The sequence below is a fragment of the Temnothorax nylanderi genome, unplaced genomic scaffold, assembly GCF_030848795.1.
Source record: "Temnothorax nylanderi isolate EJ_2023f unplaced genomic scaffold, tnyl_v1.0 TNYL_tig0453_pilon, whole genome shotgun sequence".
In the NCBI taxonomy this organism is placed as follows: Eukaryota; Metazoa; Arthropoda; class Insecta; order Hymenoptera; family Formicidae; genus Temnothorax; species Temnothorax nylanderi.
In genome coordinates this window covers 24,246-96,334 of record NW_027249515.1, presented here as the reverse complement: position 1 = coordinate 96,334, position 72,089 = coordinate 24,246, and the positions used below count along the sequence as shown (strand labels likewise).

Genomic DNA, 72,089 nt, shown 5'->3' with positions numbered 1-72,089 from the left:
CATCAAATTCATCCTTCTATATCCCACTATTGTCACATCGTTTGTTTATCAAATCTAATTTCACCATGATCTCAGCATCCATACATTTGGGCCTTGCGAAAAATCTACGATGTGCAGTTTTGCACGTGTGCGATAAAGTCACCGCGAGACACGTATGTTCATGAAAACGATATCGCACCATTAACTTTCAGTGGTTTAATCTGTATAACTGCTATTGAACCGCTATCAAACTTCTTTAAAACATCTGTAAAAATAACTTTAAAAACAGCTATCAAACAACTTTAAAAACAGCTATCAAACAACTAAAACAGCTATCAAACAACTATCAAACAACTAAAAACAACTATCAAATAGCTATTAAACAACTAAAAACAGCTATCAAACAACTATCAAACAACTAAAAACAACTATCAAACAGCTATCAAACAACTAAAAACAGCTATCAAAAAACAACTAAAACATCTTTAAAAACAACTAAAAACAGCTATCAAACAACTATCAAACAACTAAAACAGCTTTAAAAACAGCTATCAAACAACTAAAAACAGCTATTGAACAGCTAAAACAGCTTTTGAGAACAGCTAAAACATCTATATTATACTACAAACTATGTGGGAAAAAGAAATAAAACATTTTATATATACATATATAGTTTATTTAAAAAAAAAAATCATAATTATTTCTGGTGTCGCGACCACCAGTTACATATTTTTAATACATTTTGTAATGCGCAATTCTTAACATGTTTTTCACATCGTATAGTATTAGAAACATCTAGATTATTTAAAGATTCGATATCTTCGTAATCGGCATCCAAAGTCTCAATGTTTAGATTCTTTCTAGCTTTATTCTCAAGTAGATCCACCAGCCATTCTCGTTTCTGGCATCCCTTGACGTACACAAGAGTCGACGTCTCGTCGCCCTCTCCAAGCACGGCCGATGTAATTAAATGTTTCGCCATGCTGTATGGCACGTTTCCATCCTCCCATCGTAGTCCATGGTGATTTGCAATCAACCAAGAAGCGCATGACTTGTCGGATTTCATGAGGAGACTCCATGGCATGGGACATGTAAAAATGTAATGCGCCAAAAAACGGTCCCGTTTCTCAGAAACGCCACCTCCTTTACGACAAATTTCATCCCGACGGTGAATCCTTGCAGATCGACAAACGTTGGTACGATCATGACGAAACGACGGAGCAATCTGTATCTTATCGCGGTACATCAGTGTATCTTATATCGCAATATCTGCTGATATTGCAATTTACATGATTTTGCGCACTACGTTCGACAATGGACAGTATTCGATTACACGATCATGCAAGATGAGAAAATAGGCGGTAGTATTTGCCGGTACATTCTCTTTGCAGTCAAATTCTATTCGCACATCCACGGTGGCGCTCTTGACAGATTCGTTTTGTCGCGAGCAATCGATGACAACAAAAGGTCCTTCCATCAGGAATGTATACAAGCTGCAAAGCGTATCACTGGAATCGTATCCGTAATAAGCTTTACGAAAACGTGCATACATATCGAAAAGGACGGCGTATCGATTTTTGCCAAAATCCAGATTCAAGTCGTCGTACGGATAAATTCAGAGTTTAGATAAAGTTTCACGTTGGTCAAGTTACAGTCATCGAATACGCTAACATTTTGAGACATGATATTTTTGCGCCCGGTCTGCAGCGCAAAGATAACGTATCGCGGCTTCTCCAGCTGAGTCGCCGTTTTGACGGCCTACGAATGCTTGGTCGTGTTCTGCAACATGGGGTACTCGTACAAATCCCACGAACGGAAACTAACACTAAGATATCGCCCGCTTTCCAAGGCCCGTAGCATGGATAGCTTATTGATCTCGTTTAATGTGACGTGAGGCATTCGCCACTGTACTTTAAACAATTTAATTTCCGGCTCCGTCGCCGGATTTCCTACAATGCAATTGTTGTCGCTGCGCGCTCGTATCAAAATTAATTCGTGACGAGCGTTAACAATAACGCGTTTGTAATCCTCGCAAAAGCCCAGCAACCTCTTGAGCGGTATGCAAAAGTTGAAGTATCCTTCCGGTATGCTCGATGAAACGTCCCATCCAGCATTCCGCATGAGTTGAGAATCATTATACGATAGCGATACATAGTTCTTGATGGTACTGGTTATTCCAACGGTTCTGTTGCGATCAATCTCCACACCGTTGAGCTCGTATTGAATCTCATCGAACATGAACGCTGCACAATTATTCGCAAGCGTTGCCTGAGACACGTCATTCCGTTTCTTTATCGTCTATCTTCCTTCAACGTAGAGAAAGCTCTCGCACGGCAACGTGTATAAATCCTGCTGTTGTATGGGTATTCTTATCTCATCGTTATGTCCAAACGTTGTGTTGGCGTACGAATTGTACGCCAATGATTTCAGAAATTCAACGTTCGACGCAGTGAGTTTCTTCTTTGGCGATCGGATTGTCTCTCTAATTTTGTTTCTCGTCTGTTGCACCTGCTCAGCTTCGTTCAGTACGAGCATCTCACGTTATCGCTGTCGTCTTTGTACATGCAGTCTAACGGTGATCTCCTCTCCACGAAAATCAATCAATCGACCGTCCTGATCCACGACGCGAAGCGTCAAGTCCGAAATGCTCCGTACGATGATTGGAAGGTAAATAATCTGTGCCGGCGTTTCCGATATCTTATATCCTGGAGGCACACTCGGTGAAAACTCGTGTATCGTGTGCACGTACTTGTCGTTGCTGTACGCACCCGCGGTCACGTTACACTTTATGCGAATGATGTTTACATTGATGATATTTATCGGAACATCCGATTCGTGCCATTGTCGCGACTCCAGCACGCGATTCGCTGAAAATCCCAGCAGCGATCCAATGTTGTTCGGTTTGGTAAAATTTATCCGATAAGCGCACTTGATCTCGCTCTTCATCGTATTGTTATTAGCCCGAATAATAATCAATGGGTGCGGTTCATCTTCGTTTGGCGAGACATAACTGGATTGGTTCCATAAAAGAGCGCGTTTCAGATACATGTCTATATCACGCAGTTCGTACGATCCTTCGGGAATGGTAATCTCCTTGTCGTCGTCGTCGTCATAGTAGAATTTATTGTTCGACGAATTTACATTCGGTATCATGTGATAGGTTTCAAAATCTGTCAGACCGAGCTCGTATTCGCCATCCTTCAAATCCACGGCGGGAACGTAGCTTACCGCGAGGATGCTGCTCTTGCCGGTGAGCGTAAATGTCAGTGACATGTTTGAATGAATACTGAGATTAAACAGCGTAACGCAGGTCTGTAAATTGATTGTCAACCGACTGTAGAAAACGCAGACACAGTTGTCCTCAATTGCTCTGATCGTATCGCTGATATGGCGTGCGATTGTACTCTATTACATTGTTCTTTAGATACTGCGCCAATTCTCTCGGCGGTCGAAGATTGCCAAAACTGTCGAAATATATGGCACGATCTCCCCTCTTCGCGTACGCCACCCAGTGAGTACCCGGTCCCTCAGAATTATCCAAATTCACGATACCGCTTTCGTTTCGACGTACACCGCCGATCGGTAACGAGTCGCGCATGAAAATACCTCTAAAATATGGAATGCGCATACGTTTCGCCAGTTGTTGCAGTTGTACGTTGGTAGTTACGCCCTTGGGGATTTTTAGTGTCTCTTCGACGTTTTTTTTTCTCTAGACTCCCCGTTCGCGTTTGTACGGAGCGAGATAAAGTCCGTGACCTTCCATGGCGCGATTGTGACGTTGCATCTCTTCCAGCTGACGCCGCGCGGCTTTGTTATTGTTCACGGCCTTTGCGACTCCCGCCGCTCCGCCAACCAACAAACCGAGAACCCCTAATAACGGCAGGATCGGTAGGATACCGCCGCGTTTCGCTACCGGAAGTATTCGCTTGTTCTTCTTCTTTTTCTTCGTTTTCAAACCCATATCGAGTTTCGTTTTAGCCTCCATGGCCGCCCAGACGGCTGTAGCTGCAGCTCTCTCTTTCCGAGAGTCGAATTGTTCGCGGTGACACGTTTTCGCGCTTTCGCGGCGAGTATATTGTCTGCCACGTGTCGTTCTGCAAGATCGTTGCTACGCGAGTAGGCTATGTCGTGCTCGCGACACGCTGCGTCGAATGGATTAATACCCCGATCACCTCTTGCCAATCGTGTTTCTAAATGAGTTCCCGGACCGCAAAATTGATAGCCGGGGATATGTAATACGATCGGAAGCGCGTTTATCGCGCGATTCAACAGACCTCGACCTATCTTCGGTGGCATTCGCCGCAGTTTTTTATCAACGGCGGCAGACCGTCGATGTGCGTTTGCTGACACCGCAAATTATAATGTATTAAACAGCGACGATATTGCTGAACCTCCGAATCTGCCTTGATATGTTCGGGAAGCTTATCCCACAAATAATCTATGTAATTATAAAACTGTCGTAGTAGAATGACCTTTGGTATATACTTCAACTGCTCGGCGGTTAAATCGTAAATATCGCTGTTATCCGACATGAGCAAAAACATTTTAAAGACTGAGCTTCTCAGCTTTACGCGCCTCTATAAATATGCCAGCTTTCTCGAAAATGTTTTTCATTCGTTGTGGAGAAGAGGTAAAATGCGGTTCGTACGACAATCGCGGACGATCAAAGTGACAAACTTTGATGATAGGTTACAGTTAACGAAAGAGGTACGCAAACATGGACAGCAGCGAGGAGATTAAAGAGCGCGAGAAGATAGCAAATCAAATTGCGAAAACGAGCGATTCGATTCGCAAAAAGTATCACGCCTTGAAAACTGGTAAAATGGAGGAAGATATCGCGCTGGAGAGACACTTTAAGCCCATCATCGAGCCTCTAAGGCAGATTGCCGAAAACACCGTTGGCAAAGAATCTGATGTGTCAAAGATTGAGAATGAAACGGCGTGGGAAGACGAAGAGCCGAAGCTCAAACGAAAACGACCAAACGCCTCGTTTAACGACTCTGTAATGGCTTCAACTCCGGTTACGTTGAAACGATCGATAAATGTGCCATCTAATTTGAGCGAAATAACCAAAATTTTACAACCGCGTAAATCAAAACGATCGAAAGGTCCATTGAATGAACCACCGATAACCTCTGTGCCTTCCGTGCAACCCACAATGCTCGAATCACTCGCAAACGAAGATGTTTTCGAAACCACGGATGGCTCACTCGTGACGTCCGTTCGACAGCAGTTGCAAACATCTGAGGGTCGAGAAACGTTGCGAGATCACTTAGGTCTATTTGGCCAAAAGTACGTCGGGGCAGTTCTGAGCGGTGATCATGAAAGCGGTATAGACACCATGTACGGTGTTTATTTCAGCAACGATGGAATGATGCTCGGTAATAAACGTTTTGACGTGAACACGCGGACAACATAATTATCGACGGCATACGATACGCTGGCACACGCGGTCTTTACGAGTTGATCTTTAAGAAAATTCCCAATGACGAGATCTACACGGAGGACGATATGCAATCATACAAGAGCATTCTGTTGACGACGAATGCTCATAAACGCAATTATGATGCTCACGCTCAAATAAATGGCAACAGGGTATACAAGTACAAACAAATAATCGCACCGTTGATTTCGGGTAAAAAAGCTGGAAAAAGTATACCGCGTGCCATGACATTAAACGACAACAAGATCGACTATGTTCATTGGGACGATCCCAACGAGCTTGTAAATCGTCTCCGATTGCTCGAAGCTTCGCGCCTAGCGGGTCACACCGGTCACGATAACGAGACCCTGTCGATTATCGAGGAACTTCGCGAGGCTGGACTTATTATAAATTAAACCGCGCGTCGGCGAGTCATTCAATCAACATCGAAATGCCGATCAACAAGTTTGGTATATCGCTCGGAAGAGGCGGTGCGGAACCGTACTATCAATGGAGCGGATTAATCAGAAATTACGTGCGCGATAACGCTCTTTGCATGGTCGCCACCGACTTTGACGCGAAATCGCACAAGATTCGACGGATAGCGCCGCCTGTAGATGATGGCGATGCCGCCAATAAACGTTACGTGCAGCAGAGCATGCAAATTTTGAAAGTTCGGCAGGATGAAATCGAGAGAAAGATGGCCGCATTCCAGAATAACGTGCAAATTACCTTAAACGAGCTTCAAAAGATGATTCAAGATGTAATTGCAAATCATCGCTAATAGATAAGAACGTACATCTGATCTCTGCGTCAGTTGCGCGTCATCGTCATGGCTAGTAAGAAGCAATCAACTGAGAAACGGAGGCTGGTGGAAGAATTACACGCTCCTGCGAGAAGAAATTTTTCGCGAAGACGCGTCATAGTGCGCGGATACGATGACCTGTGGCAGGCGGATGTGGTCGAGATGCGTCCATACACGCGATTCAACAGAGGCTACCACTACATACTCACCGTTATCGACGTGCTGAGCAAGCACGCATGGGCCGTACCGCTCAAGGCTAAGAGCGGAACCGAGGTTACTACGGCGATAGCGAAAATAATTCGATACGGCGCAAGATGCCCGAAAAATCTGCATACTGACAAGGGGAAAGTATTTTACAACGCAAACGTGCAGAAACTCTTGAAGAAACACAATATCAATCACTATTCGACCTATTCCGTAATGAAGGCATCGGTCGTCGAACGATTCAATCGCACGCTCAAGAACGACATGTGGAAAATGTTTACGCTCAACGGAAATTACAAATGGATCGACTCGCTGCCGGGTCTCGTATCGGATTACAACGCGCGAAAGCATCGAACTATCGGCATGCGACCAATCGATGTTACCCCCGCGATCGCCGACAAGCTCCTAACAACGGTGTACAGCCACGTAAAGATCGCTGCTTCCGCGCGATTCAAAGTGCGCGACTCGGTACGCGTGAGTAAATTTAAGACAATCTTCGAGAAAGGATACACGCCAAATTGGACCACGGAGGTGTTTAGAATCGTCAAAGTGCAGAAAACTAATCCCGTGACGTATCTGTTGGAAGATTCCTGCGGAAAAGCCGTCGCCGGCGGCTTCTACGAATACGAGTTACATTGCGTTGCTAATCCCGACGTGTATCTCGTTGAAAAAGTTTTGCGCAAAAGGGGGGATGAGGTTTATGTAAAGTGGTTAGGATTTGATAATTCACACAATTCATGGATACACAAGAATAATGTATTGTAAAAATTTATTACAATATAAAAACATACTATACATACAAATGAGTCATTTATTTTCATACATATCTAAATGTATTTACAATTGTATTTTACAATGGTATTTTATAATGCCCCCATGGCAGCGTCTCGGTAGAACCGGGTATAATGTATCGCTTATCATCGTACGGACTTAGAGCTATTTTCGTTTCGGACACGGTGTATACCTCGTGCTGTTTGGATCTTATGCAGGCTTGCTGTCGCGTCATTTCAATTTCGTCGCGCAGACACCGCGTGTAATCGTCGAACGTTATCGACCTGGCTAAGACGTTACTCTTAACACCTTTAGCTTTTTTCGTATCTTTCTTACCGTTTACTCGCAAGGCGTACATCTTTGCTCTATGCTCTAAGCTCGACGAATTCGGTCATTATCGCACCGTTGTTTTCATCTTTCATTAAGCCCGGAACTTTTTTATTGACGAGTGGGATACCGTACACATTATTGACCGCGTAATCGCTAGTGTCAAATCTAATAATGTGGCGCTTCATGGTGTCATACACATCGTCGCACTCGATGTGATAAATGAAACTGTCTGTATCGGTGTACGTGACTTTACACTTTTCGCGATACAATGGTAACATGTACTCGTGATGAAATTCGTACAAACATGTCTTGGATATATCGAGGATGCACATGCCCACGTAGATTGGTTTGTCGAACTTCACCTCGAGTTTTCGCATTTCTATTGCTACTAAATTCTCCGAAAAGACGCTTCGACTATGAAAATTTGGTTTCGCGATCATTGCCTCCGCGCCGTATCTACCCTGCCAATGAGTCACGAGTCGCACGTCAACGTGATTGCGCACATTCTCCATGGTTTTGCCAAACACAGCGTTGTTCATCAATTTGTATAAATTTTTCTCGAAATCATTTTTGGCCAATGTTATAAATTTCGTATTTAGTTCTATATAATCGCGAAGCAATGGAGATTGCGCGAATTTCAATATGCGGTGAATCTTTGATATACGGAGACCGTGACGAGTACACTGCTGCAGGTTGCGATAATGTATTACATAACGTTTCTTATCGTATAATGTTGCGAGGAGCTTCTCCTGCCGCTTACTGGGTGGTTTATCGCGCGTCGGACAGAACGGTAGGTCAGTGTGCGCGTCGTGAAGATGTTGCGAATACTCCAAGTCGACTTCGAGAATGTAGCCTATCGTGGAATTTAACGCAACATCCATAACATTAAAATCGGTTACGTCGTCGACCCATTGAAAATCTGCGTAAGGCAATGGTTGACACATTGCCCAGCCGTATAAGTTGTTTACGTTGAAATACATCAGGTATGACGACGGTGTCGATGGATCGTACGACTGCATGTACTTGTTGTTGGCCAGCGCGTATCTGTTCGAACATTGACTCAAACCGCCGCGTATGCCGCGTTCGATAAACATGACCATGTCAATGTCGGTGAGCAATTCGAAATTGATACGCGTATGCTTCAACATAGCGTCCCACGTAAAACCTGGTAGAGTATAATAATACGCCGAATCGAGTCTATAACTCGCGACGCAGCTATCGCGAAAATTTTCAAAGATATCGGCCAACAGCAAGACATCGGTTTTGAGATATAAATCGCTGTAGTCACCGAGCGTTCGAATGGAGAACCGCTGCCAGACGTTGACGGCGTGCGCGTAATCGCTCTCGGATACGGTGTCACCTGTCAATGAACTATAAAACGAGTCGCGCGGTGGTAAACACGAGTCCTCCAACTTTTCGACGCAGTCAATGTACTCATACGGAAATACGCCTTTTCGTGTCAGCAAATCAAAATTTTCTGCGGATATTTTACAAAGTTCGCGTTGCAATATTCGCAGTTTATCCTTGCTTAGATAAGATGCCAATTTGTCGAGACTAGCGGTGAGAAACTTGTATGAATCGATAAATCGCAATTTGACGCAAGTTTTCTTATCTTTATCTTTGGTGCTTTTAACGTTTTTCGTAAATGAAATGTATTTCTCTTTTGTGATTGGGAGTAAGTCTACATGTCCTTCTTACGCTGTTGCTATTTCTGTTATAATAAAATGCGCGTCGTAGCCCGATAAATTATGAAAAACTATGGGAATGCAATGCGAATCTTTGTAGTTCAGATTACAGTTTGAGTGCGCGGGACCTCTGTACTGACCGGTCAGATGACAATGATCGCGTACTCGCACGTCGTCTGGCTCGAACGGTTTTTCGCACACGTGACAGTGCGTTGCGCTGTTAAACTTTTCCCACTCGTCTCGCGTGAAATCCGCCATGGGTATATTAGTGGACAAGATTGTCTTTACGTCGTGAGCTAAACGTCTTAGCTCCTCGGCGAACCACGCGACGCAATCCTTATCGCGACGAAACCGATACATTGATAACGAGTCGTCATACGAGCAACGCACGTAGTACCCTATGCTAAACACGCGATGATGTTGATATGTGTACCTGGACGTTTCCGGATCCGCTTCCATCTTCTCCAGGGTACATTCCAGGTCGGCGTATACGATAAACGGAACTCGTTCCTTCCTGCCGTGATTCTTGAAAGCCAACCACTTGTCGTTATCGCTCGGTAACTTGATCGCGCAGTCGTTCATCTCCTGACAGTCGACGGTGTGGGCTTCCAATTTCTCGCTGGAGTTGAAGTAGTGCAAACATATGTAAATAAAAAAATTTTTTTTATATCTTTTACGTAAAAATTATTTTTATTATTTATTAGGATGTATACTCACCGATCGCAAAAGTATTTTTTGTTCTTTTTCTTGCTCAATTGCGAGCTCACGAGGCGGGATAGGTTCTTGATCCACGCAAAATGTCCAACATTGTCGTCATGCACGTACAGCAGATTTACATGCCTGTCCATCTTTCGACCAGTAACCCGTATTGGCAAGATAGCAAGTTCCTTGTTTTTTTTCTCGATGCTGTACACGTTGATGGAGATGTCGTTGTGATCTTCAAACTGTTTAATTTGATCCAACGTCATTGGAAACTTAATGTTTGTAAGATTTAGCACCGACGTGTAATGTGGATACGACGATTGCAGATCTGCATTTCTTTGGGCTGGATGCAGAGCAGCCGTCACTGACCATGCGAAACATGCATTGTCCATTGATCGCACGTTTATCACTGCTCTCTTCACTTTAATTTCTCGCGGTATTTCCACAAAACACCCCGCGTGCAATGGATTATATTTGTTCACATTTACCGTTAAATTGAGTATACGCGACAACGCCCATCCGCTATCACGTTCCTGGAATTCCTCCAGCGATGTTAGGGTAGGCTCGATGACGTGTCGCTTGTACCACTCACACAGATCGGACTCACGAAAGAGTTCATAGTTTCTCGTAGCGATACCTTTATTCGCGCGTTTGTCGCCCGCAACAAATTCACCATTAAACATTGTGTTTATTTTTACATTGTCATGTCGTTGCATGACGTTCCGCACACGATCGAGTACAATGTCTCTCGCATCTTTGAGAAATTGATGAGGGCCGATGTGTTTGGAATTTATTACCACACCGGTCAGTATACGATTTTCAAAGGCCGTATCTATCTCGCGCCATCTGAGTCCTGTCTCACTCGCACTGTATCCTGCAACCACATGCACGAAACGTTGACGTACCGAGTCTTTCAGACCTTCGAGTCGTGCGATACAAGCGACCAACGACTGTTTGAGACCGATCGATGACTGTTTAAGATCGATCGATAATCGTGGCCGTTTAATTCGGCTTTGTTCTTCCAACGATTCGATAAACCCGTCGCATCGTTGTTCCCACGCGGTAAAGTCTTCCCTCGAATTTAAAAGGGTGGATTGCTCCAACAACTCTTGCTCCATGTTATTACACGATCCTCTTTCTGACACACTTTGTTGCACTCGCGACTTCCAATTCTCGACTACTGAGCGTATCCCCCAGATTCGTCAATTTATATTCTACTAATGATGCATTGTTTACTTTTTTATCATATCTAATTTCATCTCAGCATCCGTACATTTGCGCCTTCCGAAAAAATGTACGATTTGCAGTTTTACACGTGTGCAATGAAATCATCGCGAGGCACGTATGTTCTTGAAAACGATATCGCGCCATTGACTTTCGGTGATTTGATCTGTATCAATGCAGCAGCCGTACATCGGTGCTATTTGCAAAATTTGCAGTTTTGCACGTGTCCGATGAAATCATCGCGAGACATCTATGTTCTTGAAAACAATAACACCCCATTGACTTATGCAAAATTGCAAAATTTGCAGTTTTGCACGCGTTCGATAAAATCATCGCGAGACACGTCGCGACATGTTCTTGAAAACAATAACGCTCCATTGACTTATGCGAAATTGCAAAATTTGCAGTTTTACACGTGTTCGATGAAATCATCGCGAGACACGTATGCTCTTGAAAAAAAAATCATATTTGATGCCCGATGAGGTGATCTCATCACGAATGTTCTTGACAAAGATATCACATTTAACATATATGTGGTAGTGGTCACCATGCAGCAGCCGTACATTGGCGCTATTTGCAAGATTTGCAGTTTATTGTATGTATAAATGGTCTGCGAGGATTCTAGCGCACAGTCGAGAGTTTGAAACGGCATGTTGACACTGTGTGAAAAAATATGGACAACGTGGGAACAGACAAACGTTATTGTTCGTCGATTGTGTATAATTTTCGCGGCCGAGAACTAGGGTTTCGAAACGTGCTCACTCGCACTAACAAGTGGTGCACTAAACATCATACGTTGCAGAGATGTTATATCTCTGATTTGTACGCACATGACATATCGTCTATTAACTCTCTGATTATCGCATGTCGTGGCACAATTGACGATTATCTCAAATCGCGATACAAGCCTGACAATGATCGGTCATCGGTATAAAGTACACTTATGGGAATGAGATAGAGATAGAGGTGTGGTGGTGGGTGCGGATCTGCAATTGAAGTAGCGTGCTCGCAGCAGCAGCCTTACATCGGCGCAATTTGCAAGATTTGCATTTTCATATGTATAAATTGTCTACGAGGATTCTGGCGCGCGCAGTCAAGAGTTTGATACGGTTCGAGTACGTTGCAAACAGCCTCCAGTTACGATGAACACTCACGGTGCAAACTACTACGTTCCAATTAAAGATGAAACGTGCGAGAAACAGCACAATGAGTAAGTACCGCTAATTTTCGTATATACTTGTGCAAAAAAAACTTTTATAAACATAATTGTATTTTTTTCAGTTTTAATAAACCCCGCTACACGCCTCGTATTTTGGGAAGGAGATTTGCCTTAACATCGACAGCATATAAATTTTTAGATGTTGGAATCAACGCGGGACCTATGTCCTCTGTGGATATACTTATTGGTGATAATCGAGGCAATCGGATAATTCTGCCTCATGCAACGTGGGTGACATTCATCGAAAAACGTGCAGATATTCAACGACTCGTGCAGTCATCGGCGCCATCATCGCTAGCGTTTCGAGATCTGGAGCTCGTTAAAATACGTGACGCAGATAATGTAAAATTGACGTCGTGCGACACCAGCTTGTACATGAAACCGTCAACCGTACTCTTCCTGTTCGAACTAGAACATTGCGTCGAAAATGTGTATTTTCAACTATGCCAAAATGTTCATGGCGTATTGAAAAATTTAAACAATTTGTAGCCATTTTACGCCAAAATTGTATCACCGATAAATGTAATGCAGTTACAATCTTGCATGAAGTTTATGATAAAAATTCAATTATTGATTGCGAACTGTTGGTGTATGCTGCAGATACCCCAGGAAAAAATGGAAGAGATCTGAACAGACTTGAGCAGATCTCATCAGATCCAATCCATTCAGATCTGGTTTGATCAAAATATTGGCCCTATCTGATCAGATCCAATCAGACATGAGTAGATCCGAGCAGATACAAAATAGATTGTTCTGTTTTATCATATCTGACCCTGTCCGCTAGAAACGGATCAGATCTACTCATGTCTGATTGAATCTGATCAGATAGGGCCAATATTTTGATCAAACCAGATCTGAGTGGAACAGATCTGATGAGATCTGCTCAAGTCTGTTCAAATCTCTTCCATTTTTTCACGGGCAGCTGTAATAAAATAATTAGAAATAATATATGTATATATGTAACAAATATTATTTATTATATACTTATATTATATATATGCATATGTTTACACGGTGTATTATACGTATTTGATATTACGATTGTAACATTGCACACCGGTTTTGTACTTTATATATATATTATATATATGTATGTATATATGACGTAGAGATTAATCATTTAGCATTAATTATAAAATAAAATAAAGAAAATTAAAATCAAAATAAATGAACCATACAATAATACTAAAAGTACAGACTATAATATCATAGTAGGAGAATTTGAACAAAATCAGATATTCAAAATATATTTGATATGGAATGTCGTTGGCATGTTTAAAACAAAATTAAGAAATACTGGAGTATATTCCATACTTTTCATACGTACGAAAAATATTAAAATATATAATAAAAATGTAGAATAGTCAATACTAGTGTAAAAACTTATTTTTCTTTAAATAGTTTTATTTTTTGCTGCTTGTCTTTTTAGTTCTCCGACCTTTTGCGTCATCGCTTGTTCGATTTCTCTTACACTCTGTTCAGGCCAACCTTTCTTTCGGGCATACTTTATTGAAAAATCTGTAAATCATAAAACAACCTAGCTTTCATATAAAACTTATATTTTTTATAAGTATAATAAACTTCTTTTTAATGTACGTCACACTTTTATATTGTTATTCAATATAATACGTATTGATATGAAATTATTTACACACCAATTATGGCGTCTTTTGCAACACCGTGTAAACAGTCCACTTGTACCGGCGGATTTTGATGTTTTGTCATTCTAGGACTTTGACCTTTCAGCGTTGAAGTAACGATTGCTTCGGGTTTAAAAACAGCAGGTATTAATTGCCGAGCAAGATGCGATGCTTTTTTCGCCGTTGAAAGAGCAGCTTCTAGCATCCGTCTTTTGCAAAAAATATTATTTTTTAATAAAACCATCTAGATATAATAAAAAAGTATATACGTATTATGAAGAGTACCTACTTTTTCAACTTATTGCAAATAAAATAAAAAATTGTATTTCTTAAATTTCGGTCTAAATGTTGTTTTAATTTATATATTAATAAAATATATAGTAGAAAACTGTTATAAAATATTTGTATAAAATGCAGTAAAGCTTACTTTATCGTTTGCCCAATCGGAGCCAAAAAGTTGCCCATCGTTGTAATAATAATTTTGGACTTTATGGTCGCTAAAATTACTTGGGCTTTGAATAGGATGATCTTCTATTAACTCCCGTTTTTCCTCATTTTCACTTGCAACGCTAGCAGTTTCATCGTCTATATCTACTTGTCGTTTCTGGGATTCGGTATTCGTATTGTTATATGCTATTAAAAAATATTTACATAAATGAGCAAATTTACCAACAATTTTCGTAATTTTATGTGTAGGCCGGTATTCATAGACGAATCTTATTTCAAGACCGTCTCAAAAATAATGTCTTAAGATGCTAATACGGCTCTGTGATTGCAGGTTGATGACATCTTAAGATCGTACACTTAAGACGTTCTTAAATATAAGAACCGACTATAAATACCGGCCTAAGTATTATGCTTACACTTAATTCTTTGTGTAAAAACCTATATTACATATTTCATTTTTTATAGAATTATTTTTAATTTACCATAAAAACAAGCTAGTATACGAAAAAAGTATATATATATATAGTTATGTTTTTAGTATCATGTTTGTTAGAAATATAAAAAAAAAGTATTTTAAAATTTCTCACTAATTATTATATAAAACACATACATGTTTTCTCTCTTCAATTTTCATGAATTTGATGGGACAATTATTGTATAAAATATAAGTTTTTACAGAAAAATGTTAAAAATAATAAAAAAGTGTATTTCAAAATTTCTGATAAAATTTATACGAAATCAAGTATATATGTAAAAATATTTGTTTCTTGAATTTTCTATATGAATTTGATGGTTTTCAGATCATAATAAATCATTGTATAACAGATTTGTCTTTAGAGAAACAAATCGTTATTTATAACAAGTAATAATCATACATACGTACAAAAAACAATTTTTAATCCTGCAGCTACTAGTTTCGCTATTTTAAATTAATTTTCAATTTTAATGATTTTTGTCATCGTCGTATAAGATTTTAAAGTAATGAAGGAAGGAAACGATAAAATATACTTTATATTTTAATTATATATATAGTTAATAAACAAAATATATATAATAGAAATCTAATGTAAAAAAACAAATGTAAAATCTATAGATTATATTTCTATACATACGTAATGAATTAACTTCCAATGATTGCATTTTTGCAATTTTTTTATTAGCATCCTCCAACAACTTTACAAGTTCTTCCTTAGTAGGGCTTTTCCTGTCTTTTATCTCTTCATCAGAGGAATACGTCGTCGAAGGACTTCGAGACGAATTCGTAGACTCGTCCAAATCTTTTATTTTTCTTTTCTTGCAACTTGTGTCACTGATGTTCACATTCATCTCTTCAATATTTTTACTTTTCTGTTTATAAACAATAATGATATATATTATAATATTGATATAATTGACAAATGACAAATTTCAGCCGGTTATAAAATAATATAAGTTGCGGATAGAACAATAAGACAGTTTATTGCATATAAGAATACTATTTTCTTATTTAAATGAATTGCATGGCAGTAAAATATTCATTATATGTAGAATTTTCCTACACAAATTTGGATATAATTATTGCATAACCTCAAGTGATGTAAAACAAATTTATAGAACAAAAATCAGTAAGATTTTTAAAATAGAATCATCCGTCCTTTAAATTTAATAACATAATAAAATAAGAAATAATATATATATTGTTACGCTCGACACGCGTTCGCCGCACTCGCACAGTCACCACACTCGCGAACGCGCCGCGCTTCCCCGTCACCGGGAATAAAAGGTACTCTCTGTTATATAAAGAACGGATTTATTGCTCTAATACAACAGGCCACGTCTGTCCAGTTCGAGATCCAGAGCGTAAATCTGACGACCGGCTGTTAGTAAACAACGTCGTCAAGCAACCCGTTGTCCGGTTGCGATATTCTTCTGCCGCCCAGGCGTCTAACGGGCGATACGGCACGAGCGCACAGCGAGCGCACAGCACGGGCGTAACACTACCCCCCCTCTTCTAAAATTGTCGCCCCGACAATCCGGGAGGGTAGTTTCTTTTCGCGGTCCACAGCTCCTCTGCTCCGTGGGCTCCAGGGCACCGAATAGTTCACTTGCCCTCCTCGAGCTGCTGCTCCAAGTCAACGGACCCTATTCCTCTTGGTCCCTGGTAGCCGCACTCCAGGTCTCCAACCGCCCCTCTTCTGGAGAGAGCTGGCCAGGCTCCCCCTCTGACGGTCCCAGGACGACCCCGCAGGAGCTCCGCTCTTCTCCCGGTGTGGTCTCCCTCGCTGCCGTCCTCCTCCGCTGCCGTTCCCCTAAATCTTCGGACAAGGGGGGGGATCTACTCTCTGTGGACCCAACGCCCCGCAGGGCTCCCCAAGTCCCCGCCCGGCATTTGCCCTACGGCCCACGGGAAAACCACAGATCAAAAAAACCGTGGGCAGGCGGTCTTCTTAAAAAAAAAACTTCCTCGAAAAGTCTTCGGCCGATGTTCCGCCGCGGTAACCACATCAATCCGCATACCGCCGACTTCTCCTAGGAAAACAAATATTATGCGCAGCAAACAAGGAAACGAACGGTTAAAAATTTTAAACGAAATCATAACACGTTGCATCAAAATTCTTTATTACAAATACATTTTTATTAACATTTCTGCTGAGTTCGACTAAGCCGAGTTTCCCTTTTCCTCGGGACATTCGGAACGGAAATGCCCGGTCTTTCCGCATGTCCAACATTCTCCGCGGCCAACGCTAAATTTCCCCTTTCCCATTTGTCCCTTAATCTCTCCCGCCTCCTTTTTTTCATTATTTGAAAGATCCTTTTGCTCCCCCTGAATTATTTTTAATGCCTTCGCTCTTTCGACGGCCCGATATAAGGAGGTTATCCCCTCTATTTGCAACGTCCGTCGGATAAAATGATCCGAAACGGCGGACACGAATTGCGAGCAAGCGATTTTATCTCGCAATTCATAGGGGCACTCGGGTACGCAAGGCGAGACAGACGCTCGATATCGGAGCCAAAAGCAGTTAGATCCTCCCCAAATTTCTGTTTACGATTCGTCAGCGCGGAATAACTGTTTTGAGAAGAGTATCCTTCCCCGAATCGCAACTCGAGCTTTGTCCTAAGCTCCGCAAAGCTCAACCGCTCGACATCCTGTACTGTTTCGAGAATCGAGCGCGCCCTTTCCCTCAAACTTGAGGCTAACGCGACGGTTTTCGTCGCGTCGTCCCAGCGATTCGCCCGCGCGATCATACTAAGTTGGGAAAAATATTCTTGTAACGGAGTCGTCCCATCGTACGTATCAGGCTTGAGCTTGTAACCAAGCCTGTCACTCGCGTGCACGACACTTTCCCCCGCGCGCTGGGCACGCACCCCCGCGCCGCTCAGGGCTGCGTCCCCCTCGAGTGCGACCCGCGCCCCCGCGCTGTTCGCGACTTGCGTCTCCGCGCCGCGGCCGCCCGTGACTCGCGCTACCGCGCCGCCCGCGACCGCGCCCCCCTCGCAAACGTCTCGCGTCCTCGCGCCGTTCGCGACTCGCATCTCCGCGCCGCGGCCGCCCGTGCCTCGCGCTTCCGCGTCGTCCGCGACCACACCTCCCTCGCGAGCGTCCCGCGCCCTCGCATCACTCACGGCCCGCGTTTCCGCGTCCCCAGACGCTCTAATATTGAGAGGACTTAGCTGCGAGATGTCGCTGGAGTTCGTCCCACGGAGACGACGTAGCTCCTCCTCCTGGCGGCGGAACGTCTCCGCGTATTCGCGCTCCCTCCGCTCCTGTTCCTCTCGTAAGAGACGGACCTCCTGGATGACCGTCCGGAGGGTTTCTGTAACCGACGACATTGTCGTCGCTTCCGTAGCGTCCCGCTGAGGCGTCTCCACCCGAAGCCTTTTCCTTGTAGCCATGGGTACGCTCATCGTCACACGTCCGATCCCGGCTGAGCCCCCAAAATGTTACGCTCGACACGCGTTCGCCGCACTCGCACACTCGCGAACGCGCCGCGCTTCCCCGTCACCGGGAATAAAAGGTACTCTCTGTTATATAAAGAACGGATTTATTGCTCTAATACAACAGGACACGTCTGTCCAGTTCGAGATCCAGAGCGTAAATCTGACGACCGGCTGTTAGTAAACAGCGTCGTCAAGCAACCCGTTGTCCGGTTGCGATATTCTTCTGCCGCCCAGGCGTCTAACGGGCGATACGGCACGAGCGCACAGCGAGCGCACAGCACGGGCGTAACAATATATATGTATTTACAAAAGAATATGTTCTTCTATTTTTTTCTTCTGTTGTCTTTTTTGGCATTTTACCGACAAGTTTGTCATCGCAGGTTTTCTTTACGTCGAATCCTTTACGGGCATCCTTTGACTTATTGCTATTTCGTTTCATTTTACATTCTGTCTTATATCTCTTCAGCTCTTTTTCAATTGCATCATGGTTATCTACACATGAAAAAGAAATAAATCTGAAGAAATTCTAGCGTGCATACCAAATTTTAAAGGTTAGATTAGGTCATATAGGTTAGGCCAGGTACTAATATGCTAATTATCAAATTATAAGCAGAATTAATACAAATAAGGAATAACGAACCTGAGAACATAAGGACCTTTCCAGTATATTGTTTTTTATTGTAATAGAACCGAACAGCCTCTCCTTTTTTCACCGTTTCATCGTCGAAAATAACATTTTCGTCATTTACCATGCAATATGACTCGTCTTCGTCGCACTTCAAAAGAAACATTATCCAAAGCGATATGAAAAACACAAAATCCGTAAGTACTTTCAACAAAAATAAGATAATATAAGCGAAGATCTTGGTGTGATTCCGAGATCCACGAGATGCACGAGATGCGAGCGGAAGCGCGAAACGGTGCTCAACCATGTGAGTGTTGTGAGTACATGCGAGCAGCGAGACCAGCGAGACGCAAAAAACCGCGCGTACTGTGCGCCTGCGCAATAAAAACCTCATCTCACATCTACGGTCTACCTACGACGCTATAAAAAAACAATTGGTAATTATATAATTTAAAAAAACAGTAGCACTTTTGACAAATTTGAGATAAATTCTGCAATCTATATGTATGTGTATACATTATATGCGTAATACGTACATATTCACAGAATGTCTTATCCCAAAATATTACAAATTTTGCTGCGCGCGATAACTGTCGTCAACTATTGACCTCCACTAATGTCGAAGTAGAACGATTTAAATTCTTAGATGTTTTTACGGTGCTGATTTTGGTATGAGATATATTTTATGCATAATGCGCATTTTAATTCATTTCTCCTCTCTTTTATTTAATTCATTAATAATAATAATATGATTATAGATTATTGCCTCCTACATTTGTTGCTCCATATCATTCACCATGTCTGATAGTGATGACAGTTATAATGACAATAATGATTGTCAGCCCAGAAAAAAATATAAAACATGGCAGATGGACCAAAGCATTCCGGTACGTACACAAATGTAACTGTTTCTGGATTAATTAAATTAATTAGGGGCTATATACATACATACATACATACATACATACATACATATAAATATATATATATATATATATATATATATATATATATATATATATACGTGTGATTTCTGCCCAGTGCTCTGAATGTTATGTGATTTTCGCCCAGTGCTCTGAATGTCATCTAGTCATACATATCATGCTTTGATACAAGGAACGTGAAAAAGAGCAGGAAAAGAAAAGAACAAACAGAAGAGACAGATTCAAGCTTTGTCTTTTAATCTGGACGAAGACAATGCCGAAAAATCCCCGCAGTCAGAAAATGAGCAATCTGATGGCCTCGCGATTAAGAAGATTAAGAAAAATCCAGATGTAGATACAAGTTTCTTGCCAGATAGGGAAAGGGAGGAGGAGGAAAATAAACTTAAGGAAGAATTGAGGCAAGAATGGGCTAGAAAGCAGAACGCGTTGAAGGAAGAAGAAATTGAGATCACATTCAGTTATTGGGATGGATCTGGCTATCGTCGGAGTGTTATAATGAAGAAAGGTGAATGTCTCAGTGATTTAGAGAATTTTTAAGTTATTAAAATACTCCAGTGTCACTTTTGGAGTAACATTGGCGTGATATATAATGTTCTACTGCATAAATTAAATTTTCACATACAGGTAATTCTATCTATCAGCTTCTTCAGAGATGTTTAGAAATTCTGAAGCGTGAATTCAGCGAGCTTAAAACAGTAATGGTAGATCAGTTAATGTATGTCAAGGAGGATCTTTCTTATATTACCGCACCATTATACGTTTTACGATTTTATTGTAACTAAGGTAAAGATACTAAGTGATAAAACTTATGAAGCAATATCACAATGTTGGCATGTTATTTTAATGTTGTATAACGATTATATTGCCACTTGGCAAGATGAACGAGATTATGAACATTGTATGACAAATATACATTACCATAAATATTTCCATAATTGGAAACAAACCATACTAATAAAGAATTCGCATAAGCATTAAATGATATACATAATTGCGGATCGCTTAATATCATTATAGCAACACTAAAGCTTTGTGTACACGATACTAGAAATCGGTCCGAGTTTCGGTTTAAGCCAATCAACTTGCAGCTCTTACAGAAAAGCAGCAGTTTTATTGGCTTAAACCGAAACTCGGACCGATTTCTAGTATCGTGTACACAAGGCTTAAGAGAGACAAAATGATCATAATGTATCGGTCGCATTATTGATTTCATAATAACAATTCCAGTATACAGTATAAGAATTGACGAAATTCAGAATACAGGACTTAATTGCAATTAGATAATTCGAAACTGAATTTACACCTTCTGCTGACAATCTAATATTTTTGTTGCCTTTAACCCATAATTGCAGCAATCTTTTCATAACACCTAAACAAACTAGATGCATATAATCCAGTGGAATTTGTAAAACCATATCAATTAATAATTTTTCTAATATAGAATTACCTATGTGATGTTCAATTTGAATTCGATTTATAAATGTTTCGTTTGTACGTAAAGTACAATCAATTTCAGGAAAAATGACTCTATTGTGGAAAAAATCGCCTTCTTGTACACATCTAGAACATGAAAAATATCCAGTATGACTTTTGGTATATTTAATAAATGATCTAGCCGAAGCGTCACATATTATTGCATTAATAATAACCGTATAGAAAGTTCAATAAATTCATTTACAAAATCAGCATCACTAGGCTTGCGCATACCATGATATACTCCAATTATGAAAGGCACTGTATATTATGGCATCAATTTCCTCAATAGATGCCATAATAGGCCAAAATTGACTGCCAGAACTCTTGGACAGTGGCAAACCGTCTACATTTACATTTAATTTTATTTCCTTTGTTTTCAAAAATTTGAGATATATTTTTATGGATCGCTCCAGAGCAAAAGAAAGGCCAAAGTGTATGTAGTGACCATTACCTATAACTTTAAAATTTACAAACGCATTTCGTGGGATTTGAAGTAAAACTCAACATCACTAGGCAATTCTACATGACCGTGTTTTCTTAGAATCAAAAGTAATTTGTTAGCAGTGTTATGTGAAATATTATCTTCCATTATTATTAATCTTTGTAAATCTGTTCGTAAAGTCGTTTCATCCATACAATCTGTGACATCTTCTAATGTCACAGGAGTGTCATTTTGTGATTCAATATGAGGTTCTTCATGTTTGCTTTCTACATGAGACTGTGATTCTAATGCATCTAATCCGTTTAGATCTGTAACATTTCTATAAGAAATACAACCAATATTTACTGCTTCATCTACCGATTCATCTACCGCTTCATCTACCGCTTTAAGTACTGGAGAAAGTGCTATGTTCCGAACAACTGATTGCAACAAAGGAGGATCTTCATGACATTGTAATTTATTGCTTATTAACTGATTCTTTCGTCTCTTAGATAAATACCGTATATCCTTAGCCATGATGCAGGCAAGTTGTGGTCACTCACAGATAAAATGCTATACAAATATTACATTACGTTAAAAAATGGAAAAAATAGTTTGAAATAACTATAATGTTTAAATTCATAATTTTTTATTTATGAATTCGATCACCAAATTTTATTCTAACGTATATATACATACTTTCTAGTAGGTTATTTCTTGTACGAGGACGAATCAAAGTCACGTCCGCGACCGTCTCTCGCCGGCGTCGCGTCCTTTTACGAGCGACGACGGGCCGTCGCGCGAACGAGACACCCGCGAACGTGGTACACGATCTCCCACGGACGGGCGCGGTCTTTTAAATGTATATTGTCGCGATCGTGGCACGATGGCACTAGCGGAACTGCGGAAAGAGACCTATATTATAGTATGATATGCACAACGTGTTCTAACCTAGCTTCTAACGTATATGTACATACCTTCAAATAGGTTATCTCTCGTACGAGGGCGAATCAAAGGCACGTCCTCGACCGTCTCTCGCCGGCGTCGCGTCCTTTCACGAGCGACGGGCCGTCGCGCACACGAGACACCAGCGAACGTGGTACACGATCTCCCACGGACGGGCGGTCTTCTAAATGTATATCGTCGCGATCACGTCGCGATCGCGGCACGATGGCACTAGCGGAACTGCGGAAAGAGACTTATATATTATATTATAGTATGATATGCACAACGTGTTCTAACCTAGCTTCTGTACATACCTTCAAATAGGTTATCTCTCGTACGAGGGCGAATCAAAGGCACGTCCTCGACCGTCTCTCGCCGGCGTCGAGTCCTTTCACGAGCGCCGGGCCGTCGCACGCACGGGACTCGCGCGAACGCGGTTCACGATCACGATCTCCCACGGACGGGCGCGGTCTTCCAAATGTATATCGTCGCGATCGTGGCACGAGGCAGGATGACACTAGCGGAAGCTGCGGAAGCGGAAAGAGACTTAGGGCCGGTTTACAATCAGTCGTATGTCGGAGGATATTTTCCGTTTCACGCACGATGCGCATAATGCATAATTTATCCTTGTTATTCATCGAGTGTTAATAAACAAGGATAAATTATGCATTATGCGCATCGTGCGTGAAACGGAAAATACCCTCCGACATACGACTGATTGTAGACCGACTTTTAGGGTATTTTCCGTTTCACGCATGATGCGCATAATGCATCATTTATCCTTGTTTATTAACACTCGATGAATAACAAGGATAAATGATGCATTATGCGCATCGTGCGTGAAACGGAAAGTACCTCCTAATGTGCACAACGTGTTCTAACCTATAATAGCTCGATCAAGTTATCTCTCGTACAAGGGCAAATCAAAGGCACGTTCTCGACCGTCTCTCGCCGGCGTCGCGTCCTTTTACGAGCGACGGGCCGTCGCGCACACGAGACACCCGCGAACGCGGTTCACGATCTCCCACGGACGGTCGCGGTCTTCTAAATGTATATCGTCACGATCGTGGCACGATGGCACTAGCAGAAGCGCGCGAACTTGCGCGCGCCGCTATGGCGCATGCTATCGATGAGGTTATATAATATTTATATAATATCAACGCAACCGTTGTTGTATAACATGCATATATTACAGTTGTATTAATGTGCATTTATTATAACATATAAATAACGTAGCAACATAATAGTTTTATAACCTAGTTATATTATAATGATAAAGTAAAGTTATATAACTGTTATGCTACTCCAGTATAACACCTGTTATATTATCTGTTACTCCTACGTTACATATCAATTATATTTGGTGTTTGCTGGGAACTGACAGCGCGCTGTTCGCGCAAACGCACTGAGCGATGAGCGCGCACGTACGCGTATATGCTGTCTCTTTTCAGTGTAGCAATACTGTCATGGAGGGGCCCCGGGGGGACGCTCGAGATGTTCTCAAACGCCATCTATCGAGGCAAAAGCAACCGTAGGACGACGACGACGTTTCTTAATTGTAAAATTTACCATTTCAGACTTTACATCGTAATATCTCCGCTCGTAGTGCACGCAGCGGAAAAATAAAAACACTCTTGTTATAAATTGACCCCAAGCTATCGATCAAGCCTACTTAGAACTTGATCCGTTCACTCGTTATTGAGATCTCAAAATCTCAGGTACTCGCAACTCGTGCGTTCGCGTAAAAGAGTCACGGTGCGTCTCGCTCCGCGTGTACTTGGCGCAAGACACTACCGTGTCTTTTGATTTGACAGGCAAATCAAATAGCTTTGAATCGATATCGAAATGATGAAATATCGATGTCTTAACAGAAAATACATAATTTGCCTGTTTACAGTCTGGCGCGATGAATGTATGTCACAAATAATCTCTTCTTTTAAGAAATGTCATAAAGCACAATATTTTTTAAGAGTAGTTGCACTACAATTATTTTTCAAAGCAATATATATATTCTCTTTGTAGTTGGCGTAATTTAAAGATTTCATATATTTTTTTGAAATAACATATCACTTAGGTTGAGTTAGGTAACGCAATTTTGTGATATAATTTTGTTAAGGAAAAATAAGGCTACTACCACTTAGGTTATTGGTACGTATCACTTGGATTGAGTTTGGTAACGCAATTTTGTGATATAATAATAATTTTGTTAAGGTATATATATATCACTTGGATTGAGTTTGGTAACGCAATTTCGTGATATAATAATAATTTTGTTAATGTACTAGATGCGCAACTAAGTTTCCGGGTTTTTTTGATCAATAAAAAATGGAAAATTTTAAGAGAAATACAAAAAATGGTTTATTCAAAGTATCGTCCCTCGCTAGCTATACATTTTCGCCATCTCTCTGGCAATACATGAATACCACGACAATAAAACGACGCGTCTTTGGACCGAAACCATTCATCCAACCAATTTTGCACTTCTTCGAAATTGGTCAAGTGTAGCCCAGCCAAGCCATGCGCCATCGACCGGAACAAGTGATAATCGGAAGGCGCCAGGTCTGGCGAATACGGCGGGTGCGGTAGCAGATCCCATTTCAGCGTTTTAATGGTGTCCTGGACGATGGAACTGCGATGGCACGGAGCGTTGTCGTGCTGCAATATCACTCGTTCGTGTCTCGTGTCCCATTCTGGCCGTTTTTCGAGCAATGTATGGTTTAAATTGATCAGTTGTTGTCGGTAGCGATGCCCATTGACAGTTTTGCCCGGTTTCAGCAGCTCATAGTACACGATTCCTTTCTGGTCCCACCAAACGCAGAGCATTGTCTTCTTTCCAAAACAATTTGGCCGTGCCGTCGATGTTGATTCTTCACCAGGTGAAAGCCACGATTTTTTGCGTTTGGGATTCTCTAAATATATCCATTTCTCATCGCCAATAACAATTCGATGAAGAAAACTCTTTCTTTCATGCCGCACACGGAGAGAAAAAATAGGGAGTAATCCCATAGAGTTACTCTCCTAAATATCACATGGGCGCGAATCGAGCCTAAGGTCCGACTGCGCCAGTAACTGTACCGGTGGCGCCACCGATTTTCTACTGACAAATCATTGCACTAATATTTCCAGCGAGCTAACCTGAATTTTTCAGTATCGCTCATGGAATAGCTTCGGGTCGAAACAACAGTACTGCAGCAGCAGCGCGCTGAACGTTTTGCATGCGAGCTGCATCGTGATCAAAATAAATCTTTGCAGTTATACATAATATATATATATATATATATATATATATGTATATTGTTAAACGGTAAGTTATATACAGGGTGTCACTGAATGTTTGGTACTTTTCTCATATTTAGATAGAGCGAGCCAAACTGAGTCGAAAAGTCATGTACCATTTTGCAATTTTCGCGATAGTTGATGAGTTATTAATGATTAAAAATCGCCGTATTGGCCCGCCCACCGCCAAATCCAAGCGCGCGGTGAGATGCGGCCGCCTCGCGGTCGGCGCGCGGGCAGTTGTTTACTCCAAGCGGCGATGATGACACGGCGCGACGCACGAGCGGCGCGTAACGCCGGGCCCCCGTCCTGATCGATGATAGTTTCTCGCCTTTTTTAAACAGAAATAAAATTTTCTTACATAGAAAAATTTTTTGTGCGTACGTATGTACATACGTGTGTACATGCATACACACAGGAACATATCAATTGTACTGCTTAAAAAAGCGATTACTCAATTTACTTTTTTTCTTTTAGTAAGTAACGGTTGTCTTTAAGAAAGAATATTTTCTTGATGATAGTCTTAAAATGTACAAATTTTAGAAAGAGTCTTTATCATGTACTCGAAAGAAGAATTTATACTCCTTCAAAGAACATAATAAAATTTTATCAAAGAAAAGTCAAAATAATAAATAAAGTAATATGAGGACCCTCGAGATTAAAATAGGAGAAGTCAAGGCTATGAGGGTCAGACGCAGATCACAGTGAGTAATATCAGAAATAACTGATTTATTCGTCGTTTTGATACATTACATCGATCCGTACGTTTCGGCTCAGTTTTGAGCCATCTTCAGCGGTAGTTACAGAAATTAAGTTACACGTTCTCCTGTACCGTATGGTGAGTATACTGATTCAAAGTATCAGAAAAACAGATCAATTGATCCATATCTGTAAATTTGTTCAATTAATGTTGAGATATTAAAAAGATCCCTTAGGAAACTCACCATTCGGTCTGAAAAACGTGGAATACAGAGCCATGTACATAATGAATACTCTCTGCGAGAAGACTTGACGATCTTGTCGACACGACACACAATGATATGAAAGGTCTTGCAAGAAGAGGCATGTCGTAGGTCAACACACCGGCGAGGATTATAACAAAGCACGATTTGACACCGTCACAATATTACATGTACCAATAGTAAAACCCCGATTTGCCAACGACCAAAGTTCATGAGCATGGATTACAATTTGCTCAAAACCGTGACATATGCATGATGCAAAAAATCCGTGTCAGTTTGAGACGGTGTCAAATCGTGCTTTGTTATAATCCTCGCCGGTGTGTTGACCTACGACATGCCTCTTCTTGCAAGACCTTTCATATCATTGCTGTGCATGTGTCGTGTCGATAAGATCGTCAAGTCTTCTCGCAGAGAGTATTTATTATGTACATGGCTCTGTATTCCACGTTTTTCAAACCGAATGGTGAGTTTCCTAAGGGATCTTTTTAATATCTCAACATTAATTGAACAAATTTACAGATATGGATCAATTGGTCTATTTTTCTGATACTTTGAATCAGTATACTCACCATACGGTACGGAGAACGTGTAACTTAATTTCTGTAACTACCGCTGAAGATGGCTCAAAACTGAGCCGAAACGTACGGATCGATGTAATGTATCAAAACGACGAATAAATCAGTTATTTCTGATATTACGCACTGTGATCTGCGTCTGACCCTCATAGCCTTGACTTCTCCTATTTTAATCTCGAGGGTCCTCATATTACTTTATTTATTATTTTGACTTTTCTTTGATAAAATTTTATTATGTTCTTTGAAGGAGTATAAATTCTTCTTTCGAGTACATGATAAAGACTCTTTCTAAAATTTGTACATTTTAAGACTATCATCAAGAAAATATTCTTTCTTAAAGACAACCGTTACTTAATAAAAGAAAAAAAGTAAATTGAGTAATCGCTTTTTTAAGCAGTACAATTGATATGTTCCTGTGTGTATGCATGTACACACGTATGTACATACGTACGCACAAAAAATTTTTGTATGTTGTTAGAAAATTTTATTTTTATTTAAAAAAGGCGAGAAACTATCATCGCTCAGGACGGGGGCCCGGCGTTACGCGCCGTTCGTGCGTAATCATCGCCGCTAGTAGAAAACAACTGCCCGCGCGCCGACCGCGGGGCGGCCGCATCTCGCGCTCGCTTGGATTTGGCGGTGGGCCGGGCTAATACGGCGATTTTTAATCATTAATAACTCATCAACTATTGCGAAAATTGCAAAATGGTACATGACTTTTCGACTCAGTTTGGCTCGCTCTATCTAAATATGAGAAAAGTACCAAACATTCAGTGACACCCTGTATTGTTAAACGTTGATTATAGATTAAAACACTAATTTGATCTCACTTTTGTCTTTTTTGGTTATTTTGTATCTAAAACTTATTAACATGCATGCAAGCGTATTATAGACGAAAGTTATTGGATGTCTATAATGATAAATAAATATTAATTTGCAGAAATAGAATATTAATTTTGTGGTTATTTGAAAATAAATAATATCATGGATGAGGTGATGCTTGTATCAATGGATTTGAATATTTCTCCTATCATTCCAAGTCCTTTAAATGGTTTGCTTTTTACCATATTTGTACTGCTAAAGTTATCATTTTTTTTCTCTTGTCGAACATTTGTCTGATCTTTTTTCACATTATAAATACATAATTTCAAAAATATAGTTGTGGCAGATACAGTAGAATCTGAGACTTATATAGTACATGCTGTAGTAATTCAAGTGCATGTTTTATCTACTGCAGATTCACTTAATGAAGCAAGTACACGGGCAAGCAGTAATAAACCAAGTTCAGTCTTATCTATTCAACCATCTGATGAAGCTCGTCTCAACAATTATGTTTACCACATATTGATGACATATCCTGAAGGCGAATTTCAAATAAGTTGTTTTGATTTCCAAAAGGATAAAGAAAATAGGTCAGAGCTTTTAGAAAAAAAAAGGCAGACTATATTTCTCTACTTCCGTTATCGCCAAGTTATTGATATTTCACGAAATACGACGAACACAATCTTGGAGGTAGTTTTATATTGTTTTTTATTTTATTCTGATATCATATTTTTATTATAATTTATTAATACTCAATTATTGTATGAAGTATAAGCCCAGATAGATTTGAAGAACTAGCAGAAAGTTGTGCGCAACTTTTTACAGGATTGTTAAAAGAAGGATTTTATACTAAATCCACAAGTAATCACTCTGCTGGTGGAGTTCTTCAAACTCAGTACGATTATTTGAGAGAAAAAGGGAGAGGAATCCATCTGACACCACCTACTCGTGCTTTAAAAAGAAAAGAACCTGAAGGTAATGATTGTATATATTAATTATAAAATTAAGCAATGTAATTTATTCATTGTTAATAATAATAATAATCTTTTTATAGAAGCACAGTACTCGAAAGGTTTTGGGGAGATTCAAGAACTTGTTCAAGTCATAGATGACAATTATAAAAGAAAATGGAATAGTACAGCAGTAAATGAACGGCAGCTTTTTTATCAAAAGAACAATTTCGAAGCCATTTTCACAACGTTACCTAATCTCGCAAACCCATCAGGATACACTTTAGTATGTTTATTCAAGTTAATTGTAATGTATTTAATTAATTTTTTATTCATATGAATTATTTTTGTAAAGGTACAGGAAGACTTTTGTGCATTCTTTAGCAAGTCAAGTGATTTGTTTCAGAAGAAGTGGCCTTCGATTGCCAACAAAATTGTTAAGTTGGCAGAATCAAAGAAAAGTGATGTTCTCATAAAGAATATTTTGAAAGAAAATAAAAATTGCTTACAACAAGGTATATATTACAGTTTCGACGAAGCTGCGAATGGGACTATTATTTATTAATATACAAAACAAACGTTATTTTTCCAGAAACGAAACCTATTTTAGCCTTAAAGTTACTGCCATATTTATTTAAAAAAATTATCAAACAAACCACTCAGTCGTCTGGACACAAGAATTGGTATCCTGAAAAAGAAGAAGTCGAAAAGACTCTGTGGTTGCACATAAAAGTAAAAATTAATGAAATTGCGACTATTATTGTATTATTCACCTAAATTATTTTATTAAACATTGTAAATATAATTTATTTTTTAGGACAGTCAAAAGTTCAATCTACATTTACAAGCAGCGCAGATGAAATTAAAACAGCTACATTTAGTCCACAAATTGACAATACAGCCGTACGTTGTTATTTGTGGAGAAGATCTGAGTACAATAACATCTTCGTTTGTTGTTGTCGACAAACATATGTTTCAAGTCACTTCTCCAACTCAAGCAGTGGATATATGCTTAAAGTTTGTAAAAGTATTTCATAAGCCATTTTCTCATATATGTAAACATGTATGGCAATTTCTTTTGAGGCAAGTTTACGATTTCGATGTCCCTGATTTGAACAAAGGCGTCGTTACTTTGATAGAAAACTTGCGCCTTATTGATTAGGTAACTATATCTGTTCATTTTTAAGAGTTTAATCTTTAATCGTTTAGTCATCAGTAGAATTGATGTGAGAACGACTGTGATGTTATTCGCTTACTCATAACTTAATATTTAAGATAAGTTTATGTTGAAAACTTTGCAGTTTATTATTGTAGGATACTTATGGTCTTGTCATAAATTGTAATACATTGAAAAATCTATATTTTATTGCAATAAAATGAATGTTTATCTATTATAATAAATATCTCAGGATATTTCTTCTATTTAATTGCTCTATCAATAAAGTCTTAGAGCCTTTTGTAACTATAGTTTTTGTCAAAAATTTTATTTCATTAAAAATTCTAAAATAATATTATAAACATGTCAGAATATTCCTTTCATTCTAATAGCTTTATCAATAAAAGTATTCTAGATAAAGAAATATTGAGATTTACTCTATCATTGTACAACAATCCGCTTCTCTCACGCAAAGCAGTAGATTTTGTTATTCAACAGTTTTCAAATTATACAGATAATATACTTATACCTTTTTTACAAAATGAAATCTAAACGAAACTTCAAAATGTATTAGATCCTCTATCTTACAGTAAAATTAAATTTGTTCTTCAAGAAAATAAAAACATTTTCCGTAGCTATTTTACTGAACATAATAGATTCCAAATTTATACACAGAAAAGTTATTATACGCCGCCGCAATCTTTCGAAATTGGCAAAAGTAATGTTTTTGGCGAAATTGATAATTCGATAGAAGTTGTCGAAAAAAGCGTTTATGCAGTTCACGTTCCATTACAAGATACCCTTCAAAAATTTTTTTCTATTCCTGGGATGTTCGAGGAAACGTTTAAATATGTTAACAGTCTCTCTGAAAATGATACTTACTTAACTAATATAATTCAAGCAAAATTATGGAAAAGTAAATATGCTAATCCATATAAAATAGTCTTTCCTTTGTTTTTGTATTTTGATGAATTTGAATGCGGTAATCCTTTAGCGAGTTATGCAGGAGAAGAAAAATTAGGTGGAATTTATGTTTCTATAGCATGTTTACCTCCTCAATTAATTGCTAAATCAGAAAATATTTTTCTTTCAACCTTAGTTCACGCAAAACACTTGAAAACTTTTGGAAACTCAGCAATCTTCAACAAAGTAATCGATGATTTGAATATTTTATCCAAAACTGGTATTACAATTAAAGTTAATGGACGGAACGAAACTATTTATTTTGAATGCCCGTTAGTATTAGGAGATAATCTAGGAGTAAATGTTATTTGTGGATTTAATCAATCCTTTCAAGCTCATCATTATTGTCGAATTTGCGTATGTCCTAAACAGTTATGTGAAAAGTTGTGTTGCGAAGATGAAAATTCTTTAAGAACTCGAGAAAATTATGAAGCTGACCTTCTTTTAAGAGATCCATCTAAAACTGGAATTAAAGAAGAATGTGTATTTCATAAAATAAACAAATTTCATATAACAGATAGTTACTTTTGTGATGTTATGCACGATGTCCAGGAAGGAATAGGAGCTTATACGATTGAAAATGTTTTAATGAAATTAATTAAGAGTAAAGTAATATCTCTCGAAGTTTTAAATAATAGAATCGCGAATTTTCCTTATAATGATACAGAGAAAAAAAATAAGCCTAGGCCTTTATATTTTACTATAAATGAAAGTGGAAAAAATAAACTGAAAGTTAAACAATCAGCAGCCGAATTACTGTGTTTGAGTAGGTACTTAGGTCTAATGATTGGAGACTTGATTACTGATAAATATGAGCATTGGAAATTGTATCGATATTACCGTAAAATTATTGGTATTTTAATGAGCCCTATTATTTTGAAAGGGCAATTAATAATTTTAAAAAATCTGATACAAAATTACAATGTACTATATATAAAACTTTTTGGAAAATTAAAACCCAAAATGCACTTCTGGTTACATTACGTTAGCATTATTGAGTTGAATGGTCCTCTTGTACATTATTCATCCATGAAATTCAAACGAGAACATAAAAATAAAAAAGAAGTGGCTTTGGGAACCACATCGAATGTAAACTTGCCTCTTACAATAGCCATACGTGATCAATTACAATTTTGTTATTACATCGAAACACATGATGGTATTAAAGGTGATATTACCCCTGGGCCGATGGCACAAGAAGCAAATATTCACTTGGCTTTAAAATATTTCGATCCACAAATAACAAACGAAACCCTTGCATTTACGTTGAAACATATAGAAATTCTCGGCAAAAAATTTTCTAAAAATACTGTATTTATTACAAATTTCAACAGTGATGGTATTCAATTTGGTGTGATAAAACGCATATTTTATTACAAAAATAAAGTCCATTTTCAAACTCAAATACTTGATAAAATCGGTTTTAACGACTTTTTTCATGCCTATGAAGTAGATTCGAATATAAATAAGAATGAAATTTTAATAGATGCATCATATATTCCACGATTACCACTTTGCCTATACTTAAAGAAAAATAATGTTGAATTTGTAGCGTTAAGATATGATTTATAGTATTAAACTATTTGTATATTTATTAAATAATGTACAATAAAATTACTTGTAATCAATAAAAAATAAGAATATTTGTATTTAAATTTATTATCTTGTATATATACATACGAACTTGACGACCCGAAGCTATTCCATGAGCGATACTGAAAAATTCCGGTTAGCTCGCTGGAAATATTAGTGCAATGATTTGTCAGTAGAAAATCGGTGGCGCCACCGGTACAGTTACTGGCGCAGTCGGACCTTAGGCTCGATTCGCGCCCATGTGATATTTAGGAGAGTAACTCTATGGGATTACTCCCTATTTTTTCTCTCCGTGCAAAAGCAAAATTTCGGAAGTGGCTCTTCGATTTTCCATCTGTCTCTCAGTCAACTCATGCGGCACCCATTTTCCTTCCTTTTGAATTTTTCCCATGGCATGTAAACGTTTGGAAATACCTTGGTGAGTCATGTTGTTTACGAGCTATGTATTGGACTGTAAGAAAAAAGGAGAGAGCGATACTAAGTGAGATGTTTATGTTATTTATAAATTATTTGAACAGGTTTTCAAATATTAGTGCGCAAAGGCAGCACAAATTATCAATACATCGGAATATACATAATTAAATATATATACATATCATTAATGAAATCAAATAGATATATTCTGATAAGTAATAATGAATTAGACCAATGAATTATCATTGAATCATTGAATTTAAAAAAGAATGGGATTCATAATTGAATATTAACTCGAAGGACCATGTAAATTATAATTGCGTCTTATTTGCAAGAAATTGAGTATTATTTTTGTGTCTTTTAAAGAATTATGAAAGAAATGGATTACTTGTCTTATCAGAATATATTTAAACATATCAACGCATGAGAATCATTAAATTATCTCATCAGAGAATGCACATCATAAAGGTATCACATCTAAGCATGCACAATATATCTTTGATTCACGCCGACGAATTATTGAGTATTTTTAATTAATCTCGTTGATTAATTTTACAACCATAAACATATGTGACAATATCTTGACTAAATGCTTTTGATAGATATTAACTCGACTGTTAATGAACGTAATTACAATAAAAGTATCATTGAATTAAGTAATGACAAACGTTTGATTAGTAGACGTAGTTTATGACTAACAAGAACTCGACAGTTTTAATGAGCGTAAGTTATAGTGAAGAGAACGTTTTGTTTCTGGTAAAGTCTTTATGGATTGAAGTTATGCGCATAACTCGTGGCTTGAATCGTTGATTGAGTGATGTTTCTGAAACCAAGAGAGTTACGTCTCAAACTTGTCTCAGGTTTCGATGAAACGCTATTAAATACCTATTTGCTGGCTGCGCTGTTCGCTGAACAGGCAAAGAGAAGATCTCTCGGAGATAGCTAGTGTCGTGTTGGCACTAGCTCAGATCTCTGCGATGTCATGTCGGCATCACATCTTTTCTTTATATCGATCACCATGAATGAATACGACACGTCGTCGTTGCAATGAGAGACTCTAGGATTGCTGGCAACGATCCTTCGCCGTTGTAGAGGAAAACACAATCATGGCTGGAACGACATGCTGCTGCCATGCACAGGAGATTCCCGGCTACTTCTCGTCAGGACTCGCAGCCCACAACCGCAACTATATGGCTTAATAGCACACGCAGAGCAGCTAACGTTACCGCTCACAACACATTGGCTCAATCACACTTATGAAACCGATGTTACACAAATCTACGGAACGACTGCTAAAACGTGTTGCTCGCTTGAACCTTTTAGAGAGAATGGCCGAAACCGTCGCGCCGAGAGACGATCGTCACTTCGTCTTCTTCCTTGCGGAAATCGGACGCACGCATTGACAACGTGGTAAACATACCTTAGTTACCACACCGCTTGCAAACATTGGAAGTACGCTTGGCGATAACGTCAAGTACTCTGCCTCTCCTCGCGAAATATCATTGCGCGGTTCTTTTAAACACATGTTTAATGCCTCCGCAAGTTGATCTTGTGTTTGCGTATCATCTTCATCCAATAACGCTTGCAGATCGGCGTCCTCAATTGTTTTTGGTCTTCCGGAGCGCTCCTTGTCCTCAGTGTCGAAATCGCCACTTCTGAAGCGTTTAAACCAATCTTCACAGGTAGTTTTCGATGGTGCATGTTCGCCGTAGGCCTCCTCAAGCAAACGACGTGCTTCAGCTGCATTTTTTTTTTCAAGTTAAAGCAGAAAAGCAAAGCTTCCCGCAAATGCTGTTTATTTGGCACAAAACTCGACATCTCCGTTGTTAGAAAAAATATTTTTGCGTTGCGATATGTGTTTATATAACAACTGGTTATTGTTAACAGATGTCCAAGCTATAACTTCAGACAACTTCAGACATGTAAGTCGAGTACATGTGTTATTGGTGCCATCTATGTGTGAAACCCGGAAACTTAGTTGCGCACCTAGTATATATATATAATATATTTAAGAGAAAGTAATTGTATATTCCGCCAATAATTTGACTAACGAGAAAATATTTATTAATTTCGACTACGATTGGCTAGCTAAAGAATGTTAATTAATTTAGAATTTATTGCGAAAAATATTACCCCAGCCAGGGTTTGAACCTAGAACCTCCCGCTATCCGTGCAGGCGTCGTCCCAATTCGACCACTGAGGCATGTGGTAACATTTATCGCAATAACAAGCATATATATACGTATACCATCTTAATCGAAATTAATAAATATAAATATTTTCTCGTTATATATACAGGGTGTCCCATGGGATTGTGTTGAAACCAATCAGCTGTCATTTGCGAATGCATGTAGTTATTGACATGGCTAAAGCTGCGTTGAAAAAAGAAAAGTCTGCAATTTTGAATGGGTATAAATTAAATTGAACAGAACGTTTGCATATCAATGTATTTATTCATGAAAAATATGCCAATATTTAAGTAAAGTTGAGTAAACTAGTGATAAATATTTTCGAAGTGCGCACCATTTGAATCGGTACAGAATTCAATTCTTTTACGAAAACTCGTAAAAACTTTCTTTAACGTATCGTCTTTTATGTTTTTGACAACTTTTTTAATTGCTGCAACTAAATCTGGAACTGTTTCCGGGTTTCCAGAATAACAATTGTCTTTAACGTACCCCCAAAGAAAGTAATCACATGGATTCAAATCCGGTGAGTATGGTGGCCATTCTAGACCCCCCGGAGCAAATTTCGGATATCCCAGGCCGATGACTCGATTGCCATAAACTTTATGGATGGTTTTGAAGACCTCCTTGGTTCTGTGTGGTGTCGCTCCATCCTGCATGAAATGATATTCTCTGATCAGGCCTCTTTTCTTTGCATGAGGGATTAATTTTTTTTCGAGAAGCTGCTTGTAACTTTCACCATTGACCGTTGATTCGAAGAATTGCAGGTAAATTCCTTTGACCGAGATCGCAGCCCATACCGTTATTTTTAATGGATGCAATGGTTTAGCGAGAGAAACGTTGGGATTTTCCGACCCCCAAAATTTAGAAGTTGAACGAACTTACCTTAAGTGAAGTTCGACTATAATTATGCTGTCTCGTCCGGATGGATATATGTGTAGTGCGCCCCCTGCGCAGTTACCAACAGGCGATTTTAAAGACTCTAAAACGCGCGTTTTTCTCGGTCCGCGCGCGAGTCGAGCGTCCCTTCCCCGCCGTAGCGCTTCATACTTTTAAAGCTGCAAATCTGAAATTGGGGATTGGGAGGGTGGGACTATCCATCCGGACGAGACAGCATAATTATAGTCGAACTTCACTTAAGGTAAGTTCGTTCAACTTCTAAATTATGCAACGTCTCGTCCGGATGGATATATGTGTAGATATTTAAAGCCCAGATTTGCACCCGAGATCCTGTTTGCGATACAGAATCCCAATCATGCACTGTGCAATACAGAGAAGATCAATATGTTAACGGGTATTAAGAATGGTTTGGTCTGCAAAAGGTTTAAAGATGAGCAAGGATTGCGGTCTTCCAATCTTCGAAGTCTTGAGACTGGCTGGAATTTTGATGACCAAGGTTTCGGTAATTGTGATGTTTGAAAGTTATATAGCTGCTAGCGTTTGCAACCCTTGAACAATTGTGAGCGCGAGAAGCGTCACCAACTTTCTAGAGAGGACTTCCAGCGAGAGATCCTCGTGGGGGTATAAAGTAGATCAATAGGTGATTACCTGCGCCGGAATCCCAAATAAAAATGTATCTAGGACGCTGTGGTTTCAGCGCCGCTACCTCTTAAAAAATTCTTCTCACCAACGGGTGTGAGCCTATTTCTTCTGCAGAAAGCAGAAAAAAGGCTTGGCGATACGTTCAGAGTTAATCTCGTCAATTTTTCCCTTTTCTCTGGAGGAATAGAAACTGAAAAATAAATAGAGCCAAATATGAACCCTAAGAAATGATAGGGTGTGTAAGAAGAAAACACACTTTTCCGTTCGTTAAGGTGATTTGACGTCTAGTTATTGAGATATTAAATCTCAAAGTTGGCATTTTTAACATAGATTTTATGGGAAATTGTACCGAAACATACAATTTTCGAGAATTTCACTCACTATTTGTAAAGAAACAAGTTCAAAAAACTGAAAATAACATTATTTGATTGTCTTCTCTAGATAGTTAAATATTTTGATTGTCTTCTCTAGATGGTTAAATATATCGATAACTGTCTTGTTGTTGTCAAAATTTTGTTAAAAAATATTAGTCATAATAAAGTTACTTTATATTCCTCCCTCTCTATTTCTCTTTTTGCACGTAATTTCATCAATTTATTGGCCTTTTAAAGATATCAAATTTAAACGACTTCCTTTTAAATTTCGATATCTTTGTCGTCGTAAATAGTTACGTTTTTTTTTTTTTTTTTTTTTTTGGACGTATTACAAAATGACTGGTCTCTAATCCGTGAATAAAAAATACGTCGCAAAATTAATCTTTTCTGTTTTTCACTTTACTTTTACACTCCACGTCCAACATACGCAATACTAAATCTTGATAAAATACAAGCAAAAGAGTCTTATTGTTGCTCCACGTTTCCTAATAACGGATCAAATAGGAACTTGCTTGAAAACGTAGTAACTGGCACATCTTCTTTTTACGCTAGAAAACGAAAATTACATATATGTGCATACAATAATACGTAACGAAATATCGCAAGGATATTTATAAATATGCATGGTATGACTTGCATTATATACAGTTGCATTATATAATTGCTATGAACCGTATTAGTCATTGTGTAAAGGTTTTTGGAAAACAAGTATTTTTGGTTCCATGTAGAAAAAATAAAAAAAAATATCTCTGCGTACATATGAAATCTAAACAAAAATAGAATAAAATCTCCGTTTTACTCTTTCTAAATTTTCATTTATCGTTTACTTCGTTTAAATCATCGAACCATTGTTCGTTAATTGATCCATTTTCCGTTTTCCGTATTTTTTTTTTTTTTTTTTGTGATTAAACCAATATTAGTAACAGAAGACTGAACAGTGGTCCAAGCTCATCGAAAACATTCCTTTTTTACCTATATTTAGATATGATTATATCTGTATAAATTTGGCAGTGGTATAGGCACATATGTTATCCGCATTTCTGGTACTCTGCTTGATTCTTCTACAGTGTATAATGATAGCAAATCCCTAGATATGTTATAAAACTTTACCTTACTCATTTTTTACAAATATCTAATCACTTCAAAGTGTCTCGCGAATTCATCAGGTATACAACATATACCATTCGTCAGGATGATCGAACGTGAGCGTTCTCTCTTCACTTCTTTGTCCTATTTTCGACGTTTATAGTTGAAGTCACTCCATTGAGTTCATCTTGGATTTGCTGAAGAGTCTTGCCTTTTGTTTCGGGCAACAGTAATACCGTGAAAAAGATACTAATGATGCAGAAATCTTTGGATATCCAGAAGATCACGTACTTGCCATTGAACGCTTCTTCAAGATTGATGGAGAACTTGGCTATGATAAAGTTCAAAACTTTGCTAAAGAAAACAGTTATAGTAGAAGTTCTAGCCTTGATGTTCGAAGCGAACATCTCACCCATCAATGCCCACGGAATCGGATTCCAGCCTACGCTGTACGTGGCAATGTAGACGATAAGCGTGAACATCGGCAACCAGGATATCTGCTCTATCATTCTAGCACTTGTTAGGTATAAGACAAAACGACGTTGACGTGTAATAAGGCCAAAAATTCAATCAAAGTTGATGAATTGTCGCGTTTCTTGACGGCCTTTCGATCAGCTGTACGCGACGTGAATATGTGGCAGCGCCGTGCCGTTGGCACTGGCATGATAGCTGTTTACAGCAAAGAGATGCAATGTCACGACATTTCTCTTGTACGAATGTCAACTAAAGTCAAATCTTGAACTGTTTACATTTATCAGTAGATAAATTAATACATAATCAAATGAAAAGTTACATTATATAACCAGTAATTATACAAATGTCTAAATTATATCCATAAAAAATTGTTTTCCTTAAAATCAAATTTAGGCCTTATATTGACTCATATAGTACTTTGCATCTCCTTGTCTGATAAATGAATGGAGGGTTCAAACTCCTAATGAGGTGGATGGTGCTTAAAGGGTAACTTATAATCTGTAACCGCTTGAAGATTCACTGGATCGGATGTATTTTCCGTCCATTTGGATCAATAAACCGGATAGTCTGCCGGCTCTGGTTACCTGATTTTATTCTAACACCTTCTGGAGCGGGACCTGTAGCGGTGTGACGACTGGCTACTGCTGCTCGTGGGTACTTAATTCGCTGCTGAGTCTCCTTCGAGAGCGTCAAGGAAGCATTGACAATGTCCTTGGAGGACTTCCCCTCGAGACTGTTCTTAATTTGCTTACTGAAAGAATTACTAATTAATAAATTATCTGCCGAAACGGTGTCGGTTGTGGTCTTGGCCAAAGTATTAAAGTCCGGCTTGATATGAGCCCGTCTAGACAAGGGACGGCGATAGTATAAATCTGCTATATTCTTTACTCCCTTGTTGAGTTTACCGACTGCAGCAAAAACCTCGACGATGAGGGACCTTTGCGTCTCTCGTCTGAGAAGGTCCGACAATGCCTCTCCGAAAGCAAGGAGGGCGAAGCCGACCTGATCCTGGTTGATACAACAGTACTCGTCTCTCTTGCCTATAGCCCTATTTTTTAAAGCCGATTTGCACTCTGGGTTTAGCTTAGGAGCCTTGATGAAGGCTAATTCCTCCGAGGAAGAGTGCTTCTTTAAGTAGAGCTTCTCGCTAATCCGCGGGAAGGCTCTTCCAAACCAGCTCACGCCACTGCTGAACGACAAGGTCGTTCCAGGAATATCTGCTGTTTGACATACGGCAGCGAAAAACTATCTAATTAGGGTATTCGCCGAATTCTCAGCTGCAGCGGGCTCCGCCAAAACTATTGTCTAGCTCGGGGAGGGAACGTGGGCAAGCCATCATCTGAATGGTTATTTACCACCGCTACAGCCGAAGAAAAGGTATTCCGATTAATCGGAAAAGGTTGTGTCGACTCCTCTGTCTGTGCCACAGAACTGGGATGAGCGTACACACCTGTAACGTGCGGATCTCTTGGCCTAACCTGTCTAGCAGGACTTGCCATTTCTGCCACCTGAGAGACAGATCTCGCTCGACCAGGGCTGTCCTCTCTAATGATGTCGTCAGAATTTTTCTCTCCGCATCCGACTCTCGGTCAGTGTGACATGCGAGAGCAGAGGACACGGTCGGCGATAAAGAGGCGACATGTGGATATCTAACCTCTCTCCTCGATAATACCTCGATCAGCTGCGATAACTAGTTTTCCAGATCCTCGATGCGATCACGATGACTGGACGACGATGACTTCTTCCTCTTCCTTGATTTATGCGTAGATTTGTCCATTTATACTCGATAAATGACGGAAATCTAGCAAGGATAATAATCACGCTGTTGATAATCGCAAAACAGGAAAAACAATGAAGCGCTACGGCGGGGAAGGGACGCTCGACTCGCGCGCGGACCGAGAAAAACGCGCGTTTTAGAGTCTTTAAAATCGCCTGTTGGTAACTGCGCAGGGGGCGCACTACACATATATCCATCCGGACGAGACGTTGCATAATCGAAAGTTCTGCTTATTCACATAACCATTGAGCCAGAAATGTGCCTCGTCCGTATAAATTATTAATTTTTCATCAAGTTCTCCAGCCTCAAACATTCCATTTATTGTTTTGCAAAATTCGACTCGTTTTGCCATAGCGCGTTCGGTTAGCAATTGATGCGAGGTTATTTTATACGGATGCATATTCAGGAAATGTTTTAAAATCCTGTGCAACGTTATTTTCGATATTTTAAGCGATTGAGCACTTTTCCGAATGGATGCATTTGGATTTCGTTCGAAATAATTCTTAATCTTCTCAATATTTTCTTCTACGGCAATAGATGCAGACGGGCCTGGCAGATCATGTCTACGGTCTTTAATTGTTCCATATTGCATGAAATTATCGATAATTCTGTCAAAAACAACACAAAAATTGATTTTAATGGAGATTTATTGCCGAAAAATGATAAATTCTAACCTCTTAAGTGTCGTTTCGCTCGTAACTTTATGCGTTCCGTACTTAGAACGAAACCCCTTAAAAGCACTGCTATATATCTTTCCTCCATTTGCAGATTATCGTCTGCAAATTACCATTGGGGTAGACGAGGCAGAGGCAGAGGCAGACAGTATAGATAGAAGATATAACGCGTGTATTTGTATTAATATTTGTTGCTACGATTGTCAACGTCTGTCGTGCGGGACAGTCCCAACAACCGGCCCGTCTGTTTGTTGGTCGATCGAGCGACTGAAAAATACAATAAATATGAATATGAAGAGATACATGTATTCTCTATTAAATTGCATTTATATTACCGAATCCAACCTTGAATTAAGTCTTATATGCATTTCTACGAACTATATTTTAGTACAATTATATAATTCATATTTGTTTAACTCGATTCAAAGTTTGGCTCACATCATCTAATGAAACATGTAAACTTTATCACGTAACTTTTGATACAATGGCAAAATGCCAATTTTTGCTGATACGCTGCAAGCTTAGCTGAGTAATATTAAAATCAAGCTCCCGCACGGAGCACATTAAGCTAAATTAGTCTTCGTTATTTTATTTTTATCTTGCAAATTGTCTTTATTTGTTCTCTCTCTCGCGAGCTTACCGATTTATTAATATCGAGTCGCCGCAAGCGCTTGGACACTTCGATAAGATTAAAGCGATCACAGACAGAGGCATTCCGGTAAACGAAACGCCGCGAACACCCCAATAGATACAGAGGCTAATACTTCTTTTCTTTTTTTTTTTTTAAGGATTTCTAATGATATCCGTACCGCACGTAGGGCGTTTCCGTTGCGAAACCGTTTCACGACTCGGAGGCTGCAAATGTAGCGAGTCGAGTTTGTAACGCAAGCTCCGTGTCCCGATTCGTTCTAGATGCGCTCCTCTCTGCCTAATGTAATACATTACTCGCGTAAAGTATCGCGCAATTGTAATTGTACGTTATAATAAATGTAGTACAAATAGAGAATATACCCCGCGCGCGCGTGATGTAAAATTGTAAGAGTATACCTAAAAGGTAGTAAAATCGTAAAACGTAAATATCGTAGAAAAGTTTCGCGAAAAAGCAAAGGCTCGTTCCAAAACAATAGCGGAAGGCTTATGAAATAGAATAAAAAGAAAAGATGATAAAAAATTTCCTCATACACATTCTCCGTTAAGCTCTGATATTTGTATGATTCTTCGTCCTTATGTTAGTTCATCTATCAATTATCTGTCAGTAAGAAAGCATTTATACTTCTAGTAAACCGTCGTGTTATAGTTCTGAAGGCACTGTTCAAAAGTTTATTACATTTCTTGGAATAACGGGTCTTCGCAAAACACCTCTTCGAATGGTGCGACAAGGAGAGTCGTTATAAACATCGACATGACCATTGCACACGCCTCCTTCGGTCTATATAACAAAATTCAAAATAGAGTAGTCTCAACTTGACAGCCTGTGCCACAATGCCAATGCCGTATTTGTCGGATCTGTGATCGGTTAGGAATTATCGTGAGCCAGCAAAAATCGATGGTCAGAATTCAGGCTTATGATACGCAATGGCCGGTGCATTTCCATTATAATTATGTCATATCAATATCGTATCATTATATTAATTTAGAGGCACATTGCTAAGGGTCTCGGTTTTTTTTCTTTTCAAGTTGCTCCCTACATTAATGAACTTATGACAATTAGCTAATTACGATTATTCAATAAGACAGCGATTTGGCATACGATATTGGAAATTATACAAAGATTCGGAGGATGCAATAGTATTTGAAAATATTGCTTTGTACATATATATATATATATATATATAGAAGAGAGAAGTGTGTGTGACGAACGAACGGTGGATATCTTTCTTGAAAAGAACATCAATGTGTGTCAAGGTAGTTTAAAGACAATATTTGAGCTCGGAATTTCTTAAAATTAAGCGTAAAAAAATGTCATGTGCATAAAAATAATAAGACAACTCTTTACAGATGCTATAACGATCCTGCTATCGGATTTCCTTACCTAAGCAGGAAAACTTTGGCTACTGCTACACGCTATTTGTACTTCGGCGAAAAAGAGCCGAATTTACGATTCTTGCTAAGAACACCGATTGCGCATTTAGAAGAAAAAAGAACGGCACGCAGCACACACAGTACCTAACAGTACCAGCAACAGATCATTTATATGTTCAGGAAGACCTTAACAGTACTATATATGCTCACGCTTTAATAAACCTGAATTCTACGCACAACGATTGTAATGTCAGAGAAGCATTTACTGTACTCAGAGAGTGTACTTTTTGCCGAAATGTTTAAACGTGATATTTCTTTTCTTTTCTTTTCTTTTTATATTCACACACAGCACTGGACTATTTGCGTTATTCGCGCTCATAAATTATTTAAAAGCTCTTAGTCTTTTGAACATTAAAGTCCAGAATGCTGCTCTGAGATATGAATGCTCTACAGAATGTACATAGTAGACAGCAAAAGCGTCTAGACCACAGAATGTTCACATTTGCTCTGATGCAAAATATCGTTTTCTTTTTTTTCTCGAGCTACAAAAATCAGGCTGATGCAATGGCAGATACTATGTAGATATATAAAAGTTAGCTTTACAACACACACATGTAATTAACTTTACAACATGTAAAACCTGATAAAGTTCTTAAAAAATCTAAAGAACATTCCCTGAATAAGATCAATCACACGACAATTCAGTCCTCTCTAAGTATCGTACTTTGATCGTAGAACGCATCAAATAATTTCTTTTAAGGGAATCAAAATTTTCTAGAGTAATATGTACCTCGGAAAAAAACCAAGTGGTAGTATCATTAATTTTAAATGCAAAAATAAATAAAATCTATTCTAACCTAGGTGATAGTAGCTTTAATTTTTCTGAACAAAATTATTAAAAACAGAAGTCGTTTTTGTTCGACCCAACTGGCCTAATAATTAATATATTTAAACTCACAACGTTTCGAAAAATTATCTCACAAAATTGTCTCACAAAAATTGTCTCACAAAATTGTCTGACAAAAATTGTCTCACAAAATTGTCTCACAAAAATTGTCTCACAAAATTATTAAATTACAAAATTGTTACTTTATTCAATCCAAGTGATATCTACCTCGAAAAAACCTAAATAACAAGTGGTATCTATTTAAAAAAAATATGTGAAATCTTTTAATACTGCGCCAATTACAAAGAGAGAATATATATATTATATATATACCTTAACAAAATTATTATTATATCACGAAATTGCGTTACCAAACTCAATCCAAATGATATATATATTTCAAAAAAATATATTAAATCTTTAAATTACGCCAACTACAAAGAGAATATATATATTGCTTTGAAAAATAATTGTAGTGCAACTACTCTTAAAAAATAAAACAAAATTGTGTTACCTAACTCAACCCAAGTGGTATGTATCTTTGTATTCCTGAGGATCTTTCTATCAACCCAAGTGGTAGTAGTTTTAATTCTCCTTGATAAAATTATAATATTACAAAGAATCATTTAATCATTTTAATCACAAAGAATTAAAGAGGTAACATTATAAAATAAAAATATTTAATTAAAATAAAATAAATAAATTTTTCTTGTAAAAAACTTGGCGCTGCTTTTTTAAAGTCTATCCAGACAAACTTGCATAGGTGCATAAGCATATGCATAAAGAGATGGATTGGTCTATTTCCTTTTGCACATATATCTGAACCAATCAATTTCTTACGCTTATGTTTATGCGCGATGCAAATTTGTCTGGATAGACTTTAACCCTTAACTGGCACACGTCCGCGATCGAACGTTATCTGCACACGGGGTGTTGTACACCCCACACACTTTGAACGTTGGGTACGGCGAAATGGAGGCTCCAATGCTTGAAAGAAATCAAGTACATACATTAAACACTGGAAAATGATACCCATTAGCCTAAAGTATGAAATTTTTAGTTTTGAGGCTTCAAAAAAATTCCTGCTCTTGGGGTGTTTAACACCCCATGTGAAGGTATCAATTTTATATGTCAGATTCGAATTGTGTTTGGAAGCGAAATTCATAGATTATCCGACCGAGAAAGATGTTTAAACTTGACAAAATTTGTTTTGGGGTGTTTGACACTCCGCGTTCCAGTTAAGGGTTAAAAAAGCAGCGCCAAGTTTTTTACAAGAAAAATTTATTTATTTTATTTTAATTAAATATTTTTATTTTATAATGTTACCTCTTTAATTCTTTGTGATTAAAATGATTAAATGATTCTTTGTAATATTATAATTTTATCAAGGAGAATTAAAACTACTACCACTTGGGTTGATAGAAAGATCCTCAGGAATACAAAGATACATACCACTTGGGTTGAGTTAGGTAACACAATTTTGTTTTATTTTTTAAGAGTAGTTGCACTACAATTATTTTTCAAAGCAATATATATATTCTCTTTGTAGTTGGCGTAATTTAAAGATTTAATATATTTTTTTGAAATATATATATCACTTGGATTGAGTTTGGTAACGCAATTTCGTGATATAATAATAATTTTGTTAAGGTATATATATAATACTAGCTGGTTACCCGGGCTTCGCCCCGGAGGACATGTGTAGTAAGACACGCAAATAGTCTCTCTTTTAATCCTTTATATATATAGATAGCTTAAAAGCTATAAAACTCTGAAGCTTTTTTTTTTTTTTGTAAATTCCTTTATCAATCATCATTCAAATCACGTTTACATTCTGTATTTGTAATTTTTAATCACTTTTATTTATATAAAAAAATTAAGATATTAAAATGATGGACTTCCACACCACCCTTGAGGTTCCACCTATTGGCGCGTTAGGTTTTTTATAGTAGACCTTCGCCTTAAGCCCTATTATACTACTTCTCATATTATTTTCGTTCAGACACGATGTCTTGTTCAGACACGATGTCTTGTTCAGACACGATGTCTTGTTCAGACACGATGTCTTGTTCAGACACGATGTCTTGTTCAGACACGATGTCTTGTTCAGACACGATGTCTTGTTCAGACACGATATTTTGCGCAGACATTATATTGTTTACACACTCGTCTTTGTGACAAATTTGATACCTTGTTCAGACACGATGCCTTGTTCAGACATGATGTCTTGTTTAAACACGATGTCTTGTTCAGACAACAATGCCTTGTTCAAACACGATCGAAATTTATCCTTTTTTTGAGTTGAAGAACATCGCCCCGGAGGACATATGTATTAAGACATGCAAATAAGTAATAGTGTATATTTTCATTTAACACCAGTATGACCTTTTTTTTCCTACTTAAGGACTTCTTTATAGACCACATTGGTAGTTCTCCCCTCAGGTGCTAGGATTACCAGACTGCTAGGTGAGCTTACCCTTGAGCAGGCCACGTAAAACTGCCCATGTGAGAAACAATCCTCACTTAAATCAATCCCTGCTACTTTCAGCGATTGCCCCTGGGACTTATTGATGGTCATCGCAAAACAGACTTTGACAGGAAATTGCAACCTCTTAAACTCGAAAGGGTACTCTGATGGTATGAGAGGTATGCGTGGTATAAACACTGTATCTCCCCGAGCACAGCCGGTAAACACTGTGGCCTCGATGACATTCCTATGGAGAGCCTTTACTCGTAGCCTGGTTCCATTACAAAGTTTGGGCGGATTGAGGTTTCGCAGCAACATTACTGGAGCCCCCACTTTAAGTAGAAGCTTGTGAGCTGGTAAACCAGGAGGATTCAGAGTGTTGAGGAACTCTACGGGGTAGTTGACCGCGTCATCTGTTTGTATTACCGAGTCTACAGACCTGTATTTCATTTCTATCCCATCAAATGAGTTAAGTAGAGTGTCATTAATAACGCCAGCTTTGTCGTTCTTAGGGGTCAGAATGGCACGTTCACACAGCCAGTCCATAGATTTATCTTTGATATCGGCGATATCAGGGTATATCTTTTCAATAAGGTTAGCTAGGGTTGTCACTACTAAGCCTAGACCTTCAGGAATAATCACCTTTCCCTCAGACTCGGGATACTTTCCATCCCCTATTTTAAGTAGGAGTTTGGAGAATTGCCCCGCGGAGACATCGCCTCTCAAGTATACCCTCATATTCTTTCTGAGAGAGAGTTTCCAGATAAGAGGCCATAAATGTGATGCCTTGATACATGCTTTAACCTCGTCAGCTCTAGTTCCCCTTGGCACTACTGGTAAAGTCTGTCGGAAGTCTCCAGCCAGCAGCACGGTGACTCCCCCCATCACTCCATCGTTGCCCCTAATATCTTTTAGAATTGTGCTCAGTGCCTCAAAACCTCCTTTATGTGCCATGGTGCTCTCATCCCAAACAATAAGCTTACAGTCCTGCAACACTTGAGCCATGTTGCTTTGTTTTGAAATATTGCATAGGGGTGTTTCTGCATGGTTGAGATTGAGGGGCAGCTTAAAAGCAGCGTGAGCGGTCTTGCCTCCCTCCAACAGCGTAGCAGCAATGCCAGAAGATGCAACAGCCAAGGCGATGCCACGTTCACTTCTTACTTTTGCCAGGAGTAAGTTGATCAGGAAGGTTTTTCCAGTACCACCAGGAGCATCCAGAAAAAAGACCTGACCAGCACTTGACTCAATGCTGCTAAGGACCTGCCGATAGACAGCGAACTGCTCATCTGTCAGCAAACCCTCGTTAATCGATACCACTTGTGCCAAGGTGTTTACGTCGTAGTTGGTCTCTCTCAGATAATCTCGATTTTTCAAGACTTCTCCTGATCTCTTTGGCTGAGACAGGCCGTATTGGTGTAACTCCTGTCCTCCCAAAGCCAACACTGTGTCCTCAATCAGCATCAAACATCTGTTATACACCTCGTCCATCACCTGCTGTGCATTGCCTTGCAACTCTCTCTCCACCTGTCGTGTAATGTCTTCTGAAAGACTGTCTTTGTACTTTTCCCAAAGACTCAGAGGTTCGGTAAGTTGACAGAATACCAACATCACTGTAAAGAGCTCTCGCAACTTGAAAGGAGAATCACATAAGGCAGCTTCTTCCAAGGTATTGTCCCAGTGTTTGTCATCTTCCAGCAAACCTAATGCTTTGCATGCAGACTGAAATGTTGAACAAAGGACACCATTTGCAATCTTTAGATCTAAAAAGGACGTTGGACCTCGAATCTCATGCAGCAGCAAGCGAAGATAATAACACTCGGTGTTATTTGGATGGATGGTATACACTCTTCCCAGCGCATGGTCCTTCTTTATTCCTGGCCAGCCGTCGACATCCATCCCCCGCTTTCTTCTCTCAAACTTGTTATTTTTAAACACAAAATAAGAAGGAACCTCACAGTACAAGAGGGTTTTTGCAAAATCGTCGGTTTTGCACAGCTCGAAGAAAGCCAAGAGTGTTGTCTGAGGTGGGTTGCTAAGCCTCTCAACCAAGTTTTTGGAATTGAAGTACACACGCTGACCATTCTCGAGGTGAACAGCGAGATGGAAGATAGTAGGATATCTCTCATGAATAGGGAACGCCAAGATTCTCCAAATTGCCTCTGAGCTGCTGATGTACCGCCCACTCTCGTACAACTTTACCTCATCTCTCTCACTCTCTAAAGCAAAAGTCGCTTGGTCACTGCCCTTATTCACGTACTTGCAAATGTACTTGATGGACTTGACTGAAGTGCATAATTCCACATTAATATGAGCATTAAAAATACGTAATAAAACAGGGTTATAGGGCACTACCCAGCGGTTATCCAGCTCTATATCATTGATTTTTACGGTAAACCCACCATCAGCTTGAGACCTCCTCCGATATTGCGGGTATCCATCATTTCCTGTCTGAGTGTTTTTGAGAAGTAGCCGTGGGTACCTCTTGCTGCAATTGCCTCCTTTCATACAAGGCGAATTACGATTTAAGCCCCCGCAGGGACCATGAATCATGTTGGCCTTGACAATATTATGAAGAAGAGAGTCTTGCACGGGATCAGGTATTTCAGCACAGATGACTTTGTCGATCATATCAGGGAAGATGCGCTGCTCTAGCCACAGCAAGATGTGGATGTGAGGCAGACCTCGCTTTTGCCACTCTACAGAGTACATGAAGCACCACACTTTTCCAAACAGATTGCCCTTGTTTAAGAGAGCCATCATCTTCTTCACCTTGAGATGAAATACCCTAGCTATAATGTCGTGACGATCGTGAGATTTTTGCCCTGACAGCAGTACATCTGTGATATCTTTCCACTTAGGGTTACAAGTAAAAGTGATGAACAAATCAGGACGGCCGTGGTAGCGGACGTATGTCATAGCGTCTTGAGTCCGCTCATGCATATAGCGTGGTCCTCCAGTGAAGGATGACGGAAGCACCACCATTTGACCCAGCTGAGCAACGTCAGCATCCTGCTTTCCGACGGCGTCTCTCAGGTGAATGTAGCTGTCTGCCCTCAGCTGCGCCTGGTTGTTCCTAATATAGTTCAACCTTTCAGTCTCTATTTTGGCGTACATGTCAACCAAAAATTGACTAAAAAGAGAACGAAAGTACACCAAGTGGTTGACTTCCCCTTGCCTGACCATGACACGGTACGAGTAAAAGCTCGCTGCGGAAACTGTATTCTTGAGGGGCAACTTAGTCTGAGGATCACGCTGAGGCAGGGCAATAGAGTACCCATCTTCGCCACGGCAAAACAAAAGCGGGTACTGCAAGGCGTCGTATGATCGGTGAATCTCGCTGATGCGCCGCAGTGTGTTGTCGTGGCTCTGCAACACAATATCTCGCTGCTCGAATTGCTGTCCAACAATCACCAGAGCTACTTCATTTGCTGTTGGTGCATTGAAGCGTCCTCCATGAACATCAACGGGCTTTTTATCTGCATGAATAATGACCTCGAATTTTTTGCAAGTTGGAGGTACTTTTTCTAGAGTGGTTTTCAGGTCTTTTATATAGCTGTTGACTTCATGTAGCATCCTCTGCAATTCTTTGACTAATTCCTGTTTAACATCAGGAAAATTGCTGCATCTCAAACGCACTTCCCTTTCATCCTCGCCCACGAAATAAATTTGTAGGAATTGGGCTTCCTATTCAGGTGCTGGCAGCAGACTTCCTACCAAGTGATATACTTGCCCCTGAACTTTAAAGGTCGGCATGAAGCCATCTTGTAGAACCTGCTTGGCTCCGAATGATGTCATATTAAAGCAGCCATTGTACTTCCGAACACGGTTCATAAAGTGGACGTGCTCTGGGTGACTGCCCATTACCAAACTGTAGAGAGGCTCGGGCAGAGGTTCGAAGGGTGAAAGCTGCACCTTTCCAGCGCTGCAACACATGCCGGGGGCCTCCTCCTTCCACTTGAGGGCATTGCAGTACTTGCACTTGTGGCTCATGGTACCCAGAGCTATAATGCTGTCTGCTTCATAAGCCACATCAGGATCATATGCCATGCCTGAATAAGCTTTGACCTTCCACGGAAGTGCTCGCCTTTCTAATCGTTTTCCAGGATGACTTTGTTCATATCGAAACTGTTTCGCACTGTGTACCTCGGGGTTATTTTGTTAGTGCCTGGCTACCGCTGCTCTGTGTACCTCGGGGTTATTTTGTTGGTACCTGGCTACCGCTGCTCTGTTCACCTCGGGGTTATTCTGCGCATATTTTCTTGCCGCATCTTGAAGTTGCTTCTTTCTTTTAACGTTGGTATATCTAGCACGACGTTTGCCAGAAGCCTTTTTGTGAACAAAAAGAGGTGATGGTTGTGAAACGTTTGAGGCGTGGTCAGACTGAGAGAAGAGTGGTGTGGTGGTCAATTCTTCAGGTTTACGTGGCACGTACGCATCGAAATGTCCCTTAGAAAGGTCCTGCGCGTGCGTAAAACGTAGCCTCTTAACAGGGTGACCCTCAACACCAAAACTCTTATAGAGCTCACCATTGCGGTAAACCTCGAAGACAAACCTAAATAGTTGCCCAGCCGCCACCAACTCGCATAAACCACCATAAGTAAATGGTTGGGACATGTGAGCGAGATATTCAGCAGAGCTGGTGTAATTGTCCCCCTCGCTGTCGTGGGACATAATAGAGAATTCCTCCCAATTATCCACCACATGTTTTACGATTAGTTCACGCACATCCCTAGCCATTAACTGATTGTAATACATGAGATAGGAGAGGGACCTAAACAGGCAAGCTCCATCCCCTGTGATCGGGACAATAGTGTGAAGCACCATCTCTCCATTAACATTTAAAAACTCAAGTGCCATATCGATTTAAAAAAAGAGAAGAGACAAAGCGTACTAAAAAGTAAAACAATTTTTCCCTAAATATAAATAACAACCTGTAGTAGACGCCAGGAAAAGAATCCTTAAAGCCGTTTTTGCACCCACTCCCAATTTCCATAAAATAATTTTTTTTATTATATGATCATCAAAAATATCCAAAAAAACAATTACGTAAAAAAAATCAAATGCATAAAGCCAAAATTAATTATTAGTCTGGGTATACCACTATGGTTCACCCACTATAGTACACATAAGCCTTTAAGGCAATCCTACATTGACAGTAATTATCGAAATTTTCTTAAAAGAAATCTTTACAAAATTGCTAAATTTTTTTATAAGATTCAACACCTACGAAAAAAGATTATTTCCATTTTACTAAGCAAAAGCACATTCAGGTTGATGGGATAAGCAGTATTGCGTGCGTTTCACTGCTTTAAATAGAGCAGATAACAGTTTATGATTTGATTAAATTAAAATAAAAAATAAATTATATTCATGAAAGCAAAGAATAGTTGGTATTAAACTGTACAATTAAAGCAAAAACGATCGTATTACCTGAATAACTGCGAACACAAAATAAACGTGAAAAATACTTTGTAGTATACACACTTCTCTCTCTCTCTCTCTCTCTCTCTCTCTCTCTCTCTCTCTCTCTCTTTCTCTCTCTCCCTCCTTTCTCTTTTTTGCTTCTTTAACCAATTGCAAACTACAAAATAGTGAAACAACATATAAAATAGACAAAAATAGATTGAGAATTTAAAATCAACAATATATCAAAGCAAAGAAACAGAAAATGCCAAAAAGGATAGACAGATTGACAAAAATAGATTGATGATTTAAATATTTTGCTTTAATTTAATCAAAAGCATAAATTGTTATCTGTATACTATATATTTTAAGCATTGAATCGTTGATATATTGAACAGTCTTCTTATTAAAGCAAAGAATAATTAATATAAAACTGTACAATTAAAAGTAGTTTACAATTATAATCATACAATTACAGTTAAAGCAGAGAATACATTATATTTATGCTTTCCATAAGACATAAAATTGTATATACACTTTTGTATATATACTTTTCTACACCAACTATTTTCTGCTGTAACACAAAAAGACTGTTCAATATATCAGCATTTTACTGCTTTAAATAAAGCAGATAACAATTTATAATGCTGTAACACAAAAAGACTGTTCAATATATCAGCATTTTACTGCTTTAACTAAAACAGATAACAATTTATAATTTGATTAAATTACAGCAAAAAATCTATTATATTTATGAAAACAAAGAATAGTTAGTATGAAACTGTACAATTAAAGCAAAATCAAGCATAAATATATTAAGAGGAACAATATATCAAAGCAAAAAAATAAAAAATGCCAAAAAGGATAGACAGATTGACAAAATTAGATTAATGATTTAAAATCATAAAAGCATAAATTATTATATATTTTGCTTTAATTTAATCAACTACATATTTTAAACATTGACTCGTTGATATATTGAACAGTCGTCTTATTAAAGCAAAAAATAGTTGATATAAAACTGTACAATTAAAAATAATTTACAATTATAATCATACAATTACAGTTAAAGCACTCTATATATATTTTTGTACATATACTTTTCTATACCAACTATTTTCTGCTGTAACACAAAAAGACCTGTTCAATATATCAGCATTTTACTGCTTTAAATAAAGCAGATAACAATTTATAATGCTGTAACACAAAAAGACTATTACCTGGATAACTGCGAACACGAAATAAACGTGAAAGATACTTTATAATATACACACTCTTTTTCTTTCTCTTTCTCCTTCTCTCTCTTTCTCGCTTCTTTAATCGATTGCAAACTGCAAAATTGTGAAATAACATATAAAATGTTTGACACATTCATAATTTTGCTATAAGAGAAACAATTTATCCCAGTAAAGAAACGGCAAATGCCAAACAGGATAGACAGATTGACTGTGATTGGTAATTATATTTATGAAAGCAAAGAATAGTTAGTATGAAACTGTACAATTAAAGCAAAATCAAGCATAAATATATTAAGAGGAACAATATATCAAAGCAAAGAAATAAAAAAAGCAAAGAAATAAAAACTGCAAAATTGTGAAATAACATATAAAATGTTTGACACATTCATAATTTTGCTATAAGAGACACAATTTATCCCAGTAAAGAAACGGCAAATGCCAAAAAGAATAGACAAATTGACTGTGATTGATAATTATATTTATGAAAGCAAAGAATAGTTAGTATGAAACTGTACAATTAAAGCAAAATCAAGCATAAATATATTAAGAGGAACAATATATCAAAGCAAAAAAATAAAAAATGCCAAAAAAGATAGACAGATTGACAAAATTAGATTGATGATTTAAAATCATAAAAGCATAAATTATTATATATTTTGCTTTAATTTAATCAACTACATATTTTAAGCATTGACTCGTTGATATATTGAACAGTCGTCTTATTAAAACAAAGAATAGTTGATAGACTCGTTGATATATTGAACAGTCGTCTTATTAAAGCAAAAAATAGTTGATATGAAACTGTACAATTAAAAATAATTTACAATTATAATCATACAATTACAGTTAAAGCACTCTATATATATTTTTGTATATATACTTTTCTATACCAACTATTTTCTGCTGTAACACAAAAAGACCTGTTCAATATATCAGCATTTTACTGCTTTAAATAAAGCAGATAACAATTTATAATGCTGTAACACAAAAAGACTATTACCTGAATAACTGCCAACACGAAATAAACGTGAAAAATACTTTATAATATACACACTCCTTCTCTTTCTCTTTCTCCTTCTCTCTCTTTCTCGCTTCTTTAATCGATTACAAACTGCAAAATTGTGAAATAACATGTAAAATGTTTGACACATTCATAATTTTGCTATAAGAAAAACAATTTATCCCAGTAAAGAAACGGCAAATGCCAAAAAGGATAGACAAATTGACTGTGATTGGTAATTTAAAATACACCCTTACCTTTTTTCTCTCTCTCTCTCTCTCTCTTTCTCTCTCTCTCTCTCTCTCTCTCTCTCTCTCTCTCTCTCTCTCTCTCTCGCGACAATATATCCGATTATACTATTAAAATATAAGCCCGTTTCTCTTAATATCACGATCTCTTAATCCTTTATTTCTTTTATACAGTACGAAATTATGCGCGATTTTAAATTCAATCTATAGAAAAGACAACTTCATAAATTCATAAGTTGCCAATTTCATTTATTAATTGTCGTTTTTCTTAATGCCCGGTCTACAATGGATGTTGTAGGTCGTAAGTCGTAAGAATTGGCCAATCACAGTTAATTATTCTTTGACCGCAAAAAGAATAATAGACTGTGATTGGTCAATTCTTACACGGAGAAAATTTTATATTAAATTAATTAATTTTACTATGCTGCCGCACCAACTGCGGACCATCAAGACGCCCAAGTTTAAATGCTATAGTCTTATAAAATTACTATGTCCATAGCATTTAGTGCTATTCATGTATAATTCTTTGAGATTCAATCAATTATTTTCCGAAAAATTGGGAAAATTAAAAAAAACCGGTTTCCGAAAAGATCAATAACAAAAACTGTACACATCATGGCGCTCCCCAGAAAATTCTACCCCTACTTCATATACAATTCTTTAAGATTCAATTAATTCCTGAAAAATTGAAAAAATTTCGATACCGGCTTCCAAAAAGATCGGTAACGAAAAATTATACACTTTATAGCACTCCCCGGAAATTTCTACCCCTGTTTGGTCTATAATTCTTTGAGATTCAATCAATTATTTCCCGAAAAATTAAAAAAATTAGAAAAACCGGTTTCAAGAAAATCGGTAACGAAAAACTATACACATAGTAGCACTCCCCGGAAAATTCTACCCCTATTTCATATACTTTTGATAAAAATTCGGTTCAGGGCTTTGGCCTGGGCGATATTAAAGAATCCGTGAAAACACGTTTTACTCCTTTTCACCCCGTTAGGGCTTGAATTTCTAAAAATCCCTTCTTAGTGGCACTCCCCGGAAAATTCTACCCCTATTTCATATACTCTTGGTAAAAATTCGGTTCAGGGGTTTGGGCTGGGCGTTGATGAGTGAGTCAGTCAGGACATCTTCCTTTATATATATAGATATATATTCTCTCTTTGTAATTGGCGCAGTATTAAAAGATTTCACATATTTTTTTTTTAAATAGATACCACTTGTTATTTAGGTTTTTTCGAGGTAGATATCACTTGGATTGAATAAAGTAACAATTTTGTAATTTAATAATTTTGTGAGACAATTTTGTGAGACAATTTTTGTCAGACAATTTTGTGAGACAATTTTTGTGAGACAATTTTGTGAGATAATTTTTCGAAACGTTGTGAGTTTAAATATATTAATTATTAGGCCAGTTGGGTCGAACAAAAACGACTTCTGTTTTTAATAATTTTGTTCAGAAAAATTAAAGCTACTATCACCTAGGTTAGAATAGATTTTATTTATTTTTGCATTTAAAATGAATGATACTACCACTTGGTTTTTTTCCGAGGTAACAACCACGCGTGTACTTGGCGACCTTTTTTTACCTTTTTTGAAAAAGGTAATCTTGTACTGATATCATGCATTTTGTAGTGTTACGCATCCTCTTCTAAAAAGGGCATGTCATCCATACTCGAATCTATCGAAATATTATTGTCGCTTTTCCGCAATGCGGATTGGTTCTCTTGTGCTTACTTCATGACCGGCTGTCATGGCATATTTTGACAGTTGTGTGGTTAATAGTGTAATAGTAACAGTGAAATATTAAAGTTAAATAGCGCGCGCGTCTATATAAAATAGCGTATACGTCAAGTCGGGAGGCGAATAGAAGTTAAGCAATGGAGAAAAAAAAGACAGACCAAGATATGCGAGTTAATTCAGTTATGATATATTTTTATATATTTTACAGAAGACGTATAAAAGATGTAAGAGGACTTGCGGTAAAAATTCATGCAAGTCTTAATAACTTCAAGGAATAAACTGACGAATATACAAAAGCTACTAAATGTACTCAAAGCTACTTAATGATTAATACAATGCTAAATGAAGTGTTGTACAAAATTTGAATAGAGTCAAAGATTGCGGTCAGCTACATATTATATACACGAAAATTATTATATACACGAAAATGAATTACGAATGATTATTACGTAACGATGTTCATTGCGCTATATTTTCGCTTTGTTAAAAAATTATAATAAATTATAATAAATTGAGTTAATCGCAGCGCGCGACAAAGTTATGTACGTGAGCACTGTGAGCGATTTAATGATTGTAACCTTACTTGTATACATTTCCTAGAAAAATATTTCTATATTATGTTTAACAACAATATTAAATATTAACATTTCATAACTGCCAAACGTTTCCAGTTGAGCGCAATTGCACGAGTTACGAATCATTTATAGACTCTTTTTCTCAGTTAACTAGTTTCTACTGCATTGAAATCTTGCATAGAAAAAAATGTATTAGCATATCGCGCAAGAATCATCGATATCTAACAAGGGAACGGTCGGGGGTGTCCGAGACCGATTTGGATGCGCTTTGGATATGTTGTTGAGCATAAAAAAATATTAGACTCGTATTTTTTTTTTGCGGCTTATCTCGACGTTTATTGGTCGAAAAAACCCGATTTAGAACCTACCCGATTTGGATGCGCTTTGAATATGTTGTTGAGCATCAAAAAACATTAGACACGTGTTTTTTTTTTGCGGCGTATCTCGACGTTTAGGGGTTGAAACAACCCCTCGAAAATAACGGATTTTATAGTTTTTAGCGAATATCTTCGAAAATATAAGGCGTATGAAAAAAAGTTTGGTACAAAAGGTTAATGGCTTTTTGTGCTTTTTACAATGGCGTAATCAGATATTTCAAATTTGTCACATTTTTTAATTTAACCCCACCCCCACCTATTATTTTTGCCAAATATAACAATTTTTCCAACGCAAATTTAAGAGCGTCAAATGCCAAATACATCCATGTGTATTTTTATTATGATACCATTATTAGATTTTTTGCAAGACGAGATGATATGTGGTATAGGCGTCGCGCTGTAGGTAGGTGTTGCGTTATTTCTGTTCAAGTTGCGCCGTACGCTTAAAAATTTCCATTTCAACTCCGGGATGACCGAAAGCGCTGATGCGAAGGCCAGCGCAAGGCTATTTCGAGAGTCCTGGACTAGCAACGGAATGTCGACTCCGACATTATAAATACCGCCGAATTGTATCGGGCGGGCAGTCGCAAATTGGAAAGAGACGGTATCAAACCTAACAAAGACCACTCCATTAATTATAAAGTGCGTATTTATTTATATAATTAAAGTTCGAGACAAATATTTAATTTTAATATCTTTCAGAATGAAGTTTAATCCATACAATGTAATAATGCTACTTTCTGCAACTTTCACTACTTTCAACTATTCACCTCTCTCTCTCTCCAAATTATGGTATGTACTTCTCGCTCAGCGACTCAAATCTATCTGCCGTCCGTCCGTGCCTTCCTTCAGAACGCGCGAAGGCTTTCCCCTACTCCGTATAACCTTCCGGACTTCCTGCTTATTTATTTTCGTGCTAACGCTATCGAAATAGCGTAAACTCCTCGCTGTCAGCGCCTAGTGCTGACCTTCGCATCAGCGCTTTCGGTTGTCCCGGAGTTATAATTGGGATAGTGTATTATTGTAGCGGTTAATGTGACGCACGTTCAAATTTGCGACTGCCCGCTCGATCTTACAATTCGGCGGTGGTATTTATAATATCGGAGTCTACATTCCGTTGCTAGTCCAGGACTCTCGAAATAGCCTTGCGCTGGCCTTCGCATCAGCGCTTTTGGTCATCCCGGAGTTGAAATGGAAATTTTTAAGCGTACGGCGCAACTTGAACAGAAATAACGCAACACCTACCTACAGCGCGACGCCTATACCACATATCATCTCGTCTTGCAAAAAATCTAATAATGGTATCATAATAAAAATACACATGGATGTATTTGGCATTTGACGCTCTTAAATTTGCGTTGGAAAAATTGTTATATTTGGCAAAAATAATAGGTGGGGGTGGGGTTAAATTAAAAAATGTGACAAATTTGAAAAATCTGATTACGCCATTGTAAAGAGCACAAAAAGCCATAAACCTTTTGTACCAAACTTTTTTTCATACGCCTTATATTTTCGAAAATATTCGCTAAAAACTATAAAATCCGTTATATTCGAGGGGTTGTTTCAACCCCTAAACGTCGAGATAAGCCGCAAAAAAAATACGAGTCTAATATTTTTTGATGCCCAACAACATATCCAAAGCGCATCCAAATCGGTCTCGGACACCCCCGACCGTTCCCTTGTAAGTAAACAATTAATCAAATATATACAGTATATATGCGTACATCTGGATTAATCCGAAAGCTTAGTCTCCATCTTTTGAAACATAAAATAATTTTATGCCACAACAGTGAAGTGCGGAATATTAAATAAAATGCGCCATTTAACAATAACTTCTAAGGTAACAAGTTTAATCTACGGTGACCTAAATTTAAACGTGAAAAGAAATTAAATTATTTCAATGAGTTCTCGATTCGTCCCCAATCAGAAATAGACATGAGTTACGTAGAAACGAATTTCCTAATTCGTCTGAGTTATTCGATACAATGTTCTAGTTTAAATGTGACACTACTTTGTAAAATGTTAAGTTTTATTGTTTTCTCTACTCTACGATCAATATAACAATCTTTATAAATTTCTTTCTAAATAAAAATATTCTACACAATCGGAAAACTATTTTACAACATGAGTAAAGAACGAAGTCAAAAAGCGAAATAATCAATTTTGACGCGATTAAAGGGGATCATCAATGGCGATTGTATTAAACTCTAGTCCATACTGTTGTAAGAATCGCGGATTATGCGTGAAAATTGTAGAGTTTCTTGACAACTCTTATGTACAGATGGATTCAAGTGTTTCTGGCTTCATTCATCTGGTCCCATGCCTACTTGTTCAGCATGTCCGTTCATTACCAGTTCTTCAGTAAGGGAAATTAGCTTTAAAAAATCAATTAATTTCAATTAATTTGCGCATCTGCAAAGAGATTTTCGAAGATTGGATAATAATAACTACTTACCTCATAATTTTGTATCATAAAATAAATATTTGCATAAATATTAGCTTGAATGCGACCTTCAATCTGAGTTTGGGCAGCAACTCCCTTTGAGGAACAATTTTGTACCACATTGTAAGCTTCTGTCGACCATTTACCTGCAAAAGAGTAACATCAAAGTATAATTACATATCCAAAGATAAATAATTTTGAGTGTAGAGATGTATATATCTAAAATCTACTTACACGTAGGAGTTGATAATAATCTCGTTGATTGAAATGTGGCTTGGATCAGTCAACTCGCGAAACTGTAATATAATAATAAATCGATTAGAATTTTTGGAAACATTACTTCATACAATTCTTTCACACGATGACGGTTAATGTTAATTTTCGATTACCTTATTATTACGTTTCGCGTGTTCTATACTTGTCGTCATGACGAAACATCTGACCGAGACATTGCGCTTCTTGGCTATCTCAATATATCTCTTTCTCGAAGCTGGATCAGGATTGGTATTGTCTATAACTATACTTTTTCCTTGATTCAAGTATTGTTGGACTGCAGCAATGCACTTCTGCCAGCTGCCTAAAGTGTCTCTGTTGACGTATCCGTATTCATTCAGATAATTCTTTGCAAAATGCGATTTTCCGGAGTCTGGACTGCCGACCATAAGTACCACCTGTTAATGGATATCTATAAGCACGAGGAAAGAGCGGGCCTCTGTTCACATTTGACGTTCACGATGATATTCGTGTTATGCACGATGCTTCTGTCGAAACCGAGGAATCACATGCCGGAAAAATTTTACTTAGGTATTTATCATTAAAAGAATACTTTGTATAATTCTCTTTTATGTTATTTCTCACTAGATCATGGTACGAGAGGAACAAACACATTTTTCCAGCGAGTAGATGGGAACCTTTTGATCCAACGAAAAGTTATGACAAGTATACAGTGTCGGATAAAAATAGGAAGAAAGATAAAATCTGATAAACTTAGATTCAACGAATTGTCCAATTTCGTTTAAAGGATTCAGATTCAAATTCATTCAGTTATGTGATAATATTTAATTTATTTACTCGATTATGTAGCTCTACTAAATTACAGTCCTTTGAATCTGAATCCTTTAAACGAAATTGGACAATTCGTTGAATCTAAGTTTATCAGATTTTATCTTTCTTCCTATTTTTATCCGACACTGTATACTTGTCATAACTTTTCGTTGGATCAAAAGGTTCCCATCTACTCGCTGGAAAAATGTGTTTGTTCCTCTCGTACCATGATCTAGTGAGAAATAACATAAAAGAGAATTATACAAAGTATTCTTTTAATGATAAATACCTAAGTAAAATTTTTCCGGCATGTGATTCCTCGGTTTCGACAGAAGCATCGTGCATAACACGAATATCATCGTGAACGTCAAATGTGAACAGAGGTTCGCTTTTTCCTCGTGCCTAATCGCAATATTACATACATTAAAATAACATGCCAACATTGTGATATTGCTTCATAAGTTTTATTACTTAGTATCTTTACTTTAGTTACAATAAAATCGTAAAACGTATAATGGTGCGGTAATATAAGAAAGATCCTCCTTGACATACATTAACTGATCTACCATTACTGTTTTAAGCTCGCTGAATTCACGCTTCGGAACTTCTAAACATCTCTGAAGAAGCTGATAGATAGAATTACCTGTATGTGAAAATTTAATTTATGCAGTAGAACATTATATATCACGCCAATGTTACTCCAAAAGTGACACTGGAGTATTTTAATAACTTAAAAATTCTCTAAATCACTGAGACATTCACCTTTCTTCATTATAACACTCCGACGATAGCCAGATCCATCCCAATAACTGAATGTGATCTCAATTTCTTCTTCCTTCAACGCGTTCTGCTTTCTAGCCCATTCTTGCCTCAATTCTTCCTTAAGTTTATTTTCCTCCTCCTTCCTTTCCCTATCTGGCAAGAAACTTGTATCTACATCTGGATTTTTCTTAATCTTCTTAATCGCGAGGCCATCAGATTGCTCATTTTCTGACTGCGGGGATTTTTCGGCATTGTCTTCATCCAGCTTAAAAGACAAAGCTTGAATCTGTCTCTTCTGTTTGTTCTTTTCTTTTCCTGCTCTTTTTCACGTTCCTTGTATCAAAGCATGATATGTATGACTAGATGACATTCAGAGCACTGGGCGAAAATCACATAACATTCAGAGCACTGGGCAGAAATCACATGTGTATATATATATATATATATATATATATATATATATATATAATCACGGCAAACCGCATATATAACATCGTGTTATTTTTATTACATTTAGGAAAATTATTTCATATTAACTCAATAGGCGTTAAACTTGCATACATAGGGAGCTTTCCAGCAAGTGACACAAGCCGACACAAACGTCGTTCTAACTTTCTTTTTTGGCAATGAGTAACAAAGACAAACCGGTAATCTAACCTATACTACGTTTACGCGAGCATTACTTAATTCTGTATAGTAACTTACGAAAACGATACGATAACTTACGATAATTCCTTCGCGTAAACGGGATCTCTTCGGCATCAGCTCCATGCCGTCAGTATATCTAGGTTAACCTGTGTAAACACTCGCGTAATCGCGTAAACGTAGTATAGTAAGTAACAGTAATATATATAGAATAATAGATATATAATTACATATAAAACAATTACCTTGAATTAATCGTCGCGTCGCGTAAAGAGTCACGGTCGGTCTCGCTCCGACACTACCGTGTCTCTCGATAGGTTAACTGAACTGTCAGTGACAGCGCACTGAACGCACTATCTGCACTGCGCGCAGCCGCGCAGTACACACTTACACACACGTATTAACTGAACTGACTGTGACAGCGCGCTGGCGAAAGCGCCGCCAGTGTCGAAAAAGTGAAAGTGACATTACTCTGTTATATGTATGTTATAATCGCAGCGTTAGGAGGAGGAGTATCTTAAATAAAATTTTTCACATTTGGACTTTGCGTCCCAATATCTCCGCTCGTAGGGCACGTAGCGGAAAATATTATAGGAGATACCCCCCCCCCCCAAGTCGACCCCAAGCTATCGATCAAGCCTACTTAGAACTTGATCCGTTCACTCGTTATCGAGATCTCAACATCTCGAGTACTCGCAACCCGTCGCGTCGCGTAAAAGAGTCACGGTTGGTCTCGCTCCGCGTGTACTTGGCGCGAGACACTACCGTGTCTCTTGATATAATCAGTGATATATTCTCATGAATGTGTGGGTCCGTCATGGTACCAGCCTGGATTCGGCCAATCAAATCATGTGATTCCGTAGAGTCTAGACACAGACATTTCTCTTCCGCATCCGTACAGATGAGCCACTAAGATAGATCACAAAAAGTACGGAGTGGGCGTTAGAGGTGGGATTACTCTCTCGGAATCAGGCACTGCCTGGAACAGCACGGGTGATCTCTGATCCACTGTCGTGAACTGCATGATACTATGTTACCACATCGATAACAATAATTTGGGGCCGACCACACTGTGACGAGTTTGTCATTAAACATGTATCTATAGGGGAGAGTTGGCAATTACCGCGCGGTTGACAATTCCGCGCCATTGTTTATCTCAATAACTATTTGTATTACGCGCCTACAATGATGTTAATATCATAGAGTAACACGAAATACCCCACCCGCATGCGCCGTCAATGCGTTCCGGCCGTCCATGTAAACACAGTGCGCTCTGGAAGCTTCTCTGCTTGCTCGTTGCAATTTTGCTGGTAGTTTCGATAAGAGGTGAGTAACATAATATTTTCATTAGAGAAATAATCCTGGCGGATTTGATAAGCTAAAACACTATAAAATTAGGTTGCAAAGTGATTTTAGAAACACGCGTTTCTTTCCTATATATTTTAAGGTTGTAAAGTGAAATGATTGAATTTGATAATTTCGCGCCCAAGGTATAATACTCATAGGTATAACGATAACTGTGTGTTAAGAGTTACCAAGACTGTTTAGTTTACAATGTAAGGTGCTTACAGAAAAGATCGTTGCTTAAGTTTTGATTTGAATTCATAATGATCGTTATTTGTTAACGCATTCACTTATTTTTATATGTAGGTACATACCTACTAGACGATATTAATGCATAAATATAAAAAAAACATTTTGTTATTGTGTTCTACTTCATGTCACTGGCTGAAGCCAGAGTAATTTTTATAGGTACGGCTTTATTAAACTGGGCACGATTTTATCAGACCTGGTCACGATATTATCAGACCAGTTTGATAATACCGCGTTTTCTCACTTTTTGAAAAATTATTAATATTTTAGTTTGTGTTTAACTTTCAACATTATTGGTATGATATATGGATAGCCAAATAAATGACCTATCTAAAACTGCACAGTTTGTTTTTTTGAAGCATTTCTGAGCTTAGATATACGCTTCGGTTCTTAGGGGCTCGGTAATTGCCAACTCTCCCCTAACCTGCATGATAAAAATATGCGTCATCAATACATACTTCCGAGATATTTAAAAAAATCTGCGACAGAAATATTTGAGCAAAGACATACCTTCCTGAACTAATTGGTGCGCCCTACAGATGAGTTTAAGATCATTCACTTCCATGAACATGTAAGTCACTTTGCTGCCAAACAGCCAGCCTGCACCACGCGGACTTACTGTCCATGTTTCTACATCTTCTGGATCGGACCAGACCAAATCACAGAAAGCACCTGTAATATGGCAATTAAGCAACGATATTTTATTATTATTGTACAATAACAGTAAATATCCAGTCATGTAACTTTTATTATTATGTAACTTTTGCAATGACATATCATTTTATACAATTAATACCTTTGTGTGGAATCTCTTGATTCCTTTCAATCGTTCTAATTTGATCTAGTGTTCTAATAGCTGGAGACAATCCACCGTGTACACAAAGAACCTGTTCATCAATTAACTAAAACAGAATTTTATTCGAGCGTAATCAAAAGTGAAGTTACAATTTTTAAAAAAATCTTTTATACAAATACTCACGGCAGCAACTGTGAGCAAGTCAAATACCCTACAACAATACTTCCACGCATTAGCATTGCCGTACTTGTTTTGGCATTCATCTAGAACAGAAAATGAAGAGACCAATTACCGTAAAATCCATAAACGTGCGTGATTTGTCTAGATTCGTGATTACCGCGTAGTAACGTTATCCTGTCGGACCATTTAGCTTTAAGTGTGAGCAGACGAGTAAACGTTTCTAAGCTAGCCCCGATCGACAAAATCTCCCAGGAATATGTAATTTGTATCTGGCACGGGGCCACCGTTACGAAACAGTTCCTCTAAATCATAGAACTGTAACAGCACAAAAACATGAACAATTTGATGTATATTAATATCACGATTGTGTACAAATAACTATACAGCTACAAAACATTAAGGACGTTCTCCGGTTCTTATACTAGAGAAAATCGATTTTCTTTAGATTTTCTTGAAACTGTGAATATACGTTAATTTAGGTGTGCTTTATGCGTGGTATAAATTTCAGTACCTCTTCCGGTATAAAAAATCAAGATACTGAGCCTCAAAGTTTCAATTTTTACCAAAAAAATTTTTTAATTTAATTTTTTTTTATTTTGGCATTTTTTCCTTATAGAACTCGACGAGAGGAGCAACTTTGGTCCTTTTGACCAACCTCGTATCTCTTACCGTTTGGCCTGGAAAACCTTTTCATTAGTAAAAGTTGAAACTTTGAGGCTCAGTATCTTTATTTTTTATACCGGAAGAGGTACTGAAATTTATACCACGCATAAAGCACACCTAAATTAACGTATATTCACAGTTTCAAGAAAATCTAAAGAAAATCGATTTTCTCTAGTATAAGGACCGGAGAACGTCCTTAAAATCGAAAAGTTGTGAGGCAATAGATAATGGAAGACTAATATTGTTGCGACGCTAATTCGGAAGATTAAAATCCGCTAAAACTTTACGTCGATCCCGTAGCGGTGAACAAGGATGCTCCGACTTTGAGATTAGTACAACATTCATCGCACGATACTGTTATAATTGCAAATCGGAAACGTACCTCGAGTCCAGCTGTTCTGCGATCAACGAAGTCGGGATCAAACGTGTCAGTCGTCACTTTCTGCCAAGCGTAGAGAACCTTCTTTTCCGGCAGCGGTGGTAACACGATGTAGGGATACGAAATCTCCAGATAAGCACGAAGCAATTCAAATTCAGTATATCGCCGGCGCGATTACGGTGTTACTGCCGTTTCGCGTACGCGCGTATGCGCGCGTTGTCGCACCTTACCTCGCGACAGCGTGCGGCTCGTGCAAACGTTAACGCGCGGCCGCAATCGCGCGGCAGAAACGCCTCGTGTGAACAGGCTCCTTGATCTCAGTATCAGCTCCCTGCCGTCAATATATATAGGTTAACCTGTATGTAAACACTCACGTAAACGTAGTAAACAGTAAAATAAGTAACAGTAATATATAGAATAAGATAATTATAGGATAATTACATAAAATAATTACCTTGAATTTAATCGTCGAGTCGCGTAAAGAGTCACGGTCGGTCTCGCTCCGCGCGTACTACCGTATCTCTCGAGATAGGTTAACTGATGTGTGACAGCGCGCTGAAACGTACTATCTGCACTCGCGCAGTACACACACGTATACATATGTGCACATCGAAACTGGCGATACTAGCACCGCCCTTGGTGTCGAAAAAGTGAAAAGGACGCGACTCCAGCCAATGAAATGATGGCATGGCACATGAGAGCGTTAGTAGAAGTACCTTAAAATAAAATTTTCACATTTCGACTTTGCGTCGCAATATCTCCGCTCGTAGGGCACGTAGCGGAAAATATTATAGGAGATACCCCCCCCCCCCCCAAATCGACCCCAAGCTATCGATCAAGCCTACTTAGAACTTGATCCGTTCACTCGTTATCGAGATCTCAACATCTCGAGTACTCGCAACCCGTCGCGTCGCGTAAAAGAGTCACGGTCGGTCACGCTCCGCGTATACTTGGCGCGAGACACTACCGTGTCTCTTGATATATGTATTAGGCCAGTCATATTAGACATCGAATCGTCCAATTAATCTTCCCAGGTTGCAACCACCATGAATCGCTTTGATTTGAGGTGCTATAAGTGGGATTTATTTTGCTTCGCAAAATTAACGCGGAATAAAAAGTTATTAACAATATTATGAACAAAAAACACGATTTTTTTTATTTTTTCTCAAATATCTCGAAAACTAAGCAAGATAGGGTAACTAACTATACGTACCTTTTTTGTAGAGCGTAAAATTATCTACAATAATGATCTGAACAACATTGATCGTCAAGTCAGTCGTTTAGCTTGCACGCGCCGTCAAACTCCGAGACTCGGATCCAAAAATCCCTCGATTTCATCGTTTTTTTTATGTTGCGCCGGTGATTTTTTTCCGTCATTTAAAATGGAATTAAAAATCCCCAAAAAATCACACATCATCTGAGAACTACAAAGAATACTTTTCATGGCGCAACCGATTTTTTAGACTCTTTTTCTTTAGTTTGTAGCTATGTAAGCAAAAAATTTTGAATTTTTGGATTAGTCTTTGTTTTTCGCTGTTTTCAAGCCTTAGAATTCATTTGAGACGAATTTTATCATATGCATCTTGTTATGGACAAAATTTGCAACAAAAAAGGACCCTTGTATTTTTTTCGTACGACGAACGTTGATTTTTTTATTGACGCGCAAAGTTAAGCGTTATCCGACCTGTGCGCAATATTGGATAAGTTTGCTTGTCAATAAAAAAATCAGCGTTCGTCGTACGAAAAAAATACAAGGATCCTTTTTTGTTGCAAATTTCGTCCACAACAAGATGCATACGATAAAATTCGTCTCAAATATATTCTAAGGCCTGCAAACAGCGAAAAACTAAGACTATTCCAAAAAATCAAAATTTTTTGCTTACATAGCTACAAACTAAAGAAAAAGGGTCTAAAAAATCGGTTGCATCATGAAAAGTATTTTTTGTAGTTCTCAGATGATGTGTGATTTTTTGGGGATTTTTAATTCCATTTTAAATGACGGAAAAAAATCACCGGCGCAACATCAAAAAAACGATAAAATCGAGGATTTTCGGGATCCGAGTCTCGGACTTTGACGGCGCGTGCAAGCTAAACGACTGACTTGACGATAAATGTTGTTCAGATCATTATTGTAGATAATTTTACGCTCTACAAAAAAGGTACGTACAGTTAGTTACCCTATTTTGCTTAGTTTTCGAGATATTTGAGAAAAAATGAAAAAAAATCGTGTTTTTTGTTCATAATATTTTTAATAACTTTTTATTCTGCGTTAATTTTGCAAAGCAAAATAAATCCCACTTATAGCACCTCAAATCAAAGCGGTTCATGGTGGTTGCAACCTGGGAAGATTAATTGGACGATTCGATGTCTAATATGACTGGTTTATACATTGTTCGCGTATGGTTAAACTCAGAAACATTTGGGACGCTCGACAGCACACGGATGTGCCTTCGCTTTGGTGTACGTTGGCAGCATGTAGAGAGGATGCGCTGCTAGCGCATGCCCTGGGGCCATATTCTGTTCGTCGTCAGTGCCGTTAACGGTGTCGGCGCAGCTTCTACATGATACGAAAAACCTGCGCAACGACGCTTATCGAACCGACAGTTATCGGTAGGTAGGAACGGAATACAGGTCCAGCGCATCTCCTCCACATGCTGCCAACGCACACCACAAAGCGAAGGCATATCCGGTGTCGTACATATGTGTCTGGTATATTTATAGTCAAGGTCGGTAAATGGACGCGGCGTCAGCGTCGCATGATCGCCATGTTTGCCTTTTTTTTTTTTTACTTGGGGAAATCTTCTACTGTTGGGTTCCCGAACCCGACCACAAGGTGGTACAGGCCCGGTATATGGCCCAGCAGTCCCCTCGTGGTGTTTGAGGGGGAAGACCCCCTCGCCCTCCTGGGAGAGGACGAGGGGAGTGTGGGATTCTGCGGGAGCCGGGCAATAAACCCTGCACTCACCGCAGCCTACCCACTAAAACCCCAAGAGTGTCCATCCACGCGCATTAGTGGAGGACGCCCGGGAACTATTGATAATTACTTCAAGGCGCCCTCCTGCGCTTGACCCTAACTGGGCCTCCTCCATAGTGAGCTTGGAGGCTCGGGACTCCAAAGAGTCATACTGTCCCGATGTGCGGCGGGGATGTGGACACCACCCACCCCCGCCGCCGTCTTCTCCCATTGTCTTGGGAGGCGTGGCTCGACACCTGGAAGCCCAGCCAAGTGCCGAGCCTCCCCCGCGCTGCCCTTTGTCATCAGACAGCGCGGGGGGGGGGGTGCGTGACCTCACTTGCCGTCGTTCTCGTGACGGCAATTCCCATCAGATGATGATGGGAACGGCTGACCGGAAATCTTCCGGCTCGCCGTGTATCTAAGCTGGGAAGGACCCGTCGCCTCTAGGGGTTTTGTTTCCCGCGACGGATCCTCTCCGCCTCCTCTTTGGCGGACATTACTTGGCCGCAATAGGCCAGGAATGCCCGCCACCTCGATTCGCTCTCGACCATTGCCGCCACAATGGTCGGAAGGGAGAGGTCTTCGCCTACCTCTCCCCTAAGGACACGGCGCGGCTCGTCCCACGCCGGACAATCCTCCAACGTGTGCCGCACCGTGTCTTCCACCTCGTCGCAATGATGGCACTTGGTGGTGGCCTCCCTCCCGATTCTGTGCAGGTACCTCCCGAAGCACCCGTGCCCGGTCAGCACCTGCACAGAATGTAACGACAACCCGAGATCCCCCCCCTGCTCAACCAATCCGGTAGGCAGGGGCTGACGGCCCGGACGGTCCTTTGGCCCCACTCTGCGGTGGCAAGGTACTCTTGCCACCTTCTGACTAGGACCGCCGATTCCTGGAGTCTAATCGCTCTACACACTTTGTCGGGGACTGGATTCCCCCCAACCCTTAGCCCGGCAACGCGCTTGTATACATCCGCGCGCTGCCTAGCAGCGAGCTCGAGCGGGGGAATCGTAACGTTTTACGTTTATTATTTAACAAAAATTACATGACAATTTTGTAAATGCTACGTTACTTTTCCATTTTCTGCTAATAATGATACATTAAGCTAATGATGCTTAACATAAAAAAGTCAAAGAAATTGGAAAAAGATTATTTCATTTAGAAGACATAGAATTTGTACAATCATAACGAACTTGATATGAACGAAGAGCAAAGAATATAAACTCTTTTAGCTAGATAACCATATGAATAATAATTTAAACTGACAGCTCCTACACCTAGCTATGATATCAATTTTTAACTAATCGAGTAGATAAAGTAATTCTCTAACTTACAAATTGTTAGATAAATAATATCTTAACGTTTTGCCACAATTTCACCCCAATTACTATCAGAAAAAAATTTTAAAATATCCGTTCTGTTACATAGACGTATTATTATTATTTGCCATATTTAATCCGCCATTTTGAATATTCCAATATTGACCTTAGATTCGTAACCAGCGACCTCGAAAACCCCCAAGTTATAAAATTTGCATCGTTTTTCGAAATTAAGTCGGCCATATTGGATCCGCCATTTTGAATATACCAATTTTCACCTTAGAATCATAATCAGCGACCTCGAAAACCCCAGAGTATACATTTTCAAGTTCGTTGAAAATAAGGAAAAATGGATGCTTTAAAAAACAATTATTGTAATTACTAAATCGCAAATTGTATTAACTTTTATAATTTTACAATTGTTTATTTTGAAATTTAGGCAGTGACCTGTCAAAGTACAATCTGTAACGAGTGTTTAAAAAAAAAATTACCCTGATTCGTTCATATTTGACCCCCCGCAGGTTTTTTGAAAAAAAAAATAATTTAAAAACTCTTGAATTGACCACTGTGCGTCGTCGGGGGCGCCCAGGCCCTCAACTTGTTGAGGACAATCTTGTATGGGCGCCCCCAAGGGTCCCGATGGGTTTCCTCCAACAGCTCCTTCCAGGCGTGGTCCTTGGCCACTTTGATTGCCCGGGAGAGGGCCCGCTTGGCGGAGCGGTACTCCTCTCCCGCCTCTTCGAGACGTTGTTGATCTTGTCCGCGTCTCGCACGCAGCCAGAGTCTTCTGGCGTGGACGGAGGAGCGCCTGAGATCGGCGATCTCCTCCGTCCACCAATATGCGTTCCTTCTCGGGTTTAGCCTTGATCGGGGCATCGCAGCGTCGCACGCGCTGGTCATTGCGTCCCCGATTCAGGTGGCTGCCTCGTCGACGCTCCCCGACTGGACGAACTCATCGTCCGTCCACGAGGAGACGCGCAACGCGGCTCTGAGCATCTCCACGTCCAGTTTTCTCAGAGCCCATCTTGGGAAGCGGCAGTCCACCTCCCGACGACGAGCCCGGATTTCCGGAGTGGTGACCGGGAGACTCATTTCGATCCACTGGTGATCGGACAGTGTCTCGAGCTCCACGGTCACCCTCCATCCCCGAATGTGGCGCGCGACCGGGGGGTTGGCCCACGTGAGGTCCACGATGGACCCCCCCCCCCTTCCGCACGCAGGTCTGGGCCGTGCTGGTGTTGACGCACACCAGGCCCAGACTCGCCGCCCAATCCGTTAGGATTCCTCCTCTCCTATCGGTGGCCGGGGAACCCCCAAGTGCCGATTTGGCATTGAAGTCCCCGGCCACTAACACCTGCTGATGAGGCAGGTATCTTTCCAGGCAGTCCCTGAGGCTGTCTAGGATCCTCTCGTATCTGGGGATGTCGCACCTTGGTGAGTGTGGAGGAATGTATATCCCCACCACTACGACTAATCCCCATCTTACTGCGACGAAGCCTTCCCCCGCTTCGAGGCGGGAACATGGGATAGGCTCCTCCGTCATCCGCCACGTGATAGCAGACCTACCGCACCGACTTACCGCCCAGCACGGGTGACCGGGCGGCACCCGGTACGGCTCCGCTATTATCCCAAGGCCACTGCAGCTCTCCGCCATTGTGTGCAGGAAGACATCCTGCGAAGAACTGCAGTGGTTCAAATTGCCTTGAAGGACCTCATAGACCATTAGAGTAGCACGGAATCACTCCTTCCATGCTCTCCTGTTCGGC

The 72,089-nt window shown here is 39.0% G+C and overlaps 3 protein-coding genes and 3 long non-coding RNA genes across 9 annotated transcripts; 1 reads left to right on the top strand and 5 right to left on the bottom strand.

The window, feature by feature from the left end:
• Nucleotides 1-15,562: 15,562 nt before the first annotated feature.
• On the bottom strand, nt 15,563-23,812 carry LOC139782931 (uncharacterized). Of its 4 annotated transcripts, none has more exons than XM_071722015.1 (7): nt 23,640-23,812; nt 23,072-23,284; nt 22,790-22,997; nt 22,512-22,727; nt 22,333-22,385; nt 18,987-19,122; nt 15,563-18,838 (listed from the first exon to the last, which is right to left on the bottom strand). In XM_071722015.1, the coding sequence occupies exon 7, from the start codon at nt 18,311-18,313 to the stop codon at nt 17,291-17,293; it is 1,023 nt and encodes a 340-aa protein (XP_071578116.1). In that variant the 5' UTR covers nt 18,314-18,838; nt 18,987-19,122; nt 22,333-22,385; nt 22,512-22,727; nt 22,790-22,997; nt 23,072-23,284; nt 23,640-23,812; the 3' UTR covers nt 15,563-17,290. The 4 variants fall into 4 exon arrangements, with proteins under 4 accessions (XP_071578116.1, XP_071578115.1, XP_071578117.1 ...); XM_071722014.1 differs by having other exon boundaries at nt 22,512-22,713; XM_071722016.1 differs by lacking the exon at nt 18,987-19,122 and having other exon boundaries at nt 22,512-22,713.
• A 13,298-nt stretch (nt 23,813-37,110) lies between these two features.
• LOC139782933 (uncharacterized) lies at nt 37,111-40,430 on the bottom strand. The gene is given in 3 exon segments (XM_071722019.1): nt 37,111-37,386; nt 39,715-40,264; nt 40,266-40,430. Coding segments are annotated over 3 exon segments (801 nt in total). The 5' UTR covers nt 40,362-40,430; the 3' UTR covers nt 37,111-37,231.
• On the bottom strand, nt 38,476-39,697 carry LOC139782934 (uncharacterized). Its single transcript, XR_011721064.1, has 2 exons — nt 38,948-39,697; nt 38,476-38,867 (listed from the first exon to the last, which is right to left on the bottom strand). It is a non-coding gene; the product is annotated as an uncharacterized lncRNA (long non-coding RNA).
• A 5,427-nt stretch (nt 40,431-45,857) lies between the features above and the next one.
• Nucleotides 45,858-54,646, top strand: LOC139782927 (uncharacterized). The gene is made up of 2 exons (XR_011721062.1): nt 45,858-46,955; nt 47,038-54,646. It is a non-coding gene; the product is annotated as an uncharacterized lncRNA (long non-coding RNA).
• Nucleotides 54,647-59,554: 4,908 nt separating this feature from the next.
• Nucleotides 59,555-60,971, bottom strand: LOC139782932 (uncharacterized protein F21D5.5-like). Its single transcript, XM_071722018.1, has 4 exons — nt 60,376-60,971; nt 60,221-60,282; nt 59,999-60,132; nt 59,555-59,918 (listed from the first exon to the last, which is right to left on the bottom strand). Exons 1-3 carry the CDS (start codon nt 60,646-60,648, stop codon nt 60,129-60,131), a joined length of 339 nt encoding a protein of 112 aa, XP_071578119.1. The 5' UTR covers nt 60,649-60,971; the 3' UTR covers nt 59,555-59,918; nt 59,999-60,128.
• A 3,507-nt stretch (nt 60,972-64,478) lies between these two features.
• On the bottom strand, nt 64,479-65,090 carry LOC139782930 (uncharacterized). The gene is made up of 3 exons (XR_011721063.1): nt 65,010-65,090; nt 64,827-64,932; nt 64,479-64,702 (listed from the first exon to the last, which is right to left on the bottom strand). It is a non-coding gene; the product is annotated as an uncharacterized lncRNA (long non-coding RNA).
• Between the last annotated feature and the right edge of the window lie 6,999 nt (nt 65,091-72,089).

Bases quoted from the DNA above. Each gene is read 5' to 3' on its own strand.
- LOC139782931 (XM_071722015.1), bottom strand. From the start codon at position 18,313: ATGAGCGTACCCATGGCTACAAGGAAAAGGCTTCGGGTGGAGACGCCT.
- LOC139782932 (XM_071722018.1), bottom strand. From the start codon at position 60,648: ATGGTCGGCAGTCCAGACTCCGGAAAATCGCATTTTGCAAAGAATTAT. The intron at 60,283-60,375 runs GTAATCGAAAAT...ATTATATTACAG, and splicing joins ACGCGAAACGTAATAATAAG to TTTCGCGAGTTGACTGATCC.